The 56,320-nt window shown below is 34.1% G+C and overlaps 3 protein-coding genes across 3 annotated transcripts; 1 reads left to right on the top strand and 2 right to left on the bottom strand.

Moving 5' to 3' along the window:
* Positions 1–729: 729 nt before the first annotated feature.
* Positions 730–31,334, bottom strand: LOC129975413 (spidroin-1-like). Its single transcript, XM_056088476.1, has 28 exons — positions 31,295–31,334; positions 30,947–31,039; positions 30,794–30,901; positions 30,293–30,400; positions 29,876–29,941; positions 27,509–27,820; positions 27,143–27,208; positions 25,120–25,212; positions 24,967–25,074; positions 24,298–24,363; positions 22,150–22,242; positions 21,997–22,104; positions 21,706–21,771; positions 19,558–19,650; positions 19,405–19,512; positions 19,153–19,248; positions 17,005–17,097; positions 16,852–16,959; positions 16,600–16,695; positions 14,452–14,544; positions 14,299–14,406; positions 14,047–14,142; positions 11,227–11,991; positions 9,376–9,432; positions 8,674–9,036; positions 6,823–6,879; positions 3,488–3,673; positions 730–1,305 (listed from the first exon to the last, which is right to left on the bottom strand). Exons 1-28 carry the CDS (start codon positions 31,332–31,334, stop codon positions 815–817), a joined length of 4,137 nt encoding a protein of 1,378 aa, XP_055944451.1. The 3' UTR covers positions 730–814.
* A 1,467-nt stretch (positions 31,335–32,801) lies between these two features.
* LOC129975412 (spidroin-2-like) lies at positions 32,802–35,283 on the bottom strand. The gene is made up of 2 exons (XM_056088474.1): positions 35,217–35,283; positions 32,802–33,844 (listed from the first exon to the last, which is right to left on the bottom strand). Exons 1-2 carry the CDS (start codon positions 35,281–35,283, stop codon positions 32,802–32,804), a joined length of 1,110 nt encoding a protein of 369 aa, XP_055944449.1.
* Positions 35,284–35,400: 117 nt separating this feature from the next.
* Positions 35,401–38,551, top strand: LOC129975411 (uncharacterized). Its single transcript, XM_056088473.1, has 3 exons — positions 35,401–35,431; positions 35,563–36,008; positions 37,895–38,551. The coding sequence occupies exons 1-3, from the start codon at positions 35,401–35,403 to the stop codon at positions 38,063–38,065; spliced, it is 648 nt and encodes a 215-aa protein (XP_055944448.1). The 3' UTR covers positions 38,066–38,551.
* Positions 38,552–56,320: the final 17,769 nt, after the last annotated feature.

Here is a 56,320-nt window from a genome sequence, read left to right as displayed (position 1 = left end):
TTATAAACTTCAAGGTAAAATAATTATTTGCATCATCCAGTTTTAGAATTCACTTTCTTTCATTCCTTTCGGATAATGATTTGGAATGAAAGATATGCATTTATGAGCAATTAATGCACTTGAAATAAAATCTACGTTTTGAATCCTACAGAGATTATACTGAAGATTAAGGAACTTTTTTATAGATTTGCGTTAAATATAAAGAAATTGTAAAAAAAAAAGGTAAAATACAAGATTTGGTCTAAATTTTCATACAATAAAGAATGATATTTTGCTTACTAATATTTGAATCCATAAATTTTAATCATACGTATAAAACTCTTTTAATTTTTAGTAGGATTGACTGAATTTAATCGATTTAATTATATATATGGAGTTTCAATTAAGTATTCACGAGATAAATTTTTCTGCTCATTTCACTCGTGTCGCTTTAATAAAAATGAACCAGAGGGTAGAATTTCTAATAGGTTTAAACACAAACTATTGTAGTCATAATCGTGTTATAATGTTGAACAAAATATAATTAATCATATACCAACTCTGGAGAATATATTCAGAAACGTAGAAGATCCGAAATTAAAAAAAAAGACTTTGACAAGTACAAAAATTCGGATCGGAATGAACATGTGGGTCAAGATATCATTATCGATTCAAAAAAAGAGAAACTTGTATAGGAAAACCTTAATTATGCTACATAAATTTTCAAAAAATAAACAGACTCAGACCATATTAATATGAATCAGAATTTATTTAGAAAGATTACAAATGTGCCATAATTAGACATTAAAATATTTTGTAATCATTTACAGCAACATTAACCAAGGGCTTGAGCTACAGAATTCCCTACCATCTGGGCGTATTGAGAAGACGCGGCGTAATTAATTTGCCCAATGCTGGAAGACCCAAGAATGTGTACGAGGGCGGATACGATTTCCAGCAATGCTTGTACAAGTACATCGCAACCAGAAAGACCAGGATTACTTGCACTAACTTGTGATACAACGCTACTGATAGCATTAGAGAGTGCGGCAGGACTCGTAGGACCACTCGACACCAAAGTTGACACAGCAGATGAAACTCTAGCACTGGCTTGAGGAGAAGAAAGGCGAGAGGCTGCAGCGGATGCAACTGGTGCCTGACTGCTTGGTCCTTGTTGTCCAGCTCCTGGTCCATAGCCTCCAGCGGCTGCTGCTGCGGTGGCTGCACTTGGTCCATAAGGTCCTTGACCACCAGGTCCTTGTTGGCCACCACTTCCTGGTCCTTGACTTCCAGGTCCTTGTTGTCCTGCTCCTGGTCCATATCCTCCTACTGCTGCTGCTGCGGCGGCTGCTCCTGGTCCGTATGGCCCTTGTCCACCAGGTCCTTGTTGACCGGAACCTCCTGGTCCTTGGGATCCGGGTCCTTGTTGTCCGGCTCCACCTGGGCCTTGTTGTCCAGCTCCTGGTCCATATCCTCCAGCGGCTGCTGCTGCGGCGGCTGCTGCACCTGGTCCGTATGGTCCTTGACCGCCAGGACCTTGTTGGCCGGCACCTGCTGGCCCTTGCTGTCCAGATCCGTATGGTCCTTGGCCTCCTGGACCTTTATCAAATTTTAAGATAGATTTTTAATTCTCTATTTTAAAACTGATGCAATAAAAGAAGCGCTTATTATTTAAAAGCCATTATTCACTATTTTTAGAAATTAGAATTAAAAATTCAGATTGATAATTTCATATAATTTTTCTAGTTAATCGCATATTTGAGTATGGAATCGAATATTGAAGCATTTCTTTCTTTCACAATAGAAAACGCCTCAATGTACGTTGGATTTTTTTCAGTACTTTATATGAAAAACCTTTGTCCAATTTTCCATGTTCAAATCCTTCATTAAGCATTATACGGAAATCTCTTTCTGTAGAATAATTAGGAACATTTAACCTTTGTTTTCTTTTCGTTTTTCAAGGGGAAAATGCATATTATTCGAAATAAAGGAAAAATGAACATGCACGATTTCTGCTATTTATGTGTATGACACTTTGGATTCATCTAAAATAAATTCACAGAGATCTTATAATTATGCATAATTTGCTTATTATAATGTATTTTCTAGAACATTTCATGTAGAAATATCCTGTTAATATATATGGAGTGTTTATCAGTCAAGTTATGAATAAAAATGAATGACTTAATTAAGATATCCTCTTTAAAATATGTTTTCATTCAAATACCTTTCTTAAAGAGCATTCGGTAAAGAGGTATATATTATAATTAATAATCCAGGAAAATATATTGGTATCCTAATTATTTTAACAAAGCGATGATTAAGAATCTATCAGAAATAAAGGGACTATATATCGTTTGAAGGTTATTTCAAAGATATTTTCTCCGAATTTAATATCGATATATGAAATACAAGATATCTTCTTCAGAATTAAAAATTTTATATTATACGGTAAATATGTTTCCTTAAAACTTAATTCCGTTCATATCGTATAAAATACGAACGAGTATTTGGAAATGTAATCTTAGTAAATTATATATGGTGGTCAAAAATTATATGAATTACAGAAATTTCATTTAAATAGTAATATATATCTATATATTCAAATTTTATTAGCATTGCATTCTTGACATAATAATAAAACAAATGAGCGAAATCGAAAACTACTAATAAGTATCTTCATACCGTTCGCTATATGGGACCTTTTTAATTTTGTTTTATTAATTGAATTTTACAGCTCCATGTAAAGTTTCCACAATTATTTCTTCATTTCATTTTCTTTTATTCGCAGTCATCTTAATACCCTAACATCTATTCATTCATTAATATAATTCCCTTGTAAATTCAAAATTGCGTTGCCATTTAGAACCTTTGTATAACATTGAAATATGATTGCTATTTTAATTTAAAAACATTTACCTTTGACTTTTCTGGTTCTATTTGTAGAAACTGGATTAGACGAAATTCCTGCTTTGACCTTTTTATTCACATGTAAAACGCACATTTATTAATGTCTAAAAAATTTAGCAGTTATTAATAAATGTAGAAACTAAGGCTCTTTGTCCGATTTTGTTTTAATATTTGAATTCATGTTTAGTTTAATGTGGCTTAACTTTTGACTTAAAAATTTTTGAACTTCTTACTCGAACGTCTACACTTCAATTATCTGCCCTGAGAGTGTCAATTTTAATGTCGACTGAAACAACTTGGAAAGTTAATAAACGTGAAGGGTTAATGAACGTTTAGGGTGTGAGTTTCTTTAGATGGTAAGAACGAAATTAAACTTCCCACTATTTCCAAACGGGTCAGTATACACGGAAATATAAATCACCTTGTTGTCCGCCACTTCCTGGTCCTTGTTGTCCAGCTCCTGGTCCATATCCTCCAGCTGCTGCTGCGGCGGCGGCTGCACTTGGTCCATAAGGTCCTTGACCACCAGGTCCTTGTTGTCCACCACTTCCTGGTCCTTGACTTCCAGGTCCTTGTTGTCCAGCTCCAGGTCCATAGCCTCCAGCGGCTGCTGCTGCGGCGGCTGCACTTGGTCCATAAGGTCCTTGACCACCAGGTCCTTGTTGTCCACCACTTCCTGGTCCTCGACTTCCAGGTCCTTGTTGTCCAGCTCCAGGTCCATAGCCTCCAGCGGCTGCTGCTGCGGCGGCTGCACTTGGTCCATAAGGTCCTTGACCACCTGGTCCTTGTTGTCCACCACTTCCTGGTCCTTGACTTCCAGGTCCTTGTTGTCCTGCTCCGGGTCCGTATGGTCCTTGTCCACCAGGTCCTTGGGATCCGGGTCCTTGTTGTCCGGCTCCACCTGGGCCTTGTTGTCCAGCTCCTGGTCCATATCCTCCAGCGGCTGCTGCTGCGGCGGCTGCACTTGGTCCATAAGGTCCTTGACCACCTGGTCCTTGTTGTCCACCACTTCCTGGTCCTTGACTTCCAGGTCCTTGTTGTCCTGCTCCAGGTCCATAGCCTCCAGCGGCTGCTGCTGCGGCGGCTGCACTTGGTCCATAAGGTCCTTGACCACCAGGTCCTTGTCGTCCACCACTTCCTGGTCCTTGACTTCCAGGTCCTTGTTGTCCACCACTTCCTGGTCCTTGACTTCCAGGTCCTTGTTGTCCAGCTCCAGGTCCATAGCCTCCAGCGGCTGCTGCTGCGGCGGCTGCACTTGGTCCATAAGGTCCTTGACCACCTGGTCCTTGTTGTCCACCACTTCCTGGTCCTTGACTTCCAGGTCCTTGTTGTCTTGCTCCGGGTCCGTATGGTCCTTGTCCACCAGGTCCTTGGGATCCGGGTCCTTGTTGTCCGGCTCCACCTGGGCCTTTTTGTCCAGCTCCTGGTCCATATCCTCCAGCGGCTGCTGCTGCGGCGGCTGCTGCACCTGGTCCGTATGGTCCTTGACCGCCAGGACCCTGTTGGCCGGCACCTCCTGGCCCTTGCTGTCCAGATCCGTATGGTCCTTGGCCTCCTGGACCTTTATCAAATTTTGAGATAGATTTTTAATTCTCTATTTTAAAACTGATGCAATAAAAGAAGCGCTTATTATTTATAAGCTATTATTCACTATTTTTAGAAATTAGAATTAATAATTCAGATTGATAATTTCATATAATGTTTCTAGTTAATCGCATATTTTAGTATGGAATCGAATATGGAAGCATTTCTTTCTTTCATAATAGAAAACGCCTCAATGTACGTTGGATTTTTTCGGTACTTTATATGAAAAACCTTTGTCCAATTTTACATGTTCAAATCCTTCATTAAGCATTATACGGAAATCACTTTCTGTAGAATAATTAGGAAAATTTAACCTTTGTTTTCTTTTCGTTTTTAAAGTGAAAAATGCATATTATTCGAAATAAAGGAAAAATGAACATACACGATTTCTGCTATTTATGTGTGTGACACTTTGGAATCATCTGGAATAATTTTATAGAGATCTTATAATTATGCATAATTTGCATATTATAATGCATTTTCTAGAACATTTTATGTAGAAATATCCTGTTAATATATATGGAGTGTTTATCAGTCAAGTTATGAATAAAAACGAATGACTGAATTAAGATACCCTCTTTAAAATATGTTTTCATTCAAATACCTTTCTTAAAGAGCATTCGGTAAAGAGGTATATATTATAAATAATAATCCCGGAAAAAATATTGGTATCCTAATTATATTAACAAAGCGATAATTAAGAATCTATCAGAACCAAAGGGACTATATATCATTCGAAGGTTATTTCAATTTCAAAGATATTTTCTCCGTATTTAATATCGATACATGAAATACAATATATCTTCTTCAGAATTAAAAATTTTATATTATACGGTAAATATGTTTCCTTAAAACTTAGTTCCGTCCATATCGTATAAAATACGAACGAGTATTTGGAAATGTAATCTTAGTAAATTATATATGGTGGTCAAATATTGTATGAATTACAGAAATTTCATGTAAATAGTAATATATATCTATATATTCAAATTTTATTAGCATTGCATTCCTGACATAATAATAAAACAAATGAGCGAAATCGAAAACTACTAAAAAGTATCTTCATACCGTTCGCTATTCGGGACCTTTTTAATTTTGTTTTATTAATTGAATTTTACAGCTCCATGTAAAGTTTCCACAATTATTTCTTCATTTCATTTTCTTTTAGAATAAGTAGTAAATATTATTTCGATTTCACTGTAAAATATTATTTTTATTCGCAGTCATCTTAATACCCTAACATCTATTCATTCATTAATATAATTCAAATGTAAATTCAAAATTGCGTTGCCATTTAGAACCTTTGTATAACATTGAAATATGATTGTTATTTTAATTTAAACTCATTTACCTTTGACTTTTCTGGTTCTGTTTGTAGAAACTGGATTAGACGAAATTCCTGCTTTGACCTTTTTTATTCACATGGAAAACGCACATTTATTAATGTCTAAAAAATTTAGCAGTTATTAATAAATGTAGAAACTAACGCTCTTTGTCCGATTTTGTTTTAATATTTGAATTCATGTTTAGTTTAATGGTGATTAACTTTTGACTTAAAAATTGTTGAACTTCGTACTCGAACGTCTACACTTCAATTATCTGCAATGAGAGTGTCAATTTTGACGTCGACTGAAACTACTTGGAAAGTTAATAAACGTGTAGGGTTAATGAACGTTTAGGGTGAGAGTTTCTTTAGATGGTAAGAACGAAAATAAACTTCCCACTATTTCCAAACGGGTCAGTATACACGGAAATATAAATCACCTTGTTGTCCGCCACTTCCTGGTCCTTGTTGTCCAGCTCCAGGTCCATATCCTCCAGCTGCTGCTGCTGCGGCGGCTGCACTTGGTCCATAAGGTCCTTGACCACCTGGTCCTTGTTGTCCACCACTTCCTGGTCCTTGACTTCCAGGTCCTTGTTGTCCAGCTCCAGGTCCATAGCCTCCAGCGGCTGCTGCTGCGGCGGCTGCACTTGGTCCATAAGGTCCTTGACCACCAGGTCCTTGTTGTCCACCACTTCCTGGTCCTTGACTTCCAGGTCCTTGTTGTCCACCACTTCCTGGTCCTTGACTTCCAGGTCCTTGTTGTCCAGCTCCAGGTCCATAGCCTCCAGCGGCTGCTGCTGCGGCGGCTGCACTTGGTCCATAAGGTCCTTGTTGTCCACCACTTCCTGGTCCTTGACTTCCAGGTCCTAGTTGTCCTGCTCCGGGTCCGTATGGTCCTTGGGATCCGGGTCCTTGTTGTCCTGCTCCACCTGGGCCTTGTTGTCCTGCTCCTGGTCCATATCCTCCAGCGGCTGCTGCTGCGGCGGCTGCTGCACCTGGTCCGTATGGTCCTTGACCGCCAGGACCTTGTTGGCCGGCACCTCCTGGCCCTTGCTGTCCAGATCCGTATGGTCCTTGGCCTCCTGGACCTTTATCAAATTTTGAGATAGATTTTTAATTCTCTATTTTAAAACTGATGCAATAAAAGAAGCGCATATTATTTAAAAGCTATTATTCACTATTTTTAGAAATTAGAATTAATAATTCAGATTGATAATTTCATATAATTTTTCTAGTTAATAGCATATTTGAGTATGGAATCGAATATGGAAGCATTTCTTTCTTTCACAATAGAAAACGCCTCAATGTACGTTGGATTTTTTTCGGTACTTTATATGAAAAACCTTTGTCCAATTTTCCATGTTCAAATCCTTCATTAAGCATTATACGGAAATCACTATCTGTAGAATAATTAGGAAAATTTAACCTTTGTTTTCTTTTCGTTTTTAAAATGAAAAATGCATATTATTCGAAATAAAGGAAAAATGAACATACACGATTTCTGCTATTTATGTGTGTGACACTTTGGATTCATCTGGAATAATTTCATAGAGATCTTATAATTATGCATAATTTGCATATTATAATGCATTTTCTAGAACATTTTATGTAGAAATATCCTGTTAATATATATGGAGTGTTTATCAGTCAAGTTATGAATAAAAACGAATGACTTAATTAAGATATCCTCTTTAAGATAAGTTTTCATTCAAATACCTTTCTGAAAGAGCATTCGGTAAAGAGGTATATATTATAAATAATAATCCCGGAAAAAATATTGGTATCCTAATTATTTTAACAAAGCCATAATTAAGAATCTATCAGAACCAAAGGGACTATATATCATTTGAAGGTTATTTCAATTTCAAAGATATTTTCTCCGAATTTAATATCGATACATGAAATACAAGATATCTTCTTCAGAATTAAAAATTTTATATTATACGGTAAATATGTTTCCTTAAAACTTAGTTCGGTCCATATCGTATAAAATACGAACGAGTATTTGGAAATGTAGTCTTAGTAAATTATATATTTTGGTCAAAAATTGTATGAATTACAGAAATTTCATTTAAATAGTAATATATATCTATATATTCAAATTTTATTAGCATTGCATTCCTGACATAATAATAAAACAAATGAGCGAAATCGAAAACTACTAATAAGTATCTTCATACCGTTCGCTATTTGGGACCTTTTTAATTTTGTTTTATTAATTGAATTTTACAGCTCCATGTAAAGTTTCCACAATTATTTCTTCATTTCATTTTCTTTTAGAATAAGTAGGAAATATTATTTCGATTTCACTGTAAAATATTATTTTTATTCGCAGTCATCTTAATACCCTAACATCTATTCATTCATTAATATAATTCAAATGTAAATTCAAAATTGCGTTGCCATTTAGAACCTTTGTATAACATTGAAATATGATTGTTATTTTAATTTAAACTCATTTACCTTTGACTTTTCTGGTTCTGTTTGTAGAAACTGGATTAGACGAAATTCCTGCTTTGACCTTTTTTATTCACATGGAAAACGCACATTTATTAATGTCTAAAAAATTTAGCAGTTATTAATAAATGTAGAAACTAACGCTCTTTGTCCGATTTTGTTTTAATATTTGAATTCATGTTTAGTTTAATGGTGCTTAACTTTTGACTTAAAAATTGTTGAACTTCGTACTCGAACGTCTACACTTCAATTATCTGCAATGAGAGTGTCAATTTTGACGTCGACTGAAACTACTTGGAAAGTTAATAAACGTGTAGGGTTAATGAACGTTTAGGGTGAGAGTTTCTTTAGATGGTAAGAACGAAAATAAACTTCCCACTATTTCCAAACGGGTCAGTATACACGGAAATATAAATCACCTTGTTGTCCGCCACTTCCTGGTCCTTGTTGTCCAGCTCCAGGTCCATATCCTCCAGCTGCTGCTGCTGCGGCGGCTGCACTTGGTCCATAAGGTCCTTGACCACCAGGTCCTTGTTCTCCACCACTTCCTGGTCCTTGACTTCCAGGTCCTTGTTGTCCAGCTCCAGGTCCATAGCCTCCAGCGGCTGCTGCTGCGGCGGCTGCACTTGGTCCATAAGGTCCTTGACCACCTGGTCCTTGTTGTCCACCACTTCCTGGTCCTTGACTTCCAGGTCCCTGTTGTCCTGCTCCTGGTCCATATCCTCCTACTGCTGCTGCTGCGGCGGCTGCTCCTGGTCCGTATGGTCCTTGTCCACCAGGTCCTTGTTGTACACCACTTCCTGGTCCTTGACTTCCAGGTCCTTGTTGTCCAGCTCCAGGTCCATAGCCTCCAGCGGCTGCTGCTGCGGCGGCTGCACTTGGTCCATAAGGTCCTTGACCACCAGGTCCTTGTTGTCCACCACTTCCTGGTCCTTGACTTCCAGGTCCTTGTTGTCCTGCTCCGGGTCCGTATGGTCCTTGTCCACCAGGTCCTTGGGATCCGGGTCCTTGTTGTCCGGCTCCACCTGGGCCTTGTTGTCCAGCTCCTGGTCCATATCCTCCAGCGGCTACTGCTGCGGCGGCTGCTGCACCTGGTCCGTATGGTCCTTGACCGCCAGGACCTTGTTGGCCGGCACCTCCTGGCCCTTGCTGTCCAGATCCGTATGGTCCTTGGCCTCCTGGACCTTTATCAAATTTTGAGATAGATTTTTAATTCTCTATTTTAAAACTGATGCAATAAAAGAAGCGCATATTATTTAAAAGCTATTATTCACTATTTTTAGAAATTAGAATTAATAATTCAGATTGATAATTTCATATAATTTTTCTAGTTAATAGCATATTTGAGTATGGAATCGAATATGGAAGCATTTCTTTCTTTCACAATAGAAAACGCCTCAATGTGCGTTGGATTTTTTTCGGTACTTTATATGAAAAACCTTTGTCCAATTTTCCATGTTCAAATCCTTCATTAAGCATTATACGGAAATCACTATCTGTAGAATAATTAGGAAAATTTAACCTTTGTTTTCTTTTCGTTTTTAAAATGAAAAATGCATATTATTCGAAATAAAGGAAAAATGAACATACACGATTTCTGCTATTTATGTGTGTGACACTTTGGATTCATCTGGAATAATTTCATAGAGATTTTATAATTATGCATAATTTGCATATTATAATGCATTTTCTAGAACATTTTATGTAGAAATATCCTGTTAATATATATGGAGTGTTTATCAGTCAAGTTATGAATAAAAACGAATGACTTAATTAAGATATCCTCCTTAAGATAAGTTTTCATTCAAATACCTTTCTTAAAGAGCATTCGGTAAAGAGGTATATATTATAAATAATAATCCCGGAAAAAATATTGGTATCCTAATTATTTTAACAAAGCGATAATTAAGAATCTATCAGAACCAAAGGGACTATATATCATTTGAAGGTTATTTCAATTTCAAAGATATTTTCTCCGAATTTAATATCGATACATGAAATACAAGATATCTTCTTCAGAATTAAAAATTTTATATTATACGGTAAATATGTTTCCTTAAAACTTAGTTCCGTCCATATCGTATAAAATACGAACGAGTATTTGGAAATGTAGTCTTAGTAAATTATATATTTTGGTCAAAAATTGTATGAATTACAGAAATTTCATTTAAATAGTAATATATATCTATATATTCAAATTTTATTAGCATTGCATTCCTGACATAATAATAAAACAAATGAGCGAAATCGAAAACTACTAATAAGTATCTTCATACCGTTCGCTATTTGGGACCTTTTAAATTTTGTTTTATTAATTGAATTTTACAGCTCCATGTAAAGTTTCCACAATTATTTCTTCATTTCATTTTCTTTTAGAATAAGTAGGAAATATTATTTCGATTTCACTGTAAAATATTATTTTTATTCGCAGTCATCTTAATACCCTAACATCTATTCATTCATTAATATAATTCAAATGTAAATTCAAAATTGCGTTGCCATTTAGAACCTTTGTATAACATTGAAATATGATTGTTATTTTAATTTAAACTCATTTACCTTTGACTTTTCTGGTTCTGTTTGTAGAAACTGGATTAGACGAAATTCCTGCTTTGACCTTTTTTATTCACATGGAAAACGCACATTTATTAATGTCTAAAAAATTTAGCAGTTATTAATAAATGTAGAAACTAACGCTCTTTGTCCGATTTTGTTTTAATATTTGAATTCATGTTTAGTTTAATGGTGCTTAACTTTTGACTTAAAAATTGTTGAACTTCGTACTCGAACGTCTACACTTCAATTATCTGCCCTGAGAGTATCAATTTTGACGTCGACTGAAACTACTTGGAAAGTTAATAAACGTGTAGGGTTAATGAACGTTTAGGGTGAGAGTTTTTTTAGATTGTAAGAACGAAAATAAACTTCCCACTATTTCCAAACGGGTCAGTATACACGGAAATATAAATCACCTTGTTGTCCGCCACTTCCTGGTCCTTGTTGTCCAGCTCCAGGTCCATATCCTCCAGCTGCTGCTGCGGCGGCGGCTGCACTTGGTCCATAAGGTCCTTGACCACCAGGTCCTTGTTGTCCACCACTTCCTGGTCCTTGACTTCCAGGTCCTTGTTGTCCAGCTCCAGGTCCATAGCCTCCAGCGGCTGCTGCTGCGGCGGCTGCACTTGGTCCATAAGGTCCTTGACCACCTGGTCCTTGTTGTCCACCACTTCCTGGTCCTTGACTTCCAGGTCCCTGTTGTCCTGCTCCTGGTCCATATCCTCCTACTGCTGCTGCGGCGGCGGCTGCTCCTGGTCCGTATGGTCCTTGTCCACCAGGTCCTTGTTGTCCACCACTTCCTGGTCCTTGACTTCCAGGTCCTTGTTGTCCAGCTCCAGGTCCATAGCCTCCAGTGGCTGCTGCTGCGGCGGCTGCACTTGGTCCATAAGGTCCTTGACCACCTGGTCCTTGTTGTCCACCACTTCCTGGTCCTTGACTTCCAGGTCCTTGTTGTCCTGCTCCGGGTCCGTATGGTCCTTGTCCACCAGGTCCTTGGGATCCGGGTCCTTGTTGTCCGGCTCCACCTGGGCCTTGTTGTCCAGCTCCTGGTCCATATCCTCCAGCGGCTGCTGCTGCGGCGGCTGCTGCACCTGGTCCGTATGGTCCTTGACCGCCAGGACCTTGTTGGCCGGCACCTCCTGGCCCTTGCTGTCCAGATCCGTATGGTCCTTGGCCTCCTGGACCTTTATCAAATTTTGAGATAGATTTTTAATTCTCTATTTTAAAACTGATGCAATAAAAGAAGCGCATATTATTTAAAAGCTATTATTCACTATTTTTAGAAATTAGAATTAATAATTCAGATTGATAATTTCATATAATTTTTCTAGTTAATAGCATATTTGAGTATGGAATCGAATATGGAAGCATTTCTTTCTCTCACAATAGAAAACGCCTCAATGTACGTTGGATTTTTTTCGGTACTTTATATGAAAAACCTTTGTCCAATTTTCCATGTTCAAATCCTTCATTAAGCATTATACGGAAATCACTATCTGTAGAATAATTAGGAAAATTTAACCTTTGTTTTCTTTTCGTTTTTAAAATGAAAAATGCATATTATTCGAAATAAAGGAAAAATGAACATACACGATTTCTGCTATTTATGTGTGTGACACTTTGGATTCATCTGGAATAATTTCATGGAGATCTTATAATTATGCATAATTTGCATATTATAATGCATTTTCTAGAACATTTTATGTAGAAATATCCTGTTAATATATATGGAGTGTTTATCAGTCAAGTTATGAATAAAAACGAATGACTTAATTAAGATATCCTCTTTAAGATAAGTTTTCATTCAAATACCTTTCTGAAAGAGCATTCGGTAAAGAGGTATATATTATAAATAATAATCCCGGAAAAAATATTGGTATCCTAATTATTTTAACAAAGCCATAATTAAGAATCTATCAGAACCAAAGGGACTATATATCATTTGAAGGTTATTTCAATTTCAAAGATATTTTCTCCGAATTTAATATCGATACATGAAATACAAGATATCTTCTTCAGAATTAAAAATTTTATATTATACGGTAAATATGTTTCCTTAAAACTTAGTTCCGTCCATATCGTATAAAATACGAACGAGTATTTGGAAATGTAGTCTTAGTAAATTATATATTTTGGTCAAAAATTGTATGAATTACAGAAATTTCATTTAAATAGTAATATATATCTATATATTCAAATTTTATTAGCATTGCATTCCTGACATAATAATAAAACAAATGAGCGAAATCGAAAACTACTAATAAGTATCTTCATACCGTTCGCTATTTGGGACCTTTTTAATTTTGTTTTATTAATTGAATTTTACAGCTCCATGTAAAGTTTCCACAATTATTTCTTCATTTCATTTTCTTTTAGAATAAGTAGGAAATATTATTTCGATTTCACTGTAAAATATTATTTTTATTCGCAGTCATCTTAATACCCTAACATCTATTCATTCATTAATATAATTCAAATGTAAATTCAAAATTGCGTTGCCATTTAGAACCTTTGTATAACATTGAAATATGATTGTTATTTTAATTTAAACTCATTTACCTTTGACTTTTCTGGTTCTGTTTGTAGAAACTGGATTAGACGAAATTCCTGCTTTGACCTTTTTTATTCACATGGAAAACGCACATTTATTAATGTCTAAAAAATTTAGCAGTTATTAATAAATGTAGAAACTAACGCTCTTTGTCCGATTTTGTTTTAATATTTGAATTCATGTTTAGTTTAATGGTGCTTAACTTTTGACTTAAAAATTGTTGAACTTCGTACTCGAACGTCTACACTTCAATTATCTGCCCTGAGAGTATCAATTTTGACGTCGACTGAAACTACTTGGAAAGTTAATAAACGTGTAGGGTTAATGAACGTTTAGGGTGAGAGTTTTTTTAGATTGTAAGAACGAAAATAAACTTCCCACTATTTCCAAACGGGTCAGTATACACGGAAATATAAATCACCTTGTTGTCCGCCACTTCCTGGTCCTTGTTGTCCAGCTCCAGGTCCATATCCTCCAGCTGCTGCTGCGGCGGCGGCTGCACTTGGTCCATAAGGTCCTTGACCACCAGGTCCTTGTTGTCCACCACTTCCTGGTCCTTGACTTCCAGGTCCTTGTTGTCCAGCTCCAGGTCCATAGCCTCCAGCGGCTGCTGCTGCGGCGGCTGCACTTGGTCCATAAGGTCCTTGACCACCTGGTCCTTGTTGTCCACCACTTCCTGGTCCTTGACTTCCAGGTCCCTGTTGTCCTGCTCCTGGTCCATATCCTCCTACTGCTGCTGCGGCGGCGGCTGCTCCTGGTCCGTATGGTCCTTGTCCACCAGGTCCTTGTTGTCCACCACTTCCTGGTCCTTGACTTCCAGGTCCTTGTTGTCCAGCTCCAGGTCCATAGCCTCCAGTGGCTGCTGCTGCGGCGGCTGCACTTGGTCCATAAGGTCCTTGACCACCTGGTCCTTGTTGTCCACCACTTCCTGGTCCTTGACTTCCAGGTCCTTGTTGTCCTGCTCCGGGTCCGTATGGTCCTTGTCCACCAGGTCCTTGGGATCCGGGTCCTTGTTGTCCGGCTCCACCTGGGCCTTGTTGTCCAGCTCCTGGTCCATATCCTCCAGCGGCTGCTGCTGCGGCGGCTGCTGCACCTGGTCCGTATGGTCCTTGACCGCCAGGACCTTGTTGGCCGGCACCTCCTGGCCCTTGCTGTCCAGATCCGTATGGTCCTTGGCCTCCTGGACCTTTATCAAATTTTGAGATAGATTTTTAATTCTCTATTTTAAAACTGATGCAATAAAAGAAGCGCATATTATTTAAAAGCTATTATTCACTATTTTTAGAAATTAGAATTAATAATTCAGATTGATAATTTCATATAATTTTTCTAGTTAATAGCATATTTGAGTATGGAATCGAATATGGAAGCATTTCTTTCTTTCACAATAGAAAACGCCTCAATGTACGTTGGATTTTTTTCGGTACTTTATATGAAAAACCTTTGTCCAATTTTCCATGTTCAAATCCTTCATTAAGCATTATACGGAAATCACTATCTGTAGAATAATTAGGAAAATTTAACCTTTGGTTTCTTTTCGTTTTTAAAATGAAAAATGCATATTATTCGAAATAAAGGAAAAATGAACATACACGATTTCTGCTATTTATGTGTGTGACACTTTGGATTCATCTGGAATAATTTCATGGAGATCTTATAATTATGCATAATTTGCATATTATAATGCATTTTCTAGAACATTTTATGTAGAAATATCCTGTTAATATATATGGAGTGTTTATCAGTCAAGTTATGAATAAAAACGAATGACTTAATTAAGATATCCTCTTTAAGATAAGTTTTCATTCAAATACCTTTCTGAAAGAGCATTCGGTAAAGAGGTATATATTATAAATAATAATCCCGGAAAAAATATTGGTATCCTAATTATTTTAACAAAGCCATAATTAAGAATCTATCAGAACCAAAGGGACTATATATCATTTGAAGGTTATTTCAATTTCAAAGATATTTTCTCCGAATTTAATATCGATACATGAAATACAAGATATCTTCTTCAGAATTAAAAATTTTATATTATACGGTAAATATGTTTCCTTAAAACTTAGTTCCGTCCATATCGTATAAAATACGAACGAGTATTTGGAAATGTAGTCTTAGTAAATTATATATTTTGGTCAAAAATTGTATGAATTACAGAAATTTCATTTAAATAGTAATATATATCTATATATTCAAATTTTATTAGCATTGCATTCCTGACATAATAATAAAACAAATGAGCGAAATCGAAAACTACTAATAAGTATCTTCATACCGTTCGCTATTTGGGACCTTTTAAATTTTGTTTTATTAATTGAATTTTACAGCTCCATGTAAAGTTTCCACAATTATTTCTTCATTTCATTTTCTTTTAGAATAAGTAGGAAATATTATTTCGATTTCACTGTAAAATATTATTTTTATTCGCAGTCATCTTAATACCCTAACATCTATTCATTCATTAATATAATTCAAATGTAAATTCAAAATTGCGTTGCCATTTAGAACCTTTGTATAACATTGAAATATGATTGTTATTTTAATTTAAACTCATTTACCTTTGACTTTTCTGGTTCTGTTTGTAGAAACTGGATTAGACGAAATTCCTGCTTTGACCTTTTTTATTCACATGGAAAACGCACATTTATTAATGTCTAAAAAATTTAGCAGTTATTAATAAATGTAGAAACTAACGCTCTTTGTCCGATTTTGTTTTAATATTTGAATTCATGTTTAGTTTAATGGTGCTTAACTTTTGACTTAAAAATTGTTGAACTTCGTACTCGAACGTCTACACTTCAATTATCTGCCCTGAGAGTATCAATTTTGACGTCGACTGAAACTACTTGGAAAGTTAATAAACGTGTAGGGTTAATGAACGTTTAGGGTGAGAGTTTTTTTAGATTGTAAGAACGAAAATAAACTTCCCACTATTTCCAAACGGGTCAGTATACACGGAAATATAAATCACCTTGTTGTCCGCCACTTCCTGGTCCTTGTTGTCCAGCTCCAGGTCCATATCCTCCAGCTGCTGCTGCGGCGGCGGCTGCACTTGGTCCATAAGGTCCTTGACCACCAGGTCCTTGTTGTCCACCACTTCCTGGTCCTTGACTTCCAGGTCCTTGTTGTCCAGCTCCAGGTCCATAGCCTCCAGCGGCTGCTGCTGCGGCGGCTGCACTTGGTCCATAAGGTCCTTGACCACCTGGTCCTTGTTGTCCACCACTTCCTGGTCCTTGACTTCCAGGTCCCTGTTGTCCTGCTCCTGGTCCATATCCTCCTACTGCTGCTGCGGCGGCGGCTGCTCCTGGTCCGTATGGTCCTTGTCCACCAGGTCCTTGTTGTCCACCACTTCCTGGTCCTTGACTTCCAGGTCCTTGTTGTCCAGCTCCAGGTCCATAGCCTCCAGTGGCTGCTGCTGCGGCGGCTGCACTTGGTCCATAAGGTCCTTGACCACCTGGTCCTTGTTGTCCACCACTTCCTGGTCCTTGACTTCCAGGTCCTTGTTGTCCTGCTCCGGGTCCGTATGGTCCTTGTCCACCAGGTCCTTGGGATCCGGGTCCTTGTTGTCCGGCTCCACCTGGGCCTTGTTGTCCAGCTCCTGGTCCATATCCTCCAGCGGCTGCTGCTGCGGCGGCTGCTGCACCTGGTCCGTATGGTCCTTGACCGCCAGGACCTTGTTGGCCGGCACCTCCTGGCCCTTGCTGTCCAGATCCGTATGGTCCTTGGCCTCCTGGACCTTTATCAAATTTTGAGATAGATTTTTAATTCTCTATTTTAAAACTGATGCAATAAAAGAAGCGCATATTATTTAAAAGCTATTATTCACTATTTTTAGAAATTAGAATTAATAATTCAGATTGATAATTTCATATAATTTTTCTAGTTAATAGCATATTTGAGTATGGAATCGAATATGGAAGCATTTCTTTCTCTCACAATAGAAAACGCCTCAATGTACGTTGGATTTTTTTCGGTACTTTATATGAAAAACCTTTGTCCAATTTTCCATGTTCAAATCCTTCATTAAGCATTATACGGAAATCACTATCTGTAGAATAATTAGGAAAATTTAACCTTTGTTTTCTTTTCGTTTTTAAAATGAAAAATGCATATTATTCGAAATAAAGGAAAAATGAACATACACGATTTCTGCTATTTATGTGTGTGACACTTTGGATTCATCTGGAATAATTTCATGGAGATCTTATAATTATGCATAATTTGCATATTATAATGCATTTTCTAGAACATTTTATGTAGAAATATCCTGTTAATATATATGGAGTGTTTATCAGTCAAGTTATGAATAAAAACGAATGACTTAATTAAGATATCCTCTTTAAGATAAGTTTTCATTCAAATACCTTTCTGAAAGAGCATTCGGTAAAGAGGTATATATTATAAATAATAATCCCGGAAAAAATATTGGTATCCTAATTATTTTAACAAAGCCATAATTAAGAATCTATCAGAACCAAAGGGACTATATATCATTTGAAGGTTATTTCAATTTCAAAGATATTTTCTCCGAATTTAATATCGATACATGAAATACAAGATATCTTCTTCAGAATTAAAAATTTTATATTATACGGTAAATATGTTTCCTTAAAACTTAGTTCCGTCCATATCGTATAAAATACGAACGAGTATTTGGAAATGTAGTCTTAGTAAATTATATATTTTGGTCAAAAATTGTATGAATTACAGAAATTTCATTTAAATAGTAATATATATCTATATATTCAAATTTTATTAGCATTGCATTCCTGACATAATAATAAAACAAATGAGCGAAATCGAAAACTACTAATAAGTATCTTCATACCGTTCGCTATTTGGGACCTTTTTAATTTTGTTTTATTAATTGAATTTTACAGCTCCATGTAAAGTTTCCACAATTATTTCTTCATTTCATTTTCTTTTAGAATAAGTAGGAAATATTATTTCGATTTCACTGTAAAATATTATTTTTATTCGCAGTCATCTTAATACCCTAACATCTATTCATTCATTAATATAATTCAAATGTAAATTCAAAATTGCGTTGCCATTTAGAACCTTTGTATAACATTGAAATATGATTGTTATTTTAATTTAAACTCATTTACCTTTGACTTTTCTGGTTCTGTTTGTAGAAACTGGATTAGACGAAATTCCTGCTTTGACCTTTTTTATTCACATGGAAAACGCACATTTATTAATGTCTAAAAAATTTAGCAGTTATTAATAAATGTAGAAACTAACGCTCTTTGTCCGATTTTGTTTTAATATTTGAATTCATGTTTAGTTTAATGGTGCTTAACTTTTGACTTAAAAATTGTTGAACTTCGTACTCGAACGTCTACACTTCAATTATCTGCCCTGAGAGTATCAATTTTGACGTCGACTGAAACTACTTGGAAAGTTAATAAACGTGTAGGGTTAATGAACGTTTAGGGTGAGAGTTTTTTTAGATTGTAAGAACGAAAATAAACTTCCCACTATTTCCAAACGGGTCAGTATACACGGAAATATAAATCACCTTGTTGTCCGCCACTTCCTGGTCCTTGTTGTCCAGCTCCAGGTCCATATCCTCCAGCTGCTGCTGCGGCGGCGGCTGCACTTGGTCCATAAGGTCCTTGACCACCAGGTCCTTGTTGTCCACCACTTCCTGGTCCTTGACTTCCAGGTCCTTGTTGTCCAGCTCCAGGTCCATAGCCTCCAGCGGCTGCTGCTGCGGCGGCTGCACTTGGTCCATAAGGTCCTTGACCACCTGGTCCTTGTTGTCCACCACTTCCTGGTCCTTGACTTCCAGGTCCCTGTTGTCCTGCTCCTGGTCCATATCCTCCTACTGCTGCTGCGGCGGCGGCTGCTCCTGGTCCGTATGGTCCTTGTCCACCAGGTCCTTGTTGTCCACCACTTCCTGGTCCTTGACTTCCAGGTCCTTGTTGTCCAGCTCCAGGTCCATAGCCTCCAGTGGCTGCTGCTGCGGCGGCTGCACTTGGTCCATAAGGTCCTTGACCACCTGGTCCTTGTTGTCCACCACTTCCTGGTCCTTGACTTCCAGGTCCTTGTTGTCCTGCTCCGGGTCCGTATGGTCCTTGTCCACCAGGTCCTTGGGATCCGGGTCCTTGTTGTCCGGCTCCACCTGGGCCTTGTTGTCCAGCTCCTGGTCCATATCCTCCAGCGGCTGCTGCTGCGGCGGCTGCTGCACCTGGTCCGTATGGTCCTTGACCGCCAGGACCTTGTTGGCCGGCACCTCCTGGCCCTTGCTGTCCAGATCCGTATGGTCCTTGGCCTCCTGGACCTTTATCAAATTTTGAGATAGATTTTTAATTCTCTATTTTAAAACTGATGCAATAAAAGAAGCGCATATTATTTAAAAGCTATTATTCACTATTTTTAGAAATTAGAATTAATAATTCAGATTGATAATTTCATATAATTTTTCTAGTTAATAGCATATTTGAGTATGGAATCGAATATGGAAGCATTTCTTTCTTTCACAATAGAAAACGCCTCAATGTACGTTGGATTTTTTTCGGTACTTTATATGAAAAACCTTTGTCCAATTTTCCATGTTCAAATCCTTCATTAAGCATTATACGGAAATCACTATCTGTAGAATAATTAGGAAAATTTAACCTTTGGTTTCTTTTCGTTTTTAAAATGAAAAATGCATATTATTCGAAATAAAGGAAAAATGAACATACACGATTTCTGCTATTTATGTGTGTGACACTTTGGATTCATCTGGAATAATTTCATGGAGATCTTATAATTATGCATAATTTGCATATTATAATGCATTTTCTAGAACATTTTATGTAGAAATATCCTGTTAATATATATGGAGTGTTTATCAGTCAAGTTATGAATAAAAACGAATGACTTAATTAAGATATCCTCTTTAAGATAAGTTTTCATTCAAATACCTTTCTGAAAGAGCATTCGGTAAAGAGGTATATATTATAAATAATAATCCCGGAAAAAATATTGGTATCCTAATTATTTTAACAAAGCCATAATTAAGAATCTATCAGAACCAAAGGGACTATATATCATTTGAAGGTTATTTCAATTTCAAAGATATTTTCTCCGAATTTAATATCGATACATGAAATACAAGATATCTTCTTCAGAATTAAAAATTTTATATTATACGGTAAATATGTTTCCTTAAAACTTAGTTCCGTCCATATCGTATAAAATACGAACGAGTATTTGGAAATGTAGTCTTAGTAAATTATATATTTTGGTCAAAAATTGTATGAATTACAGAAATTTCATTTAAATAGTAATATATATCTATATATTCAAATTTTATTAGCATTGCATTCCTGACATAATAATAAAACAAATGAGCGAAATCGAAAACTACTAATAAGTATCTTCATACCGTTCGCTATTTGGGACCTTTTTAATTTTGTTTTATTAATTGAATTTTACAGCTCCATGTAAAGTTTCCACAATTATTTCTTCATTTCATTTTCTTTTAGAATAAGTAGGAAATATTATTTCGATTTCACTGTAAAATATTATTTTTATTCGCAGTCATCTTAATACCCTAACATCTATTCATTCATTAATATAATTCAAATGTAAATTCAAAATTGCGTTGCCATTTAGAACCTTTGTATAACATTGAAATATGATTGTTATTTTAATTTAAACTCATTTACCTTTGACTTTTCTGGTTCTGTTTGTAGAAACTGGATTAGACGAAATTCCTGCTTTGACCTTTTTTATTCACATGGAAAACGCACATTTATTAATGTCTAAAAAATTTAGCAGTTATTAATAAATGTAGAAACTAACGCTCTTTGTCCGATTTTGTTTTAATATTTGAATTCATGTTTAGTTTAATGGTGCTTAACTTTTGACTTAAAAATTGTTGAACTTCGTACTCGAACGTCTACACTTCAATTATCTGCCCTGAGAGTGTCAATTTTGACGTCGACTGAAACTACTTGGAAAGTTAATAAACGTGTAGGGTTAATGAACGTTCAGGGTGAGAGTTTTTTTAGATTGTAAGAACGAAAATAAACTTCCCACTATTTCCAAACGGGTCAGTATACACGGAAATATAAATCACCTTGTTGTCCGCCACTTCCTGGTCCTTGTTGTCCAGCTCCAGGTCCATATCCTCCAGCTGCTGCTGCGGCGGCGGCTGCACTTGGTCCATAAGGTCCTTGACCACCAGGTCCTTGTTGTCCACCACTTCCTGGTCCTTGACTTCCAGGTCCTTGTTGTCCAGTTCCAGGTCCATAGCCTCCAGCGGCTGCTGCTGCGGCGGCTGCACTTGGTCCATAAGGTCCTTGACCACCTGGTCCTTGTTGTCCACCACTTCCTGGTCCTTGACTTCCAGGTCCCTGTTGTCCTGCTCCTGGTCCATATCCTCCTACTGCTGCTGCTGCGGCGGCTGCTCCTGGTCCGTATGGTCCTTGTCCACCAGGTCCTTGTTGTCCACCACTTCCTGGTCCTTGACTTCCAGGTCCTTGTTGTCCAGCTCCAGGTCCATAGCCTCCAGCGGCTGCTGCTGCGGCGGCTGCACTTGGTCCATAAGGTCCTTGACCACCAGGTCCTTGTTGTCCACCACTTCCTGGTCTTTGACCACCTGGTCCTTGTTGTCCACCACTTCCTGGTCCTTGACTTCCAGGTCCTTGTTGTCCTGCTCCGGGTCCGTATGGTCCTTGTCCACCAGGTCCTTGGGATCCGGGTCCTTGTTGTCCGGCTCCACCTGGGCCTTGTTGTCCAGCTCCTGGTCCATATCCTCCAGCGGCTGCTGCTGCGGCGGCTGCTGCACCTGGTCCGTATGGTCCTTGACCGCCAGGACCTTGTTGGCCGGCACCTCCTGGCCCTTGCTGTCCAGATCCGTATGGTCCTTGGCCTCCTGGACCTTTATCAAATTTTGAGATAGATTTTTAATTCTCTATTTTAAAACTGATGCAATAAAAGAAGCGCATATTATTTAAAAGCTATTATTCACTATTTTTCGAAATTAGAATTAATAATTCAGATTGATAATTTCATATAATTTTTCTAGTTAATAGCATATTTGAGTATGGAATCGAATATGGAAGCATTTCTTTCTTTCACAATAGAAAACGCCTCAATGTACGTTGGATTTTTTTCGGTACTTTATATGAAAAACCTTTGTCCAATTTTCCATGTTCAAATCCTTCATTAAGCATTATACGGAAATCACTATCTGTAGAATAATTAGGAAAATTTAACCTTTGTTTTCTTTTCGTTTTTAAAATGAAAAATGCATATTATTCGAAATAAAGGAAAAATGAACATACACGATTTCTGCTATTTATGTGTGTGACACTTTGGATTCATCTGGAATAATTTCATAGAGATTTTATAATTATGCATAATTTGCATATTATAATGCATTTTCTAGAACATTTTATGTAGAAATATCCTGTTAATATATATGGAGTGTTTATCAGTCAAGTTATGAATAAAAACGAATGACTTAATTAAGATATCCTCTTTAAGATAAGTTTTCATTCAAATACCTTTCTTAAAGAGCATTCGGTAAAGAGGTATATATTATAAATAATAATCCCGGAAAAAATATTGGTATCCTAATTATTTTAACAAAGCGATAATTAAGAATATATCAGAACCAAAGGGACTATATATCATTTGAAGGTTATTTCAATTTCAAAGATATTTTCTCCGAATTTAATATCGATACATGAAATACAAGATATCTACTTCAGAATTAAAAATTTTATATTATACGGTAAATATGTTTCCTTAAAACTTAGTTCCGTCCATATCGTATAAAATACGAACGAGTATTTGGAAATGTAGTCTTAGTAAATTATATATTTTGGTCAAAAATTGTATGAATTACAGAAATTTCATTTAAATAGTAATATATATCTATATATTCAAATTTTATTAGCATTGCATTCCTGACATAATAATAAAACAAATGAGCGAAATCGAAAACTACTAATAAGTATCTTCATACCGTTCGCTATTTGGGACCTTTTTAATTTTGTTTTATTAATTGAATTTTACAGCTCCATGTAAAGTTTCCACAATTATTTCTTCATTTCATTTTCTTTTAGAATAAGTAGGAAATATTATTTCGATTTCACTGTAAAATATTATTTTTATTCGCAGTCATCTTAATACCCTAACAACTATTCATTCATTAATATAATTCAAATGTAAATTCAAAATTGCGTTGCCATTTAGAACCTTTGTATAACATTGAAATATGATTGTTATTTTAATTTAAACTCATTTACCTTTGACTTTTCTGGTTCTGTTTGTAGAAACTGGATTAGACGAAATTCCTGCTTTGACCTTTTTTATTCACATGGAAAACGCACATTTATTAATGTCTAAAAAATTTAGCAGTTATTAATAAATGTAGAAACTAACGCTCTTTGTCCGATTTTGTTTTAATATTTGAATTCATGTTTAGTTTAATGGTGCTTAACTTTTGACTTAAAAATTGTTGAACTTCGTACTCGAACGTCTACACTTCAATTATCTGCCCTGAGAGTGTCAATTTTGACGTCGACTGAAACTACTTGGAAAGTTAATAAACGTGTAGGGTTAATGAACGTTTAGGGTGAGAGTTTTTTTAGATTGTAAGAACGAAAATAAACTTCCCACTATTTCCAAACGGGTCAGTATACACGGAAATATAAATCACCTTGTTGTCCGCCACTTCCTGGTCCTTGTTGTCCAGCTCCAGGTCCATATCCTCCAGCTGCTGCTGCGGCGGCGGCTGCACTTGGTCCATAAGGTCCTTGACCACCAGGTCCTTGTTGTCCACCACTTCCTGGTCCTTGACTTCCAGGTCCTTGTTGTCCAGCTCCAGGTCCATAGCCTCCAGCGGCTGCTGCTGCGGCGGCTGCACTTGGTCCATAAGGTCCTTGACCACCTGGTCCTTGTTGTCCACCACTTCCTGGTCCTTGACTTCCAGGTCCCTGTTGTCCTGCTCCTGGTCCATATCCTCCTACTGCTGCTGCTGCGGCGGCTGCTCCTGGTCCGTATGGTCCTTGTCCACCAGGTCCTTGTTGTCCACCACTTCCTGGTCCTTGACTTCCAGGTCCTTGTTGTCCAGCTCCAGGTCCATAGCCTCCAGCGGCTGCTGCTGCGGCGGCTGCACTTGGTCCATAAGGTCCTTGACCACCAGGTCCTTGTTGTCCACCACTTCCTGGTCCTTGACTTCCAGGTCCTTGTTGTCCAGCTCCAGGTCCATAGCCTCCAGCGGCTGCTGCTGCGGCGGCTGCACTTGGTCCATAAGGTCCTTGACCACCTGGTCCTTGTTGTCCACCACTTCCTGGTCCTTGACTTCCAGGTCCTTGTTGTCCACCACTTCCTGGTCCTTGACTTCCAGGTCCTTGTTGTCCAGCTCCAGGTCCATAGCCTCCAGCGGCTGCTGCTGCGGCGGCTGCACTTGGTCCATAAGGTCCTTGACCACCTGGTCCTTGTTGTCCACCACTTCCTGGTCCTTGACTTCCAGGTCCTTGTTGTCGAGCTCCAGGTCCATAGCCTCCAGCGGCTGCTGCTGCGGCGGCTGCACTTGGTCCATAAGGTCCTTGACCACCTGGTCCTTGTTGTCCACCACTTCCTGGTCCTTGACTTCCAGGTCCTTGTTGTCCTGCTCCGGGTCCGTATGGTCCTTGTCCACCAGGTCCTTGGGATCCGGGTCCTTGTTGTCCGGCTCCACCTGGGCCTTGTTGTCCAGCTCCTGGTCCATATCCTCCAGCGGCTGCTGCTGCGGCGGCTGCTGCACCTGGTCCGTATGGTCCTTGACCGCCAGGACCTTGTTGGCCGGCACCTCCTGGCCCTTGCTGTCCAGATCCGTATGGTCCTTGGCCTCCTGGACCTTTATCAAATTTTGAGATAGATTTTTAATTCTCTATTTTAAAACTGATGCAATAAAAGAAGCGCATATTATTTAAAAGCTATTATTCACTATTTTTAGAAATTAGAATTAATAATTCAGATTGATAATTTCATATAATTTTTCTAGTTAATAGCATATTTGAGTATGGAATCGAATATGGAAGCATTTCTTTCTTTCACAATAGAAAACGCCTCAATGTACGTTGGATTTTTTTCGGTACTTTATATGAAAAACCTTTGTCCAATTTTCCATGTTCAAATCCTTCATTAAGCATTATACGGAAATCACTATCTGTAGAATAATTAGGAAAATTTAACCTTTGTTTTCTTTTCGTTTTTAAAATGAAAAATGCATATTATTCGAAATAAAGGAAAAAGGAACATACACGATTTCTGCTATTTATGTGTGTGACACTTTGGATTCATCTGGAATAATTTCATAGAGATCTTATAATTATGCATAATTTGCATATTATAATGCATTTTCTAGAACATTTTATGTAGAAATATCCTGTTAATATATATGTAGTGTTTATCAGTCAAGTTATGAATAAAAACGAATGACTTAATTAAGATATAATCCTTAAGATAATTTTTCATTCAAATACCTTTCTTAAAGAGCATTCGGTAAAGAGGTATATATTATTAAATAATAATCCCGGAAAAAATATTGGTATCCTAATTATTTTAACAAAGCGATAATTAAGAATATATCAGAACCAAAGGGACTATATATCATTTGAAGGTTATTTCAATTTCAAAGATATTTTCTCCGAATTTAATATCGATACATGAAATACAAGATATCTACTTCAGAATTAAAAATTTTATATTATACGGTAAATATGTTTCCTTAAAACTTAGTTCCGTCCATATCGTATAAAATACGAACGAGTATTTGGAAATGTAGTCTTAGTAAATTATATATTTTGGTCAAAAATTGTATGAATTACAGAAATTTCATTTAAATAGTGATATATATCTATATATTCAAATTTTATTAGCATTGCATTCCTGACATAATAATAAAACAAATGAGCGAAATCGAAAACTACTAATAAGTATCTTCATACCGTTCGCTATTTGGGACCTTTTTAATTTTGTTTTATTAATTGAATTTTACAGCTCCATGTAAAGTTTCCACAATTATTTCTTCATTTCATTTTCTTTTAGAATAAGTAGGAAATATTATTTCGATTTCACTGTAAAATATTATTTTTATTCGCAGTCATCTTAATACCCTAACATCTATTCATTCATTAATATAATTCAAATGTAAATTCAAAATTGCGTTGCCATTTAGAACCTTTGTATAACATTGAAATATGATTGTTATTTTAATTTAAACTCATTTACCTTTGACTTTTCTGGTTCTGTTTGTAGAAACTGGATTAGACGAAATTCCTGCTTTGACCTTTTTTATTCACATGGAAAACGCACATTTATTAATGTCTAAAAAATTTAGCAGTTATTAATAAATGTAGAAACTAACGCTCTTTGTCCGATTTTGTTTTAATATTTGAATTCATGTTTAGTTTAATGGTGCTTAACTTTTGACTTAAAAATTGTTGAACTTCGTACTCGAACGTCTACACTTCAATTATCTGCCCTGAGAGTGTCAATTTTGACGTCGACTGAAACTACTTGGAAAGTTAATAAACGTGTAGGGTTAATGAACGTTTAGGGTGAGAGTTTCTTTAGATGGTAAGAACGAAAATAAACTTCCCACTATTTCCAAACGGGTCAGTATACACGGAAATATAAATCACCTTGTTGTCCGCCACTTCCTGGTCCTTGTTGTCCAGCTCCAGGTCCATATCCTCCAGCTGCTGCTGCTGCGGCGGCTGCACTTGGTCCATAAGGTCCTTGACCACCTGGTCCTTGTTGTCCACCACTTCCTGGTCCTTGACTTCCAGGTCCCTGTTGTCCTGCTCCTGGTCCATATCCTCCTACTGCTGCTGCTGCGGCGGCTGCTCCTGGTCCGTATGGTCCTTGTCCACCAGGTCCTTGTTGTCCACCACGTCCTGGTCCTTGACTTCCAGGTCCTTGTTGTCCACCACTTCCTGGTCCTTGACTTCCAGGTCCTTGTTGTCCAGCTCCAGGTCCATAGCCTCCAGCGGCTGCTGCTGCGGCGGCTGCACTTGGTCCATAAGGTCCTTGACCACCAGGTCCTTGTTGTCCACCACTTCCTGGTCCTTGACTTCCAGGTCCTTGTTGTCCACCACTTCCTGGTCCTTGACTTCCAGGTCCTTGTTGTCCAGCTCCAGGTCCATAGCCTCCAGCGGCGGCTGCTGCACTTGGTCCATAAGGTACTTGACCACCTGGTCCTTGTTGTCCACCACTTCCTGGTCCTTGTTGTCCTGCTCCGGGTCCGTATGGTCCTTGTCCACCAGGTCCTTGGGATCCGGGTCCTTGTTGTCCGGCTCCACCTGGGCCTTGTTGTCCAGCTCCTGGCCCATATCCTCCAGTGGCTGCTGCTGCGGCGGCTGCTGCACCTGGTCCGTATGGTCCTTGACCGCCAGGACCTTTGTTGCCGGCACCTCCTGGCCCTTGCTGTCCAGATCCGTATGGTCCTTGGCCTCCTGGACCTTTATCAAATTTTGAGATAAATTTTTAATTCTCTATTTTAAAACTGATGCAATAAAAGAAGCGCATATTATTTAAAAGCTATTATTCACTATTTTTAGAAATTAGAATTAATAATTCAGATTGATAATTTCATATAATTTTTCTAGTTAATAGCATATTTGAGTATGGAATCGAATATGGAAGCATTTCTTTCTTTCACAATAGAAAACGCTTCAATGTACGTTGGATTTTTTTCGGTACATTATATGAAAAACCTTTGTCCAATTTTCCATGTTCAAATCCTTCATTAAGCATTATACGGAAATCACTATCTGTAGAATAATTAGGAAAATTTAACCTTTGTTTTCTTTTCGTTTTTAAAATGAAAAATGCATATTATTCGAAATAAAGGAAAAATGAACATACACGATTTCTGCTATTTATGTGTGTGACACTTTGGATTCATCTGGAATAATTTCATAGAGATCTTATAATTATGCATAATTTGCATATTATAATGCATTTTCTAGAACATTTTATGTAGAAATATCCTGTTAATATATATGGAGTGTTTATCAGTCACGTTATGAATAAAAACGAATGACTTAATTAAGATATCCTCCTTAAGATAAGTTTTCATTCAAATACCTTTCTTAAAGAGCATTCGGTAAAGAGGTATATATTATAAATAATAATCCCGGAAAAAATATTGGTATCCTAATTATTTTAACAAAGCGATAATTAAGAATCTATCAGAACCAAAGGGACTATATATCATTTGAAGGTTATTTCAATTTCAAAGATATTTTCTCCGAATTTAATATCGATACATGAAATACAAGATATCTTCTTCAGAATTAAAAATTTTATATTATACGGTAAATATGTTTCCTTAAAACTTAGTTCCGTCCATATCGTATAAAATACGAACGAGTATTTGGAAATGTAATCTTAGTAAATTATATATTTTGGTCAAAAATTGTATGAATTACAGAAATTTCATTTAAATAGTAATATATATCTATATATTCAAATTTTATTAGCATTGCATTCCTGACATAATAATAAAACAAATGAGCGAAATCGAAAACTACTAATAAGTATCTTCATACCTTTCGCTATTTGGGACCTTTTTAATTTTGTTTTATTAATTGAATTTTACAGCTCCATGTAAAGTTTCCACAATTATTTCTTCATTTCATTTTCTTTTAGAATAAGTAGGAAATATTATTTCGATTTCACTGTAAAATATTATTTTTATTCGCAGTCATCTTAATACCCTAACATCTATTCATTCATTAATATAATTCAAATGTAAATTCAAAATTGCGTTGCCATTTAGAACCTTTGTATAACATTGAAATATGATTGTTATTTTAATTTAAACTCATTTACCTTTGACTTTTCTGGTTCTGTTTGTAGAAACTGGATTAGACGAAATTCCTGCTTTGACCTTTTTTATTCACATGGAAAACGCACATTTATTAATGTCTAAAAAATTTAGCAGTTATTAATAAATGTAGAAACTAACGCTCTTTGTCCGATTTTGTTTTAATATTTGAATTCATGTTTAGTTTAATGGTGCTTAACTTTTGACTTAAAAATTGTTGAACTTCGTACTCGAACGTCTACACTTCAATTATCTGCCCTGAGAGTGTCAATTTTGACGTCGACTGAAACTACTTGGAAAGTTAATAAACGTGTAGGGTTAATGAACGTTTAGGGTGAGAGTTTCTTTAGATGGTAAGAACGAAAATAAACTTCCCACTATTTCCAAACGGGTCAGTATACACGGAAATATAAATCACCTTGTTGTCCGCCACTTCCTGGTCCTTGTTGTCCAGCTCCAGGTCCATATCCTCCAGCTGCTGCTGCTGCGGCGGCGGCACTTGGTCCATAAGGTCCTTGACCACCAGGTCCTTGTTGTCCACCACTTCCTGGTCCTTGACTTCCAGGTCCTTGTTGTCCAGCTCCAGGTCCATAGCCTCCAGCTGCTGCTGCTGCGGCGGCTGCACTTGGTCCATAAGGTCCTTGACCACCTGGTCCTTGTTGTCCACCACTTCCTGGTCCTTGACTTCCAGGTCCCTGTTGTCCTGCTCCTGGTCCATATCCTCCTACTGCTGCTGCTGCGGCGGCTGCTCCTGGTCCGTATGGTCCTTGTCCACCAGGTCCTTGTTGTCCACCACTTCCTGGTCCTTGACTTCCAGGTCCTTGTTGTCCAGCTCCAGGTCCATAGCCTCCAGCGGCTGCTGCTGCGGCGGCTGCACTTGGTCCATAAGGTCCTTGACCACCAGGTCCTTGTTGTCCACCACTTCCTGGTCCTTGACTTCCAGGTCCTTGTTGTCCACCACTTCCTGGTCCTTGACTTCCAGGTCCTTGTTGTCCAGCTCCAGGTCCATAGCCTCCAGCGGCTGCTGCTGCGGCGGCTGCACTTGGTCCATAAGGTCCTTGACCACCTGGTCCTTGTTGTCCACCACTTCCTGGTCCTTGACTTCCAGGTCCTTGTTGTCCTGCTCCGGGTCCGTATGGTCCTTGTCCACCAGGTCCTTGGGATCCGGGTCCTTGTTGTCCGGCTCCACCTGGGCCTTGTTGTCCAGCTCCTGGTCCATATCCTCCTACTGCTGCTGCTGCGGCGGCTGCTCCTGGTCCGTATGGTCCTTGTCCACCAGGTCCTTGTTGTCCACCACTTCCTGGTACTTGACTTCCAGGTCCTTGTTGTCCAGCTCCAGGTCCATAGCCTCCAGCGGCTGCTGCTGCGGCGGCTGCACTTGGTCCATAAGGTCCTTGACCACCAGGTCCTTGTTGTCCACCACTTCCTGGTCCTTGACTTCCAGGTCCTTGTTGTCCACCACTTCCTGGTCCTTGACTTCCAGGTCCTTGTTGTCCAGCTCCAGGTCCATAGCCTCCAGCGGCTGCTGCTGCGGCGGCTGCACTTGGTCCATAAGGTCCTTGACCACCTGGTCCTTGTTGTCCACCACTTCCTGGTCCTTGACTTCCAGGTCCTTGTTGTCCTGCTCCGGGTCCGTATGGTCCTTGTCCACCAGGTCCTTGGGATCCGGGTCCTTGTTGTCCGGCTCCACCTGGGCCTTGTTGTCCAGCTCCTGGTCCATATCCTCCAGCGGCTGCTGCTGCGGCGGCTGCTGCACCTGGTCCGTATGGTCCTTGACCGCCAGGACCTTGTTGGCCGGCACCTCCTGGCCCTTGCTGTCCAGATCCGTATGGTCCTTGGCCTCCTGGACCTTTATCAAATTTTGAGATAGATTTTTAATTCTCTATTTTAAAACTGATGCAATAAAAGAAGCGCATATTATTTAAAAGCTATTATTCACTATTTTTAGAAATTAGAATTAATAATTCAGATTGATAATTTCATATAATTTTTCTAGTTAATAGCATATTTGAGTATGGAATCGAATATGGAAGCATTTCTTTCTTTCACAATAGAAAACGCCTCAATGTACGTTGGATTTTTTTCGGTACTTTATATGAAAAACCTTTGTCCAATTTTCCATGTTCAAATCCTTCATTAAGCATTATACGGAAATCACTATCTGTAGAATAATTAGGAAAATTTAACCTTTGTTTTCTTTTCGTTTTTAAAATGAAAAATGCATATTATTCGAAATAAAGGAAAAATGAACATACACGATTTCTGCTATTTATGTGTGTGACACTTTGGATTCATCTGGAATAATTTCATAGAGATCTTATAATTATGCATAATTTGCATATTATAATGCATTTTCTAGAACATTTTATGTAGAAATATCCTGTTAATATATATGGAGTGTTTATCAGTCAAGTTATGAATAAAAACGAATGACTTAATTAAGATATCCTCCTTAAGATAAGTTTTCATTCAAATACCTTTCTTAAAGAGCATTCGGTAAAGAGGTATATATTATAAATAATAATCCCGGAAAAAATATTGGTATCCTAATTATTTTAACAAAGCGATAATTAAGAATCTATCAGAACCAAAGGGACTATATATCATTTGAAGGTTATTTCAATTTCAAAGATATTTTCTCCGAATTTAATATCGATACATGAAATACAAGATATCTTCTTCAGAATTAAAAATTTTATATTGTACGGTAAATATGTTTCCTTAAAACTTAGTTCCGTCCATATCGTATAAAATACGAACGAGTATTTGGAAATGTAATCTTAGTAAATTATATATTTTGGTCAAAAATTGTATGAATTACAGAAATTTCATTTAAATAGTAATATATATCTATATATTCAAATTTTATTAGCATTGCATTCCTGACATAATAATAAAACAAATGAGCGAAATCGAAAACTACTAATAAGTATCTTCATACCGTTCGCTATTTGGGACCTTTTTAATTTTGTTTTATTAATTGAATTTTACAGCTCCATGTAAAGTTTCCACAATTATTTCTTCATTTCATTTTCTTTTAGAATAAGTAGGAAATATTATTTCGATTTCACTGTAAAATATTATTTTTATTCGCAGTCATCTTAATACCCTAACATCTATTCATTCATTAATATAATTCAAATGTAAATTCAAAATTGCGTTGCCATTTAGAACCTTTGTATAACATTGAAATATGATTGTTATTTTAATTTAAACTCATTTACCTTTGAATTTTCTGGTTCTGTTTGTAGAAACTGGATTAGACGAAATTCCTGCTTTGACCTTTTTTATTCACATGGAAAACGCACATTTATTAATGTCTCAAAAATTTAGCAGTTATTAATAAATGTAGAAACTAATGCTCTTTGTCCGATTTTGTTTTAATATTTGAATTCATGTTTAGTTTAATGGTGCTTAACTTTTGACTTAAAAATTGTTGAACTTCGTACTCGAACGTCTACACTTCAATTATCTGCCCTGAGAGTGTCAATTTTGACGTCGACTGAAACTACTTGGAAAGTTAATAAACGTGTAGGGTTAATGAACGTTTAGGGTGAGAGTTTCTTTAGATGGTAAGAACGAAAATAAACTTCCCACTATTTCCAAACGGGTCAGTATACACGGAAATATAAATCACCTTGTTGTCCGCCACTTCCTGGTCCTTGTTGTCCAGCTCCAGGTCCATATCCTCCAGCTGCTGCTGCGGCGGCGGCTGCACTTGGTCCATAAGGTCCTTGACCACCAGGTCCTTGTTGTCCACCACTTCCTTGTCCTTGACTTCCAGGTCCTTGTTGTCCAGCTCCAGGTCCATAGCCTCCAGCGGCTGCTGCTGCGGCGGCTGCACTTGGTCCATAAGGTCCTTGACCACCTGGTCCTTGTTGTCCACCACTTCCTGGTCCTTGACTTCCAGGTCCCTGTTGTCCTGCTCCTGGTCCATATCCTCCTACTGCTGCTGCTGCGGCGGCTGCTCCTGGTCCATAAGGTCCTTGACCACCAGGTCCTTGTTGTCCACCACTTCCTGGTCCTTGACTTCCAGGTCCTTGTTGTCCAGCTCCAGGTCCATAGCCTCCAGCGGCTGCTGCTGCGGCGGCTGCACTTGGTCCATAAGGTCCTTGACCACCTGGTCCTTGTTGTCCACCACTTCCTGGTCCTTGACTTCCAGGTCCTTGTTGTCCAGCTCCAGGTCCATAGCCTCCAGCGGCTGCTGCTGCGGCGGCTGCACTTGGTCCATAAGGTCCTTGACCACCAGGTCCTTGTTGTCCACCACTTCCTGGTCCTTGACTTCCAGGTCCTTGTTGTCGAGCTCCAGGTCCATAGCCTCCAGCGGCTGCTGCTGCGGCGGCTGCACTTGGTCCATAAGGTCCTTGACCACCTGGTCCTTGTTGTCCACCACTTCCTGGTCCTTGACTTCCAGGTCCTTGTTGTCCTGCTCCGGGTCCGTATGGTCCTTGTCCACCAGGTCCTTGGGATCCGGGTCCTTGTTGTCCGGCTCCACCTGGGCCTTGTTGTCCAGCTCCTGGTCCATATCCTCCAGCGGCTGCTGCTGCGGCGGCTGCTGCACCTGGTCCGTATGGTCCTTGACCGCCAGGACCTTGTTGGCCGGCACCTCCTGGCCCTTGCTGTCCAGATCCGTATGGTCCTTGGCCTCCTGGACCTTTATCAAATTTTGAGATAGATTTTTAATTCTCTATTTTAAAACTGATGCAATAAAAGAAGCGCATATTATTTAAAAGCTATTATTCACTATTTTTAGAAATTAGAATTAATAATTCAGATTGATAATTTCATATAATTTTTCTAGTTAATAGCATATTTGAGTATGGAATCGAATATGGAAGCATTTCTTTCTTTCACAATAGAAAACGCCTCAATGTACGTTGGATTTTTTTCGGTACTTTATATGAAAAACCTTTGTCCAATTTTCCATGTTCAAATCCTTCATTAAGCATTATACGGAAATCACTATCTGTAGAATAATTAGGAAAATTTAACCTTTGTTTTCTTTTCGTTTTTAAAATGAAAAATGCATATTATTCGAAATAAAGGAAAAATAAACATACACGATTTCTGCTATTTATGTGTGTGACACTTTGGATTCAACTGGAATAATTTCATAGAGATCTTATAATTATGCATAATTTGCATATTATAATGCATTTTCTAGAACATTTTATGTAGAAATATCCTGTTAATATATATGGAGTGTTTATCAGTCAAGTTATGAATAAAAACGAATGACTTAATTAAGATATCCTCCTTAAGATAAGTTTTCATTCAAATACCTTTCTTAAAGAGCATTCGGTAAAGAGGTATATATTATAAATAATAATCCCGGAAAAAATATTGGTATCCTAATTATTTTAACAAAGCGATAATTAAGAATCTATCAGAACCAAAGGGACTATATATCATTTGAAGGTTATTTCAATTTCAAAGATATTTTCTCCGAATTTAATATCGATACATGAAATACAAGATATCTTCTTCAGAATTAAAAATTTTATATTATACGGTAAATATGTTTCTTTAAAACTTAATTCCGTTCATATCGTATAAAATACGAACGAGTATTTGGAAATGTAATCTTAGTAAATTATATGGTGGTCAAAAAATGTATGAATTACAGAAATTTCATTTAAATAGTAATATATATTTATATGTTCAAATTTTATTAGCATTGCATTCCTCACATAATACAAAAACAAATAAGCGAAATCGAAAACTACTAATAGGATCTTCATACCGTTCGCTATTTGGGACCTTTTTAATTTTATTTTATTAATTGAATTTTACAGCTCCATGTAAAGTTTCCACAATTATTTCTTCATTTCATTTTCTTTTAGAATAAGTAGGAAATATTATTTCGAATTCACTGTAAAATATTATTTTTATTCGCAGTCATCTTAAAACCCTAACGTCTCTTCATGCATTAATATAATTCCCTTGTAAATTCAAAATTGCGTTGCCATTTAGAACCTTTGTATAACATTGAAATATGATTGCTATTTTTATTTAAACTCATTTACCTTTGACTTTTCTGGTTCTGTTTGTAGAAACTGGATTAGACGAAATTCCTGCCTTGACCTTTTTCATTCACATTTAAAACGCACATTTATTAATGTCTAAAAAAATTTAGAAGTTATTAATAAATGTAGAAACTAAGGCTCTTTGTCCGATTTGGTTTTAATATTTGAATTCATGTTTGGTTTAATGGAGCTTAACTTTAGACTTAAAAATTGTTGTACTTCGTACTCGAACTTCCACACTTCAATTATATGCCCTGAGACTGTCAATTTTGACGTCGACTGACACAACTTGGAAAGTTAATAAACGTGAAGGATTAATGAACGTTTAGGGTGTGAGTTTCTTTAGATGGTAAGAACCAAAATAAACCTCCCGCTATTTCCAAACGGGTCAGTATACACGGAAATATAAATCACCTTGTTGTCCGCCACTTCCTGGTCCTTGTTGTCCTGCTCCTGGTCCATAGCCTCCAGCGGCTGCTGCTGCGGCGGCTGCACTTGGTCCATAAGGTCCTTGACCACCAGGTCCTTGTTGTCCACCACTTCCTGGTCCTTGACTTCCAGGTCCTTGTCGTCCAGCTCCTGGTCCAGCGGCTGCTGCTGCGGCGGCTGCACTTGGCCCATAAGGTCCTTGACCACCAGGTCCTTGTTGTCTACCACTTCCTGGTCCTTGACTTCCAGGTCCTTGTTGTCCTGCTCCTGGTCCATATCCTCCTACTGCTGCTGCGGCGGCGGCTGCTCCTGGTCCGTAGGGTCCTTGACCTACTGGACCTTGTTGTCTTGCTCCTCCTGGACCTTTAAAAAATTTTGAGATCAATTTTCAATTATCTCTTTTAACGAAATTAAGGAAAATGAAAAATCATATAATATTTTATAAAGGCCTTTCGGAATATAAATTATTATTTCACTTCTGTAGGGATTTCAATATGAATTGTATAGTTGACCACGTATTTGACCATCAGAATATTTTCGTCCTGCTTAGTTATTATTATTGATTAATCCATTCGTTACGTTTGATAAAATTTAGATTCTTTAAAAATACTCTTTTTAGTTAAAGTATTTTTTTGATGGATTTTTTCCCATTTTTAAATCAAGAGAATTTTTGTAAGTCTCAGTATGTTCGTACTTTATCAGTTTAAAAATATTTTTTGAAAAAGAATTTTAATCAGAAATGTCAGCTCTTCACATCGAATGTTATTGAAAACTGTGCTTAATTCTTCCAATTTAAGCATTTTAAGTGGAAATATATTTTTTTAATTTTAATATTAGAGAATAAGTTGTTTGATGAGACAAATAGGTTTTTAATAAATTCTGTTGCAGCAATGTATGAAAGCTTACAAAAGCTGAAAAAGGGCACTGATTTTTTTCAGTAGACAATTCTTTTCTACTTGTAGAATTTATATATGTTTGTTGAAATTTCAGAGAATATAACAATTTGATAACAATATTACGCAAAATTGAATATATAAACCAACGGCAATAAATAAAATTCTGATTTTTTTCTTTAGTTTTAATAATACTTTTTAATTATTAAATAATTAAAACGCAAGTGTATTTTATAAAAAATTTCGAAGTAAAATATCTAAGGTTATTCTTTCTTTTATAATTTTTATTTTCTAACATATTTTTTATGCTTTCTTACATAAGATTTGAGATCTAAATATCGTGCTAATAATTGTTTTATTTTATTCAATATCTGAATGTTAACATTATTTAAAGTTAGATTCTATATATATTTGCAAAAATTACATTATGTCTTAAACGAATAAATTAGAAGCTTTCATTGTGCAGATAATAATGAGTTTACCAATAAAAGTTTTCACACAAAAGATCTTCCCGAAAAATATTTTATATTATTATATTTTATATATGAAAATTATTATTATTTATTTTATTTCGGCTATGCATTAAAGATAAATTCTGCTACATTTCCTTTCTTAGTTTAAAAAAATACTGCCTTGAACTTATTAATAATTTTTTTGTGAAGCGAGAGGAAATCTTTTATTCAAATATTGAATGAAAAACACCTTTTCTTCCTACTATTTTTCTTATACGGAGACATTCATTTCGGTAAATCTCTTCTGACTTCTAAATTTCTTTCGAAATTTAGACTATTTTAGTCAAAAATTAATGTAATCTCTTAGTTATAAGTCTTAATTATTTCTTCTCTTATTCCATGCAGAAGAACTGTATGAAAAGTTAGTAAATTTTCAATGAATAATCAGAGCTGTCATTATTTTTAGGCTCATAATAAATAATAAATATTAAAATCTGTTTAATGATGAAGTGGGCATTTGGATTAATTTGTGTAAATGCAAATGAACTATTCATTGAAAATAATTGTTGATTTAAAACAATGTTGTAAGTAATCTTCAAAGATTCTGGTTATATAATCGAAAGTAGAGCTAAAGGACTGGATGGGCTGGTTGTCGTGTCTAGCTTTCAGAGTGAATAATTCTATGGTATCTTCATGGCACATCCAGGTATACAATTTGCATATGGACGTTAATGTATCTGTTGTGAGTCAAGGTTTAATCATATTATTCATATTATGTAGAGAGAGAAATTCAAAGTTTTTAAGGCCTTGATCTAGTCAGTAAAACGGACTGCTGAACAATTCTAATATATCTATCGTATTAGATAAGTTTAAAAAAATAATATAAATAAAAAATGTAAATCACCTTGCTGTCCTTGTTGTCCAGCTCCTGGTCCATATCCTCCAGCAGCTGCTGCTGCAGCTGCTGCGCCAGGTCCATATGGTCCTTGGCTTACTGGTCCTTGTTGGGATGGTCCTTGTGGTGCTGGCCCTCCTGCACCTTGTGGAGCCGAGCCGTATGCAGCGGCGGCACTAGCAGATGCAGATGCTCCTTGTCCATAACCTCCTTGGCCAGAGCCTCCTCCTCCTCCAGAACCTCCTCCGGCAGCTGCAGCTGAACCTGAAATTTCATTTGATGATGCCTGAGCAATCATATAAATTAGGCTTTTGATTTCGCTGACAAACTGTTGGTTTACAAAGCCAGTTGTTTCCAAAAAGGCTGAAGCGAGGGCATTTGCGATGGCATTAGTTTTTGCTTCTAAACTTAGACCTCCTTGCTCTGCTACAGCAATCTCGGCCATGGAAGAAGCAAACGCCATGTTTAATGCCTGAAGCTTCGATTTGGAACTTTTTCGGCTTTGGGCCATTTTTTCAATTGCAGTCTTCAAGGTGTCTCCAATGGAAGACATGTCATCCAGTTGGTTGGGGGAGAAAGCGCCACTTTGTGCAATGAATCTCAGAAAACTGTTGATGAAGTCCTCTGCCAGTTGCGAGTTCTCCCATGGTGTTGCAGCTTGTCCAACAGCAAAGACGGTTTGGGTGCTGAGCACCACGAAACCTAAAAGCGCAAGACGAATAGACCAATTCATTTTCTTTGAGAATGGAACTCGTCCGAATGTCTTTGCAACAATTTTCTGTCCCTTTTATATCATATATTTGCGTGCATCAGTGTCAGCTATTTCAACATTCGTAACCTATTTCATTATTTTTAACTCTATTTTGGGTCCGTAGAATATTCTCGAATGATCACAAGGTTTCTCGTGACGTGCGAATGTCACCTGTTTGCGTGATTTTAAACTTCTGCTCGTGGAGGTAACGATTAATATTCATTTTTTTTTTTATCGTCATAAGAGTTTTAACATTATTTCTATTCTAACAAGTTTTTTTAATTATCAGCATCTTTCTTTTATATTTTTTAAATGACATTTAAATTTGGAGTGACAGTTGTGAAAAAAGTGATTTTTGATAAAGAAAACTCAAATGTATACTTCAGAATTTTAAAAAATATGTTTTAAATAAACTTTTAAAAACATCGGTCTCATCCTTGTTAATTGGCGATTTATATATTTTAAATGCCCGATTTTTGCCATTGCATATGTTTTTTTTTTTTTTTTTTAATGTAAGCGTATTCAAAGCAATTTTATTTTATTCTAATAAAAAATTTTCTGTAAAATTTCCTTTCAAATATTTTTAAAATTTAGCAGGTATTTCTTTCTATTAAATTTTAAATGTTTCTTCAATAAATTTTAAAATTATTTAGTAGTTATGCTAATTTATTGTTTTTATTGAAATCATTTTGCTGTTTCGTATAAAGTACTTTTGCAGTGTTTTGGAATATAAAAATTAAATGATACCTAAGATATTTTCATAGATTTCATAAGTTTATTAAATATTTGCATTTCAAATATTTTTAAGAAATATTTTTAAAAATTTAAGAGACTTTTTTTTGCATCTTCTTATATGTTTCTTTAATAACTTTAAAAATTATTGAGGAATTTTTATAAATTATTATTTTGAATGAAATTGTTAAGACGTTTTGCATAAAATACTTAAGAAGGTTTTGATAAATTGAAAAATTTATTGATACCGAATACATTTTTATAAATTTCATAAAATTTATAAAAGTTTTCATTTCAAATACCTTTTTTTTTAAAATTTAATATATATTTTCGAATCTTTTATAGGTTCTTTTATAAATTTAAAAATTATTGTAAATTTTTTAAAATTATGATTTTTACAGAAATCATCAAGACGTTTTGCATAAAGTTCTTTTGCAGCGTTTGTAATATTGAAAAATTAATTGATACCTGAGATATTTTCATAGATCTCATAAGTTTATAATATATTTTCTTTTCAAATATTTTTAAAAAATTAACATATTTTTTTGCATTTTCTTATATGTTTTTTTAAATAAATTTAAAAGTTATTGCCAAATTTTTATAAATTATTTATTTTAATGAAATAATTAAGGCGTTTTGCATAAAGGTCTTTAACAGGTTTTGGAAAAATGAAAAATTAATTGATACCTAAGATATTTTCATAGATATTATAAGTTTATTAAATATTTTTTTTTAATTTAACAGATATTTTTTGCATTTTTTATTGTTTCGTTAATAAATTTAAAAAAATTGCGAAATGTTTATGATTTATAATTAAATGTATATTGAATTGAATATATTTTAATGAAATCATTAAAACTTTTTACCTAAAGTTTTTTCGCAGGTTTCAGAATATTAAAAAAATTAATTGATACCTAAGATATTTTCAGAAATCTCATAAGTTTATAAAATGCTTTCATTTTAAATATTTTTTTAGTTAAAGAGGTTCTTTTTTGCATTTTTTATATATATTTTTACTCAATTTTAAAATTATTGCAAAATTTTTATAGATTTTAATTTTTAATGAAATCTTTAAGACGTTTTGCATAAAGATCTTTAGCAGGTTTTGGAATAATGAAAAATTAATCGATACCTAAGATATTTTCATGAATTTCATAAGTTTATGAAATATTTTCATTTCAAATATTTTTTTTAAAAAAATCAACACACACACACACACACGCACACGCACACACACACACACACACACACACACACACACATATATATATATATATATATATATATATATATATATATATATATATATATAAATTATTGCGAATTTTTATAAATTATTATTTTTAAGGAAATTATTATGACGTTTTGCATAAAGTCCTTTAGCAGGTTTTTGAATTTTGAAAAATTAATTGATACTTAAGATTCATAGATCTCGAAAGTTCATAATTTTTTTTAAATCACTCACTTAATCAATCATCCTTAAAAGAATGAAATTATTGTTATGTCTAGAGGCACTTATTGGTAAGATTAGTCTTTTTATTATTATTAAAGGAGATATCATTTCTATAAGGCTCAAAATGCTGTTAATGAACCAGTTTAGAAACACATGATTGAAAGAAGAATGCCATAATTTTTGGAAGCTTAATCAATGAAATGCCATTAAGAAGATATTAAGTTTCAATTTTCTAATAAAAACTTTTGGTTGTATGAAAAATTATAAAATCTTTTAAATTGAATATTTAAAAATTCAACCAAACAGTAGACCTCGTTTTGTTTCAGCCCTGCTTCGGTTTCAATTCTGATATCGGAACAAGTTTCGAAATTGCGAAGTTCGCACCAAAATGGAACTGAAATTTCTTCAAAAAGAAACACAGATATGATGAAATTTTTTATTTAAATTAAAGAATTAGTAAAAACTTTTAAAGTTTATTAATGATAAAAAATATCATTAAATTAATATTATGTCTTTCTGGCAAAATTAGATACATGACATTATCACAAAAGTTAAAATTGTGAATAACTTTTTTTTTTCATTTTAGCTAATAACATCACAACTGATTATTTTCTTTTTTAGATACCATAATTACACTGATGATATTGCTAGAAACATTCTATGCATATTTTTTTTAATTCATTTCCTGAGATGTAAGAGAAAATTTTTTAATCAAACCCAGGATGAAAAATATAATTAATCTCAATACACCTCATTTCGCATTTTCTGACAAGAAGAGACGTATTTATCTAATTTTCGTTCCGAATTTTAAATTCCCTTCAATTACGTAATCAATCGAAGCAGAAATTTATATAGAATTCGTTATATATTGAAAATATTTTCTTATATCTCTCCTAATTCCATTTATAGACTATGAATTAAAGGAAATGAAACTGTTGAAGGAAAATTAGTGCAATCATTATTTTAGCGATACATTAGAAATAACCTTTCAAATTTTCTGCTCAATCAATGTCTTTTAAAATCTTGTAAACTAAAGTTGAATCCTTTGCATAAAGCTAAGTCATTAACTTTTAGAACTAAAAGATTTGAGGTTCGGAATCTGGGTAGACTAGGATAGATGACGTAGCTTTCTTTTTGAGCTTATCAAAATCTTTATTTTTATCCTTTATTTATTTGTCTTCGTTGTTTTGTTTTGTTTTATTCTTGCAACGGCCTTCTTCATCCGAGTTTTTGAAAGAAAACTATTAACCCTTTCATATTTTATGCACTCAAACAATGATTATCAGTACACCGCATATCGAGCAAAACAAAAATGCATCGAAGTGACTGGTTTAACTAGCAATATTTTGCAGAACGAGTGACGATGAGACACCTAGATACCACAGGCTGCAAGGGCTTGTATCAGTATCTGTTGAGCACTTGTTTGAAGAGAACCCTATTATTTATATAAAGGAATATTTTGCCGGATAGCATTGTCGAACTTGAATACGATGAATTTGTGCAAGTGTTTGTGGAGCCTTGGCATAAGATTTTCTCATTTAAGGCCCCTTCTCTGGAGACAGCCACACTTTGCCCTCTCTTGTAGTTTTCCTGGGTTCTTTGATGTTTGTTCAGTTTACCAACAATTTCCGGGAAGCTCCGGAGCGACGTCCACAGGGAGGGGATGGTCTAAGAATGGGTCAGTGGGTATATATGCGACCATATTGGTAAAGGCCATAGCCCGTTGGAACGCTATACAGGGATATAGATGGACGTTAACAACATCGATGAGCTGGTGTGTGAACGTAACCAGAGCTACCGAAGAGCTTATGGAGCTGCATTCTGTGTTGCAACATGAAGTTGTCGAAGAAATTTGGTCAGGAGAGAAAAAAAAAATAATAGACGCAACAAAGCAACAACCTTCCAGTGACATAATAGAGATGATGAGAACATGGGAAATTAATCCCTCTGTTGAGAAGCATCGTCAGTATTTGTTAAGGTAGTAGCTTTGCGTTCTGCAAATTCATTTAACAATAATATTGTGCCTCATTTTCGCTAAATTTCGAGGTTATGAAAAAGGCAAATGTTTTTTTATACATTTAAGAAAACATTAAAATTCTTTGAAAATTTATATATATATATATATATAATTTTTCAAATTTTCAGGAAAAATAGGCATATTTTAAAAGAATTTGTTTAGGCTGTCAGATTTTTATCCCTTCACTCGAAGTGTGGGAAATTGTCGACTTCAACAATTTTAGAGCTCGTGTAGCATTCATTAAATAAAAAAAAGTGAAATTGGATCAAGAAATAAGAGAACATTTTAGAATTAAGTTAATATGAGTAAAATTAGGAAATCAAAATGATAAAAATTAGGAAATCAATTAGGGTTTAATTTAGATTTAGAGATATCAATACATATATATATCATATCACTCTAGACTTCACTCTAATGTTTGTGTTGGTGTGTCTAAAACTTACCAACTAGAATGGTGTGTTGGCGAAATTGCCTTTTGAGATTATAAAACTTGAAAGTTTTTCCTATCCTTTTTTACTCTTCTGTGAATACATAGTATGCTAATAGCACATTACCATTTAGTTTAGGATATATATATATATATATATATATATATATTAACATTCATTAAACTGACTTTTTAATTTCTATGATAATTGTTATTTTACTTTGCATCTTTAAATACTTACATTTTGTAACTTACTGAATTATTTTACAGCAATCGTTTAGTTATAGTTATATTAAAAATTGTTAATGCATATTCTCAATTTTTTATTTTCGAAATTTCTTTACTTTTTCATTTTTCCATGTTCCGAAAAGTATATCATTATAATTCGGCACTCTATTTAATTATATATTTGTTTTTCAGATTATTAATACACACTTAATTAAATTTCACTTTTGTGTTGCCTTGTAATTTTAATTTCGAGTCAGTGCTTACGGTTAATTGCTATTAAATAGTTAAACTTTGATTTAGTCACACTTAGTTAATATTCAATAAGTTGTTTTTCTAAAGCAATCGGCAGGTGCTTTTGAAACACCTGGCGCAAGAAAGTCTTCGTGCAGTCAACTCAGTATTCTACAGTTTCTTCCCATGCGTGAGAGAACTCTCTAGAAAATTCGCAGCAATCGAAATTTGCTTGAAGTGGCACGTTGTCCTTTGGAAATAACCAAAAATGGAAGTTCCTATTTTGAGCTAGCAAATGTAAAAGCAAATAACATGTTACCATTTGCCATATCTTAACCTTGTTTAGGTCATCTTGTTTTGATCAAAAAATGCTAATGTAGCTCATATGAATCTTTCTGGAAAAACTTTGTGAGCACGAAATTTGAAATGTAACAGGTTAGCAAGCAAACATTTTCTTAAAATAAGTGTGACTTGTTGATTTTTCACTTAGGGACGAAAACAACTTGCTTACACAGACGAAAGACGAAATGACGAAGATGTGTCAGGTGAAATCATTTTTTATTTGCCTATTGAGCCTTCTCAAAGATTTTACACGTGATAAGTGAAGACCGTTTTCTTTTAGAAAATATCACTGAAAACGTTTTAAAACTAAGCACTTTCTTTAATTCGTCCATTTTAATAGTAGATAGACATATAGCTTATTCTACTGTATAATGCAATAATTATGGCAACGCTGCCTTTGGGTGTTGCATCTTCTTATTAAGACTGTATTTTATAAGAAAAACCCGTTTCATTTCTAAAATTTCATGAGAATTGTGATGGTTAATTAAAATCTCGGATAACAGTGAAAATTTACGAAGCAACAATGATTTCTGGTAGAATATTCAATATTTGTAAAAAATAAGAGTTGAAAAGGAAAATCTCGTGAAAATTAACTTTAAATAAATTTTTCCCGTTTCGGCTAATTTTTTTTCTTTTGGTTATATTTATAAGTGAAAAATCAATAATTTCCTATTCTAAATTTTGTTTCCAAATTATTTATTGGGAAAACTCCTCAAGGCAATTTACTTTCTTGTATTATTAAAGAATTTCTCATTTTATTTTATTAACGAATATAATATGATTTTAATTAAAATCAAATTTACTGTAAAACGTTTATCAATTTTTGCAAATTTCATTCATTATAATGTGTATATTAGTTTCTAAAAATTACTGCATTGTATGAGATATCTAAGATTATTTATAAAATTTGGAGTTAAATATGTCATTTTTATGTTCTATCGATATATACGATGCTTTATTAAATTAAGATTTTAAATGTCCTTTCAGTATTTAATTGCCTGCATCAATTCGGAATTTAAACAAATGGTGGAAATTATTATGGTACATATTTAGCTCATTTTTATGTTCTATCGATATATACGATGTTTTATTAAATTAAGATATTAAATGCTCTTTCATCATTTAATTGCCTGCATCAATTCGGAATTTAAACAAATGGTGGAAATTATTATTGTACATATGTAGCTCATTTTTATGTTCTATCGATATATACGGTGCTTTATTAAATTAAGATGTTAAATGCTCTTTCATCATTTAATTGCCTGCATCAATTCGGAATTTAAACAAATGGTGGAAATTATTATGGTACATATGTAGCTCATTTTTATGTTCTATCGATATATACGGTGCTTTATTAAATTAAGATGTTAAATGCTCTTTCATCATTTAATTGCCTGCATCAATTCGGAATTTAAACAAATGGTGGAAATTATTATGGTACATATGTAGCTCATTTTTATGTTCTATCGATATATACGGTGCTTTATTAAATTAAGATGTTAAATGCTCTTTCATCATTTAATTGCCTGCATCAATTCGGAATTTAAACAAATGGTGGAAATTATTATGGTACATATGTAGCTCATTTTTATGTTCTATCGATATATACGGTGCTTTATTAAATTAAGATGTTAAATGCTCTTTCATCATTTAATTGCCTGCATCAATTCGGAATTTAAACAAATGGTGGAAATTATTATGGTACATATGTAGCTCATTTTTATGTTCTATCGATATATACGGTGCTTTATTAAATTAAGATGTTAAATGCTCTTTCATCATTTAATTGCCTGCATGAATTCGGAATTTAGGCAAATGATGAAAATTATTAATGGTGCATTATATAGTTCATTTTATGTTCTATCGACATATACGATGCTTTATTAAATTAAGATTTTAAATGTCATTTCTGCAATTTTATATTTACATGACATTTACTTAGATAAAAAAAAATTATTTCTCAATCATGTGTCTGTCATTTAATAGCCGGAATTGGCTCTTGCTCCTCTAAATTCCACCTGTCCAAATCCAATCCCTAATTAGCAATGAAATGTATCAATTTGAGGAGTCCACAGTTTTGATTCTAAATTCACTTAAGAAATTATTTTTTCTAAATACAAATTTTTTCTAATACATAAGTCAATATAGGTAAGAGGTTTAGATTTTATTTTAAATATAAAAAATGGCCAAATATGTGCTGTTTTAGTATATAAACTAATTTAACTTGCACATAATACATTTTCATTTTAAAAGTATTACAATTATTATGACAAAAAAGTGAGATATTTTTTTATAAAAGGAATATAATATTCAACTATAGTACTAACCAAAGAAAAGAAGAATTATTTTGTCTATATATCTCTAATTTGATAACAATAAACTTAATGGTTGAATACATATATCTTCCAATATGTACCATAATTTTTTACTTTAATGCACTCGTTAAATTCAAATCTTGCAGTATTATCTTTTGTTTTTAAAAATTAAATCTTATTTTATTTGTCCTTAAAAATTTAAAGATTGCGGCTTGTTAAAATGCAAATTTTTAATTTTTTTATATTTTAAACAAAGAATTAAAAATGATTTAACAGATATCTCTTGATTTTTATTTTCTGGTCTATGAAATAATTTTAAAAGTTGCTGCTTTGTTTTTATTGATATTTTTAATGAAATCATTAAAATGTTTTAATTAATCAGATATTTAGATATTATTAGATATTATTTATTACCATTAAATGTAAAAATTTCTTTAACATGTTGGAATATTACCAAATACAGATGAAGTTGAAAGATAATTTCATTCAAAGATAAAACTGAATCATACCAATTTTAAAATTATTTTTCTATGATATTTGAAATTATTGAATAATTTACAATTTGTAGAAAAATGAAATTAGGGCCATATTTAGAAGCGCTTGTTAGTAGGCACGGTTTTTTTTTTCATTGGTGATATCTCTAAGACTCAGAATGGTACTCTGAACCAGTTTCTCCATACAACCAAAATAAAAATCTTAGTTGTATGGCGATTAAATATTTTTTTTAAAAAATTTAAAATTTTAAAAATTTATTCTATTTTTTAAAAAAATTATTTTCAAAATAGAACCACGTCTTTTTTATCCCTGTTTTAGATTCCGTTAAGGCATCATCGCTTCCATGGTTCGGAAATTACGAAATCCTCACTCTTAAAAAAACTTTTATTTTATTTCGAAATGGGACGTTATTAGAACGCAACTCTTAAAAAAAATAAACCAAACAATTAATAAATGCATTTAAAATTTATTAATTACAGAACTATATGAATTTTTTCTTAAATACATATTTCAACTTCAAAATCGTACTAATCTATTTCAATGCTTTTGTTTTAATTTGTTATTAACAGATGCAAGCCCATAAAGGATAAAAATGGTGTTTTAAATTTTTCTTTAATATTCATCAAGAATTATAGCGCTCCCTATGCCAAGGAAAAAAAAGTAAATTTTTAAAATTATGAATTTTATTGATATTTAACATATATTGTTATAAATACTTTTTTAATATGTATATTTCATCATTTTTATGTATTTCTGATTTATTTTAAAGTTCTCTTTAGCATTTTAAGAACACCCCACTTAAAGGACTTTTAACTTTTTTTAATTAATAAAATGAAGTTCAATTAAAATTTGACATGGATTCACACATTTATTTAATACCGAAATCTAAACTTCTTTTAACTTCGCAGTTAATCTGAGCTGAAGTGCATGCAATTCGTTTATTGGAAGTATTTTACTAATTTCGTCCGAATTCTAAACTTCTTTCAACTTCGCAGTTAATCTGAGCTGAAGTGTATGCAATTCGCTAACTATTGGAAGTATTTTACAAATTTCGTCCGAATTCTAAACTTCTTTCCACTTCGCAGTTAATCTGAACTTAAATATAAGCAATTCGTTAACAATTGGAAGTATTTTACTAATTTCGTCCGAATTCTAAACTTCTTTCAACTTTGCAGTTAATCTGAGCTGAAATATATGCAATTCGTTAGCTATTGAAAGTATTTTAAAATTTTCTCTCGTAACTCCATTTATAATAACCGAATAAAAAGGAAATGAAATCATGAAAAAACAGAGCTATCATTATTTTATCGATACACTTGAATCAATAACGTTTTAAACATTCTGCATAGTTCCAGTTAGGGGTGGTTTGGTTATTTTACAAAACGAAAAATTCATTGAGAATAATTATCATTATGAATAAAACCGTTCTAAAACTGCAGACTTATTGTCTGTTAAAATTTTCGAAATAAATGTTAAAGTTTTTAATGTAAAGCTAAATGCTTCTTTTTCAAGTGTCCAAGTTAGAAATACGGAACGATTAAAAATCTCGTGGGATTTTTATTTTGTTTATTTATTTATTTTGCTTTGTATTTCTGTATTTTTATCTATTATATATATTTTTTTTTACATTTTCCCTTGTTTCAATACTGCTTTAAAATTAATCTTCGAAAAAGCTATTTTTAAAACTTTATTTTAATGATGAATACTTTGTTGAATAAGACTGAATTTCATGACATAAAAAATTTGTTACAAATTGTGTTTTACAATAAAAAAATTTAAAGTAAAAGAAAAAGATTGTACGGAAATGAAATTGATGTCATTAAAAATGGTAATATTTTGTGGTATAAGATAATGAAAAGCCAATTTTGGAAGATATGGCAATGAATTTTTCTGGGTAAGTCAAAGCGATTAACCACCTGGCACAAGTTAAGCCTACTTCTGTGCCCGATTAAACTTTGTTTGATGCCTGTTTCTTGATTCCTTTTACTTCTTCTTTCATTTGAGAATAGAGTTTTTGGTGTGCTTTATCCAGAGCATTTCTGATTATAATTTTCAGTTTCATTAATTGGCGAAGCGTTGAGTTAAGTGCAGCTGGAAAAATGTTCAATGAAATAGTCTGAAATGTTCGTGTAGTTATTTATTTATATTTGACTTGCAGTGTATAATAAGAGCGATTTCTGTGCCGCGTTTGTTAGCGTTACATTGTAAGTAAAAATATAACAACAAAAAAAATGTATCTGTAAAAAACACCACTTTAAATGAACTCATAAAAAATTAATAATATATGCAACAAAAGACACTCAATTACAAATCAAATCAAACGCTTAATAAATAACCTCACTGACAATAACATTCTTACCTCAATTCCTAAAACTTAAATAATCCACCAATCTTTCTTATTTACCTTTCTTTACTTATATTTTTGTTCAGCCTTGTTATAAAGTATACTTAAGTGTTCTATTGATGTCATTGTAAAGTGTTGTATTGATATCATTTTATTATTGGTTATTTTGTATCTCATTTTTGTATTTCAGATTTATGTCGCTTTTCTATCTCTGTAGCTTTGATCTGGTATAGCATTCAAAGTGAAGACAGTGTCATTTTACTTAAATTCATGGCCTTGTTATAAAGTATACATAAGTGTTGTATTGATGTCATTGTAAAGTGTTGTATTAATATCATTTTATTATTGGTTATTTTGTATCTCATTTTTGTATTTCAGATTTATGTCGCTTTTCTATCTCTGTAGCTTTGATCTGGTATAGCATTCAAAGTGAAGACAGTGTCATTTTACTTAAATTCATGGCCTTGTTATAAATTATACATAAGTGTTGTATTGATGTCATTGTAAAGTGTTGTATTGATATCATTTTATTATTGGTTATTTTGTATCTCATTTTTGTATTTCAGATTTATGTCGCTTTTCTATCTCTGTAGCTTTGATCTGGTATAGCATTCAAAGTGAAGACAGTGTCATTTTACTTAAATTCATGGCCTTGTTATAAAGTATACATAAGTGTTGTATTGATGTCATTGTAAAGTGTTGTATTAATATCATTTTATTATTGGTTATTTTGTATCTCATTTTTGTATTTCAGATTTATGTCGCTTTTCTATCTCTGTAGCTTTGATCTGGTATAGCATTCAAAGTGAAGACAGTGTCATTTTACTTAAATTCATGGCCTTGTTATAAAGTATACATAAGTGTTGTATTGATGTCATTGTAAAGTGTTGTGTTAATATCATTTTATTATTGGTTATTTTGTATCTCATTTTTGTATTTCAGATTTATGTCGCTTTTCCATCTCTGTAGCTTTGATTTGTTATAGCATTCAAAGTGAATACAGTGTCATTTTACTTAAATTCATGGCCTTGTAATAAAGTATACGTAAGTGTTGTATTAATGTCATTGTAAAGTGTTGTATTAATATCATTTTATTATTGGTTATTTTGTATCTCATTTTTGTATTTCAGATTTATGTCGCTTTTCTATCCTGTAGCTTTGATCTGTTATAGCATTCAAAGTGAAGACAGTATCATTTTACTTAAAGCTGTCTGCAGAAATTTCTATGTTTTTTTTTTGCTATCGGCATTCATTTCATCCCCTGATTAGCAAATTAATGCGTTGTTTTGCGAATTTCCTACTCCGCTTCCAGTTTTGATACCGATGTATGTATGTGTGTGTGTGTTGATATCTCTTAATCTAATTTAAATCTTAATTCATTTCCAGATTTTTATCTTAATTTAGCTTATATTAATTTCATTCTGAAATGGTCTCTTATTTCCTGATCCAATTCCCGTTTTTTATTTAATTTATTCTACACGCGCTCTATAAAATGGCTCATTTTGCCTTAATGCTTGCAACATTTTCTTTTTTATAGATACCTAAAATTTCTTTTCGATAAGTGTCAAAGAAATCCCTATCAAAATCTCATAGTAAAAACCACTGAACAGTACAATTTTGGTTTCTTTTCCTTTTGTGTCGCAATGTAGACTGACGTATTTCTTACCACTTATTATTTGTTCGTAAATTATGCCTCTCATGATGAAAAAATAAAGTTAAAATTTCAAAAGTTTCCTCTATTCGGCCATGCAATGCTAAAATATTTTTACACACAGGAAATATGCCGATGATAATCGAATATTTATTTTGTGTAATAGCTAACGAAATAACATTAACTTAACATACATTATCCATAATATTTTTCTAAAGAATTCCATGCCATCTTCATCTTTACCAAGAAAATGTTGTATTAGTAATAATGTGTATTGATAATTTCAACTTGTAGAAGATTTAAATTAAACTATTTCTGTTCAACGTAAACTATAGGGGAAATATAATTTTATAACAGCATCAAATATCAGGGGTTTGTATCTCGAAACATGAAAACAAAATGTTGCAAAAATAGCAAAAGAAATATATTAAAAAATCTTGCAAATCTGATTATAATATAATTTTCGATTTTATGCATTCATTGAATCGATATTTAATTTTCTAAGATAAATGTTATGTTTTGTACTTCTTCATTACGTAAAGATTATAAATAGCATGCATCTTAACTATAATTGAATTATTATAAGAGTACATTTGAATTACGTTTATACTGGAAATTGTTAATCAGTATTCTTTACCATTCATTTCCCGAATTTCTTTGTTCATTTTATTTCATGTTCCGAAATGTATATCATCTACGTTCGGCATTCTATTTATATATTTATTTGCATTATTAATGCGCTCTTATTTCTTTAAGCTCTACTGTTTTCTAAAGCTAGTAACTTCTTTCCTGGCAGCTTCTAATAACTTAGCCAGAAAACTTGTTGTTAATGGTTAGTAATCATAGCCATAACCGCTATTCTGACTTGTCCGAAGACACACAAATAAATCTGAATGACCGGACCGTCATAACAGCAACACTGGTGTTAGTTATGGTTGAGACCTAAGGGCCATCACCGGCCACGGTACAACCCTTCACGTGGGTAGTCCCGTCATCGATAGGAGGTAAGCGACCCTTACCATTTCTGGACCACCAGGATGACGAGAACAAACCACCATACTAGGAGCTTCTCATCCTCATTTCTGAAGTGCCCTCTGGTGGGATGATTTAATTGCTAGTAATCAATTAATTGATGTTTTAATTATTGAAATATAGGACATTTTTTCGGAAGAAATCGATATGCGATTTAGAAACACCTCATCCAAAGTTTCGTGAAGTCAACTCAGCATTGTACATTTTCTCACATGCTGGGTTCCGAAAACTATAAAAAAATACACAGTTAATAAATTTTTTTTGATGTGACTCACTGTCGGTTTCAAGATAACCGAGAATGGAAATTTGTTTTGGAAAGTTCATGAGAAAGTGAACAAAATTTACACATTTGTAAGCAGGTCATAAGTTTCTTGGAAAAATTTTTAAACATGAATTTCTAAAGATAACAAGTAAACAAGGAATTGTTTCTTCAAATAAGTGTGACTTATTGATTCTTTTCTGGGCGGGGGGGGGTTTACACAAAGAAATAAAAAAAAATGGCGAAGATATGTCAGATGAAATAATTTTTTTTATTTTCCCACTGTGCCTTCCCAAAAATTTTATATGTGATCAGTAAAACCCATTTTCTTCTAGGAAATTCCAAGAAATACTTTTCTAAAATAAACATTTGTTGATTCTTCGATTTTAAAAGTAAACATGTTACTAATTCCAATGTACATTGCTCTAGGCATAGAAATGCACGAGTTTTGCATTCTTTATTTTGATTTTGTTTATGCTAAGAAAAGTTCGTTTTTTTTTCTCAATTTTTTTAAAAACATTTCTGCTTTAATATAAAAGGATTTTTAATAAAGTCAAATATTAAGAAGGAGCATTATTTTCTGTTAGAATTTCCAATAATGTAAACAAAATGGAATGAAAAAATATCTTTTTATGGTTTTTAATTAAAATTAACAAAATAATTATTTCAATTTTTGCTCCATATTCCTTTGAATTTACGTTACCTTCTGATAGCGCTATTAATTTATCATTTGATTTCTCGCTTCTGATTAATTAATCTCGAACCACAAAGAATCCAGAGAATATTGATTGATGTTTTCAAACACCTTTTGAGTTTCATTTGTCGTTCTGCTTTAACACGCTATTTACACTTATTCTTTTATGACCTTTTGTGCTTTATAATCACTCTTTTTCGAAGTTAACAGTACTCTCACGTATTGTGACTCCCAAAAAAATGTATAAATATGTTGTAAATATTAGAATATAATTTTGTTTACTTAGCGATACAATAACAAAGTGGTTGAAATTTTTCCCATCAGTAATTTTACTAAGAGAATCTGATAGGGATTTCTTTGAAACGTGTAGATTTAGGCAAGGGAATCTAAGGTATTTTTGAAAAGTATGCGCTAGTGTTAGGAATTTTTATCTCTTTGTTCAGAGAGTGAGAAAATGCATCAGTCATCAGTTTTTTTAGTGCGTGTTAAAAATAATTAAATAAAAAGAGAGAATTGGATCAAGAAATAAGAGAACATTTCGGAATGAAGTTAACCTGGACTAATTTAAGATAAGAATTAGGAAAGTAATTAAGTTTCAAATTAGATTTTCAAATATCATTACATGTATATATGCTAACCACCATTTTCGACCGGCTGATTCACCAAGATTAATGCTCGCTTAACTTTTCAATTAAATATTTTATGCAATTTGGCCTCTTAATAACTTCTTCAACAAAATGTTTTAAAGCTTCAAATTTTGATAATCATATAACTCATATTACTAAAGAAACCTTCAACCGTTGTGTTCATTATTTTATGTATCTCTCTATTTTCTGTCAGCTCCCATAAAATTTAAACAATAAATTAAAGTGGAATTGATTAAATTTCCAAATTAAAGCAAGGCTAAGGGAAAATTATGCAACGAAGAAAATAAAAAAGTAATAATAATAAAAATAATAAATATCAAAAAAATGCACTCGGAAGGGGAGGAGTGAATTTGATGAGCAGATAAATAAAATTAAACTGCTTCTGTTCAATAAAAATTATACAAAAAAAAACTGTTTCTTAGATTGTCAAATCTGCTTGGTTAGTATTTCAAAATATGTGAAAAAATAATGATGCAAAAATAACAAGCTATATAAATCAAACTTTTTGCAAATCTGATCATAAAGAAATTTTAGTTTATGTTCAATTATTAAATTATCATTTGGACTTTCATAAAAGTATATATCTGAGTCAGAGTTAGCGAATACCGTAAAAACAATATCCTATGATAATTGACATTATGTTTAGCATTCGTCTACAGCACTTACACTTTGTAACTAATGTGCTAACGCGTCTTCCTATGATCTCGGCGTCCCGGATTCGTGTCCCGATTAGGGGATAGTTCTTCTTCTGTGTTCTATCTGTGAGGTGTGTGAATGTGCCCCCCCCCCCTGTAAAAAGGGGTTGTACAAGTGAATGTGATGCATGAAGTAGCTAAGTCGTACTCTTGGCCTTAGTTAGCGCTTCTGAAAAAACAAGAGACTCTCACTCGGCTTAAATCGCTGACAGATATCTGTCAGCGGGCTTGTAAAGTACCATAAGGCACAATAACAACAACTAATATGCATTTTTATTAGAATTGAATTATTTTACGAGTACGGTTGAATCCTTCTTTTTCTAGCAATTATCAATCAATATTTCCTATTATACATTTTCAGAATTTCTTTGCTCTTTTTTTTTTTTTAAATGTTCCGAACCGTATATCTCGAAATTTCGTCATTGAAATTAATTATTTATTTGCTGCATTGCTAGCATACATTTATTTAAATAAACTCCGCTATTTTTAGCATTAGTTATTTCGCAAGAAGTTTTACTATTAATTAATGGCAAAAAGCTAATTGACTTCAGCTAATGATAAGTATGATTTTTTTTCTGAATCAGTCAACACGTGCTTTTGAAGCACCTGCTCTGCACAAGCTTCGTGTAATCAGCATTTTTTTGCTTTCCTTGCATGCGTGTGAGAACATTCTAGAATCTACGTAGCCAACAGAATTTGTTTGAAATGACACATGGATGCTTTGAAAATAACCAAAAATGGAAATTTCTGTTTTGATCAACCGCATGTAACGAAAAAAGTGGCCTACTTTCTTAGTCTTAGTCACTCATCTTGAAACGAGGATTCAGGCTATTGCAAACTAACATATGCCGTATATTTCTTTCTCGAAAATTTTGTTAAATAAAAGTTTCTAATGTTAACAGGTTAGTTAACAAGCAATATTTTCGTAAATTAAGGAATAAATTTTCTTTTCTTTCTTTCAGGGATGAAAACAAATTACTTACCTAGATGAAAGAAGAGATGAAGAAAACAGGTAATGTAAAATATTTTTTTATTTATCCATTTATAGCCCCTACCTAAGAATTTTGACTGTGATAATTATATTTTTAGAACTCTATGAAAATTATATTTCGAGAATATGATTTTCTTAATTTTTCCATTTTTAAAGTAAACCTATTGCAAATTCGATGTACAGTGCATTAAAAATAGAGTTTTATATAAGGGGATTATATGTATTTGAATTTTGGACTTTTCTTTAGAATTTTCAGTTGGGGAAATTCTAAAGAAATTTGAAAAAGTATGTTTTCTTTTCGAAAATTTCATCAACATTCTTACGTTAATTTAAAGTGATTTTTGATAACATGGAAGCTTGAATTGAATAAAAAAATTTTTTTTTATTTTACCATTCATTGCACCTTCCAAATAATTTTTACTTTAATAATTACATTCCTAGAATTAGATTTTCTTAATTTTGTTATTTTTAAAATAAACGTATTGCTGACTTCAATGTGCAGTGAATTAAGCATAGAGTTTTACATGTGAGAGGGGGTATGTATATTAGAATTTTAGACTCTTTCTTTAGAAATTGCAGTTGGAAATTTTAAAGAAATAAAAAAAAAAGTACGTTTTCTTTTCGAAAATTTCATGATTATTTTTTGGTTAATTGAAAGTAACTTTTGCTACAGTGGAATCTTGAATTGAATAAAGTAATTATTTTTCGATTCTCTGCACATTCCAAATAATTTTACTTTTATAATTACATTTCTAGAATCAGATTTTCTTCATTTTTCCCATTTTCAAAGTAAACATAATGCTGACTTCAGTCAGCAGTACATTAAGCATAGAGTTTTACATGGGAGAAGAGGCATATGTATTTGAATTTTGGACCTTTTCTTTAGAATTTTCAGTTGGGGAAATTCTAAAGAAATTGAAAAAAAATACGTTTTCTTTTCGAAAATTTCAACAAAAATTTTTCTTTAAATTCAAGTGATTTTTGATACCTTATAGAATTGAATTGAGTAAAATATTTTTTTTTATTTTTCCGTTCATTGCACCTTCTTAATAAATTTTACTTTGATAATTGCATTTCTAGAATCAGAATTTCTTAATTTTTCCCATTTTCAAAGTAAATATATTGCTGACT

The sequence above is a fragment of the Argiope bruennichi genome, chromosome 7, assembly GCF_947563725.1.
Source record: "Argiope bruennichi chromosome 7, qqArgBrue1.1, whole genome shotgun sequence".
Taxonomy (NCBI): Eukaryota; Metazoa; Arthropoda; class Arachnida; order Araneae; family Araneidae; genus Argiope; species Argiope bruennichi.
Note: the sequence above shows the minus strand (reverse complement) of the source record. Positions and strands in the feature narration are given on the sequence as shown.

Excerpts from the sequence above, each read along its gene's own strand:
- LOC129975413 (XM_056088476.1), bottom strand. The coding sequence starts at position 31,334 with ATGCTTAATGAAGGATTTGAACATGGAAAATTGGACAAAG. Across the intron at positions 19,513-19,557 it reads TCAAGGACCATACGGACCAG|GAGCTGGACAACAAGGCCCA; the intron begins GTGCAGCAGCCG and ends GATATGGACCAG. Across the intron at positions 11,992-14,046 it reads AGGACAACAGGGACCTGGAA|GTCCAGGAGGCCAAGGACCA; the intron begins GTCAAGGACCAG and ends AATTTGATAAAG.
- LOC129975411 (XM_056088473.1), top strand. The coding sequence starts at position 35,401 with ATGGAGCTTAACTTTAGACTTAAAAATTGTT. Across the intron at positions 35,432-35,562 it reads CTTTAGACTTAAAAATTGTT|ATGGTAAGAACCAAAATAAA; the intron begins GTACTTCGTACT and ends GAGTTTCTTTAG. Across the intron at positions 36,009-37,894 it reads TTGTCTTGCTCCTCCTGGAC|CTTGCTGTCCTTGTTGTCCA; the intron begins CTTTAAAAAATT and ends AATGTAAATCAC.
- LOC129975412 (XM_056088474.1), bottom strand. The coding sequence starts at position 35,283 with ATGAAAAAGGTCAAGGCAGGAATTTCGTCTAATCCAGTTTCTACAAAC. Across the intron at positions 33,845-35,216 it reads CAGAACCAGAAAAGTCAAAG|GTCCAGGAGGCCAAGGACCA; the intron begins GTAAATGAGTTT and ends AATTTGATAAAG.